The sequence below is a fragment of the Mytilus edulis genome, chromosome 10 (genome assembly GCF_963676685.1).
Source record: "Mytilus edulis chromosome 10, xbMytEdul2.2, whole genome shotgun sequence".
Classification (NCBI taxonomy): domain Eukaryota; kingdom Metazoa; phylum Mollusca; class Bivalvia; order Mytilida; family Mytilidae; genus Mytilus; species Mytilus edulis.
The window spans coordinates 69,432,135-69,493,082 of record NC_092353.1 but is presented as its reverse complement, the minus strand read 5'-3'; the positions used below and the strand labels follow the sequence as shown (position 1 = coordinate 69,493,082).

General features: G+C 32.1%; 2 protein-coding genes across 2 annotated transcripts; one reads left to right on the top strand and one right to left on the bottom strand.

Moving 5' to 3' along the window:
* The first annotated feature begins 1,117 nt into the window (after positions 1 to 1,117).
* On the top strand, positions 1,118 to 15,660 carry LOC139492938 (serine-rich adhesin for platelets-like). The gene is made up of 10 exons (XM_071281086.1): positions 1,118 to 1,284; positions 1,956 to 2,132; positions 4,073 to 4,120; positions 4,988 to 5,038; positions 6,427 to 6,480; positions 7,353 to 7,436; positions 10,726 to 12,237; positions 13,726 to 13,814; positions 14,715 to 14,946; positions 15,545 to 15,660. The coding sequence occupies exons 1-10, from the start codon at positions 1,242 to 1,244 to the stop codon at positions 15,658 to 15,660; spliced, it is 2,406 nt and encodes an 801-aa protein (XP_071137187.1). The 5' UTR covers positions 1,118 to 1,241.
* Positions 15,661 to 27,456: 11,796 nt separating this feature from the next.
* On the bottom strand, positions 27,457 to 28,479 carry LOC139492937 (uncharacterized). The gene has a single exon (XM_071281085.1). It carries the CDS (start codon positions 28,477 to 28,479, stop codon positions 27,457 to 27,459), a length of 1,023 nt encoding a protein of 340 aa, XP_071137186.1.
* Positions 28,480 to 60,948: the final 32,469 nt, after the last annotated feature.

Genomic DNA, 60,948 nt, shown 5'->3' with positions numbered 1-60,948 from the left:
TGCGGAAAATTCTTATTTTTGAAATTTTTGACCTTTTTTCATTGTTTCCATGGTAACAAGACCTATTTTGGAAATTCCAACTCCAATGTTGCTCATCATTACTGTGAAGTTTCATGAAGTTTTGAGCATTTTGAGAATTTTGAAAATTTTGGTGTAGTTTCCATGGCAACATAGTAGTTCCAATGATCGCCAAAATCATCCAACACCTGTATATAGTGGGCACCTACATTGTTTTAATAAAATTAACGGTACCAATTTTCTTGCACCAGATGCGCATTTCGACAATACATGTCTCTTCAGTGATGCTCGTGGCCAAAATATTTGAAATCCAAAGCTTATATAAAAGATGAAGAGCTATAATCCAAAAGGTCCAAAACGTTTTAAAATATGATGATTCTGAGTTGAAGCATATCCAAACAGTTCACCAAAAACCAAAAGCTCATTTTTTTCACAATTGTGCCGTTTCCATGGTAACGGCAGCCATATTAAACTATTCCATGCCATAATTAAAAAGGGGGAAGGATATTAAAAATCAAATAAGTAACGAATAGGTAACGAATAGGGAATAGGGAATAGGTAACGAATAGGTAACGAATAGGGAATAGGGAATAGGTAACGAATAGGCAACGAATAGGGAATAGGGAATAGGTGACGAATAGGTAACGAATAGGGAATAGGGAATAGGTAACGAATAGGTAACGAATAGGGAATAGGGAATAGGTAACGAATAGGCAACGAATAGGGAATAGGGAATAGGTAACGAATAGGGAATAGGGAATAGGTAACCAACTTGACGCCCATGTTCTAATGAATGAACACAAAAAAAAATTGCAGCAGCAGCAGCCATGTTTCTATTTTTTTGTGTGACGTTGAAAGGGTTAATAGGCTTCGATACTTGTCACACTATAAATTGTAACTGATTTGTATGCCCTTTAGGCACTCTGTAAATTGGGAATACAAATGTTCTATTCTATTCTATGTTTGAGCTACCTGCTAGCATTGTTCATTTTTAAATACTGCGCCAGTGTGCCGTAGGTTGATTTCTATCTATTAGCAATGTTGTTTCATAGCAGCCAACGGCCGTTAAAATTCACCTTTTGTGAAACGCCACTGAGATGCAGTTTGCGAATTATTCGGGGCTCTCGGAATTTTTCGCCATTCAAACGATAAACTTTTTGGCGCTTCTTTTAGCAGACGACACAACAGCCCGCACCACTCAAAATCAGTATATTATCATAGAAATGGCCAAGAGGAAGATAAAATCAACATTTTTAATAGATTCAGGTATAATTTGAATTATAATACAAACATATTTACCCTTTCTTCATATGTCCGTCCTCACTGTCATGTTTTCTGTGCATGGACCAGGCACAGGCACGGGTACAAGTCAAATCGGCACCTGGTTAATTCGGCATCTAGTCAAATCGGCACCCATGGATTACAAACATCATACATGATAATAAAACAGAGTAAAACAGTGGAAATAAACTAATATGTGTTATTAGTTTATTTCCAGAAAACAAGGGGTATGGTCAGAGAACCTGTTTTTCGACCTACCTCTATTTCTTACAATTCGATTGCATATCCGTATATAATGACATATTTCAGTTTTCTATAGTTAAAATAACAACTTTTTAAAAATCATTTTGTTCATTTATTATACATGTAGGGTTGGTCGGAAATCTTTTCTTTAAACTGTTTCTCACTCCAGCCCTATCAGAAGTTGCCCCATTTGTATTTGTTGTTTGCTTTGAAAACATGTTTATTCAACTCAATTTTAGCGTACGTAATGAAAAGGAATTTTTGTATTATTGATGACATTCATCATTCAGGTGACCGGAAACACACCTATTAAATATTTTGGCCCAATTACAAAATTTACAAATGCATGAACATATTATTAATGACAATGGACATGTATGTAACTCCTGATATATCATTCTATTTTTTTGTAGATTTTTGGGTTGTTGTGAAATTTATTGATGATGGGTTATTAAGCCTGTTGCGGCTCCAAGAGATAGAAAATTTAGAGAGGACAGAAGATGGGGTCGAAGCCAGTCTAGATGAAGGGGGAAAATGTATGGCACCTTACCAAGGGGAATGGTATGAGGCCAAGATTATAAGGAAGTCTGGTAAGAAAGACAGTATGAGTAAGGCTAAGGTACAGCAAATAAATAACTTTTTTTATAATATATAGGGTCCCTATTAAGCAAGCTATTTCAAATTTAGCCCAGCTATACTGGCAAAAAAATGGAATCTTTATAATTAAAGAAATAATACTGCATCATTAGTACATGGTCGATACAACTAAAAAGGACTGAAATTGCAGTTTAAGTAAGACCCATTCCATGTCTGGACCTGCGTCGATCACCTTCATATTTGGCTAAAAATTGGTTAATTTCAACATGCAACCTATATATGTAGTTGTGATATATAGGGTGGTTATTATAAACAACTGAATAGTGCAATAAAGAATGTGTTGAAATGTTAAAAAAAATCCACATGCAAAAATTCATAGAAAAAAAATGTCAAATCTGCCCCAAAGAGGTGCACATCTTCATTCTGTATTTAAACACTGCACACAGTTTATATCGGTTCAATGCAGTCTAGTTCAGATGACACAAGGCATGGAATATTCACAGCATGTACATGTTTTGATGAAAAATGGCTAAGATATAATAAAACCTTCAAAAATTCACAGAAACCTGATGTGATGATACAACACTCATGTCCCTGCTGGTAATTTTTCAAAGTCCAACCCACACAATTTAAGGATGTAGTCCGGTGAGGTTTTGGATTTTTCATTAAATTTTCTGGCTCCTTTGTTTTTGTCCATCTGACAATTAATACCCATGTTAATTTTTATATGCCCTTCAAAATTTTGACGGGACATATTATGGTATAGAAATGTCCGGTGTCCGTCCGTCTGTCTGTCTGGCGTAAACATGTTGCACCGTAACTTGAGAGCAACTTATCCAAATTTCATGAAACTTAATATAGTTGTTTCTTATGATGGTCAAATGATCTGTATACTTTTTGGTGAAAATAAAATTAAAACTTTTTGAGTTACAGCACTTTGTAACTAAAACAGGGGGGTGTTTTTTTCACATGTCGCACTGTATCTCAAAAACGATTTTTGCTTAAAACTTTACACACTTTTTAGTTATATTAATCTTAAGATCTGTATTCTTTTTGGTGATGATTCAAAATATTGAGTATTTTATAAAAAAAAGGGGGAGGTTTTTTTTTACATGTCGCGCCGTATCTCCAAAATGACTTATGGTTATTGCTTTAAACTTTACACACTTCTTTGTTATATCAATCTTAAGATCTGTATACTTTTTGGTGATGATTTGAAATTTTATTTTTGAGTTTTTGAGTATTTTGTAAAAAAGGGGGAGTTTTTTTTTTACATGTCGCGCTTTACCTCAAAAACAATTTATGATAATTGCTTTAAACTTTACACACTTCTTTGTTATATTAATCTAAAGATCTGTATACTTTTTGGTTTTGATTCAAAATTTTATTTTAGTGATATTTAGTTTTTTGTAAAAAAAAAGAGGGGAAGGGGGGGGGGGGGGTTCACATGTCCCGCCGTATCTGAAAACCAATATATGGTTATTGCTAAAAACTTTCTCGGAAACTATTTATGATTATTGCATTAAACTTCCACACCAGACGTTGGGCGTATCATGCGCTCATGGCGCAGCTGTTTTTTTTTTTATTCGTATAAATTAAACACCCACTTTTCTTTCCATCATATGTTCATAGAAGCTCTTTTTAGCTCATAAAAGGCCATTTACAAAATTTTAGCAGATTGTAGATTTCTTAACTAAGTGATTTTGTTAAAACAAAAGATCTTTGAGCCAGAGATGAGCGACTTTTTTTTAAAAACAAATGATCTTCATTCTTGGTGCTTGAGATTTTGTTAGAACAAAAAACCTTGGAGCTTCATGAAATGCCCAGAGTGACAGTCTCTAAATTCCCTCCTCATTTTTTGCTTAATTATTTATAAGGATTAACAGACGAATTGTATATTTTTTGGGCCTAATATATATTTCATTTTTTTCAGAAGATAAAGAAGATTGTCTGAGGACAAAGAAAGTGTTCTCAGAAAAGGGTATGTAAATTTGAACAATATAATTTACATAATATATATTTATCCCTTGCTTGTTAACTGGTCTAAATTCTGAGTGCACATGCATGGCCACTGGGTTTTCATAAGAAGGTGATACCAATTAAATACTTTTAATATTACTCCTGAAAAACATTTTGGTACCAAATGCAGTGCCTGACACTAGATTTAATTGACAAGTATTGTTTAGATTTTTTAAATTGAAAGAATATGAAAAGTATCCCCTGAAATACCTGTAAACACATTTTGACCTGTAAGCACAGCCACAGGCCATATATAAGGCAATTTTATTTAAGCAACAATTTCTATTTGTCCAAAACAGGTGTATCATGTGCTCTAGGTGCAGCTGATTATTTATTTTGGCCTCGTGTGTTTTGATGTTTTGATACAGCCACAGGCTTAATTCTTAAATTTTTTTAAAGCTGACAGTCAGTTAACAGTTACTGTACCTGTTTTGTACATATTGATAATAAAGGCGAGTAAACACAAAAGCGTCTTGTTTCATATGCTTTACTTAAGAGTCCCAAGATATACAAAGAGATGTCGGCAAGTGACGACGCTGCTGGCATATTGTTACCTAAAATTGGCGGTAAAACAACTTAAGCAAATAAAAGTGTATAAAATACTAAACTGAAGATAATAACAATTTCACAACAGTACCCTTGTCCATATGTACACACAAAATTTGTTTCCATTCTGTGACACTTTAGTTTGCTTTGACCAAATGTTTTCAAATTTAACGCAATGCTTATAACCATAATACACAGATCAAATCAAGTTTGAGTTATACCATTTGAGTGGAAGGGAGCAATCTGTGTCCTTCAAACACATTATTCTTTTATTTTTTTATAGCTAAAGCTGACAAGAAGAATAAAACAGAAACAGAAGGGAAAAAGAAAAATGGTACATGTTAATAGGCCAACATAAATAATATGGGTCATTTCCTGCCACCTGACCAAATCAGGTTTTGCCAAAGAGAGGGGGGGGGGGGGGTGGCGGGGTATTCACTTTTGTTAAAAATGCAATTGTCCAAGACCAAAAATCCAACCCATTCATTTTTTTATGCATAAAAATTGCGACCTGAACATATACTGTGGATTCATTTATTTTCGTGAGTACCAATTTTCATGGATTTTGAAAAAATGGTGTTTTCGTGTATATTTGATTTGGTGGTTTTGCTTATGTCTGCATATAAAATCTTTAGAAAACTCCTACTTCGTTGATTATTTAAAATTGTGGTTCACCTACACCCACAAAATTCATGAAAATTGGTATCCCATGAATATTATTGAATCCACAATATTTAGTCGAAAATTTTCTGGTCCTGTCAAATATTTGGCTGAAATTTTTAATTTTTAGACCAGTCACATATTTAGCCCAAATTTTTGGTCTGGTTATATATTTAGCTAAAAAAAAAACCAAAACTATCTACCTTCCCTATTTTTTTCAAAGATGTAATAGGAAACACACCTATTATTTTTGTCTAAATAAGATGTGGTAATTGATTGCCAATGAGACAATTCTCCATCTAAGTCACAATATATTTAAAGTTCACAATTATAGGTCAAAGTACGGCCTTCAACATGCAGCCTATGCTTACTGAACAACAAGCTATAAAGGGCCCCAAAATGACCATTGTAACACAATTCAAAAAGGAAAACTAACGGTCTAATCTATAAATTACATAACAAGAAATATGAAACATCTATGAAACATACAAAAAAAAAAACAACCACTGAACAACGTGTTCAAAAAGGAAAACTAACTAATCTATTTACAAAACAATACATAACAAGAAATGAGAAACATCTATGAAACATTTATGAAACATACAAAAAAGCAACAACCACTGAACAACGTGTTCAAAAAGGAAAACTAACGGTCTAATCTATTTACATAACAAGAAATGAGAAACATCTATGAAACATACAAAAAAAAACAACAACCACTGAACAACGTGTTCCTCAATTAGGACAGGTGCATATAATATACATATATATTATGCACTATAAAATATTAATTTATAATGGATTTGGGTGACAGGGCATCTGTCGTTTCAGTGTTATGGCACTTGAACCATTTGAATTAAGGCAATTTTCAAATTTTGCATACTAACTCTTGTATGCCTAGATTGATTTCCTTGAAACTTTACATAATTGTTGTGATTAATATTAGGAAGCTCCTTTCTTTTATTTGTTCTAGAGTTACAGTATTTTAACATTTGAATTCCAGTTGAGTGGAGGAGAGCAATCTGAGTCCTTCAAACACATTATTCTTTTATTATTTTATAGCTAAAGCTGACAAGAAGAACAAAACAGAGAAAACAGAAGGGAAACAGAAAACTGGTACGTGTTAGGCTAACAAAAAAATATAATATGTTTGTTTCCTGCCACCTGGCCAAATCAGATTTGTCATTGGGGGGGTCACTTCAGTTAAAAAATGCTACCTGGAATTTCACCTGTTCACATATATTGACCAAGACCACATCCCAACCCATTCGTTTTATTTATACATGAAAATTGCAACCTTATACATGTTATATATTTAGTACAAAATTTTCTGGACCTGTCAAATATTTGTCTGAAATTTCTAGACCAGTCATATATTGTGATGGCTTTCACTAATTTCCATGAAACTTTGGTGAAATGTTTATATCTAGGCTAAACAAAAAAATATTTGCTGTCACATGCTGAAAAAAATAGGGTAGGAAGGTAGAGATTTTTTTTTTACATTGAGTCTATGGGAGCAACATTGTGACTTTAACACTTGCTCAATCAAAAATAGTCAAAAAAACTTTAGGGTAGATAAGGGTACAGTAAACACACAAACTTTTTTTTTGGCCCTTTTGATTGGCCAGGTTATTTTATTAACACAGTATTAGGATTGACGGTAGAAAGCACCCTTGTGATTTAGAAAAAAATGTGTCATGTCGTTTCATTGTGATGGGATTTTAACCATTTGATTTAAGGCAATTTTCACAATTTGCATGCTAACTCTAGTATGCCTACATTGCTTTCCTTCAAACTTTACATAATTGTTGTGAATGGTATTAGAAGGTCCTTTCTTTTATTTGTTCTAGAGTTACAGTACTTTAACAATTTGAATTTAAAGCAATTTTATTGAAGCCACAATTTCTATATGCCCAAAACTGGCGTATCAGGTGCTCTAGGCACAGCTGTTTATTTATTTTGGCCTCATGTGTTGTGATGTATTTCAGAAAAGAAAAAAAAAGAAGTAACAAAAAAAATTGAAAAGAAGAACAAAGTAGAAGAAGTAGATGAAACAAAGAAAAAGAAAAAAGGTTGTGAAATTAATTATTACTGTTAAAGTATACTTTGAATAGGCTAAGGGATATTCTTGGAAAAAAAGTATGGGAGGGTCGTACACAACCACCTTTTATATAAAATTTAATTTTTACATTATTTTTCACAAAATGAAGTGGGCTTTTAGTATTGTGAATGGTGGGTGGGGAACTCCTCATACCAACATTTCCCGAGTGATTTTCACATATTTTAGCTTATATTTTGAAAACTGTAAGACCTAGAGCCTAAATCTAAATTGCAAATTGTTAAGCTAATTCAGATCTACAAAAAAGCTTTGCATGGACTTAATTGTTAGATATTATGTTTAAAAATTATCTCTCTATGATTCTTGTATGATTTGCATATTAGGGAATACATTCATATGATTGGTCAAGAAGGATTCCGGTTGTGGCTCTTGACGTTATTTATTTTTCTACAGACAATTGGACAGTTTTTTTCTAACCAATGTAAACAAGATGGCGGAGATAATAACACATACGGGCTCGACATTGTAGATATTTTTTTAATACTTAGGCCACACCAATTTAATTTCTTGTTCTACAGATTTTTGGACTCCAAAAATTGGGGCGAGCGAGCAATTTGAAAATTTTAATAAAAAAATATTTAATTTGCAAATTTTTGAGGCGAAGCTTGAAAAGTAAAGGCGAGCGATTATAATTTTTTTTTGTAAACATAAAATATAGTAGGTTTTGATAATATTAAAACATGATTTATCAATTGTACTTTAATTTATGAAGTATTTTTCCCTGTTCACCAACATGACCAATAAATAATTGAATAATTAGCTTTGGTATATGTATGTATGCCAATTAATGAGACAATTCTCCATCTAAGTCATATTAATGGGATAAATTGGTTTCATGCTGAATCAAATATTATCACAGACATTGACACAGTGTACTTGGGTGCTTATATGTTTAAAATGGTTATAAATACAGGTTAGACTGTGTTTATAAACAAAAACAAGTGCAAATATCTTTTTATAATATTTACAAAAAAACGGTGCGGGAAATGGACACGATTACATTTCCGGATGCGGGAATATAAAAAAAAAATTTTAAATCTATTATGAAAAAAATAGGTGTGGGCGGGTCCGTCGAACAAGGAATTAAATTGGTGTGGCCTTATCTCCTATTTTAAAGAATTATAAGGATTAAACACTTTTTTAAAGGAATTTGTTGATGTATAAACTGGAACAAGTCACTCACAAACATATCAAAAAAAGTCTGTCAAACTTTTATTAGTTTGAGTGAATAGATCCAGTTTATACACCAATAAATTCTTTTAAAAAGGTCCGAGTACACAGTTATTTCGTAGTGCATTTCTTTTAGACAATAATTGAAAATAAAAAAAATCCCACCTGCGCATTCTCAATAATATTTTTACAGTGTGTTGTACTACTTTTAGGCAAATTATATCACAATTATAGATAACTTCATCAGCTCTACCTCAAAATATGGACAATTTCATGTTGAGGGGGTCTTGAAATCTTTTGACAGCTTCCGAAGTGCTAAATTTTGACCCTTTTCAGCTGGACCTAATCACTACTTTACTTTGTTAGGGACATTAGTACTAAAACAAGTAATTTTTTAAAGTTACTTATATCAGTAATTTTTGTTTTTGAAAATAAAAAAAATACTTAATAGAGTTATTTTAAATTTCAATAAAACATAGACTAAATGAAGTTTTGATGAGTTTTTACATAATTTCATATCATAAAGTTAAGAATTTATTATATTTGAGAGGATTATAGAGATGAAGGGTTACTTTAAAAATTATGACAAAAATATTACTCGAATAAGTTGTTTGATACATTTTTAATAAAATTAGTATTAAAACTTATTTAAGGAACATGCATGTGTACTTGGTTTGGGTTACAAATTATAAATAACTTCAAGTCTTAATCAATTCACAAGTATCTATCAATTTATATCAGTCTACCTTCAAGATTTTGGAGGAAAATGAGAATTTAATTGTCCCAAGATACCAATCTTTGACCAAGAAGCATTGGTATGAAAGATAAGTGCGTCAGAAAGTTAATTAGTGTTTCAGAAAGATTAGATTTAATATTTCAGGGGAAAAATAACCAGATGACTGTGAAAAATTGTTAAACCTAGTAAAATCTGTATTATTGGACACCTATAAAAATAATATTCAGAAAAGTTACTTTTATAAGTAATATTTAAAATAGCCTCGTTTTCAACATTACTTGAATAGGTAATTTTTATTGTTACTTGTTTAAGTAATGCCCCTGACTGTTTACATTAATATTTATGACCCAATTTTTTTTACAGTGTCATTTCACCCCCTACTTTCTATATGAGGAATAAATCATGGAGAAATAAATTTTGAAGGGGTATATAACAAAAATTGGCAAGTAACAAACACACTGTCCACACTAAAGACTTTATTCGTGGACAACGAAAATCAAAGGACGGTAACTGTGTACTCGGACCAAAAGGCGTTTAATCCTATATTAAATGCAGAAATTTGCTGATTTTTTAATATTTTTGCTTGTATCGTGAAAACCATATGACCTAGAGCCAAAAATGAAATTGCAAACTGTTCAACTTATATCAAGATCTACCAAAAGTCTGCAGGGGCAAAATTGTCAAAATTTCCTTGTAGAGTTATCTTTCTTTAAAAACCTAAATTTGTTAATTTTCGCATATTTTTGCAAGTATCTTGAAAACCATAAGACCTAAAGTCACAGTTTAAATTGCACTATTGTTAAGCTATTAAAAAGTCCTTGGGTCAAAATTAATTTCTGGTTTAAGAGTAGTCTCTCTTGAATATTGAAATTCAGTTTGTAACATTTAACCAGGTGAGCGATTCAGGCTCCTTTGAGCCTCTGGTTTCATACTGAAAGGGAGGATAAAAGTCACCGATACAAAGTCAAGGAAAAACAAAGAAAAAGTAATTTTCAATACTTAAATATATCTAAAAAAAACTAAAAAAAAACGCCCACATGAACCTTACAGTTTTATTAGCTCATTCAGTAAAAACAACAGTCGTCTATTAAATTAAACCAACAATTTTGAAATCTTTTTATTCTGAACCTGAGCAGGATGATTGACAGGTACATCCTCAAACTTCTGACATCATCACACAAGAAATGTTATCAGCAAAGCTTTTTACAATTTCCCTTCAACAAAATAGGCCTTGAAGAACATCATGGACCATCTCAAAACCTGTAGACAAATCTTTTTCTAATACCATATTTCTCTGATGATGGACCTCATTTTTATTTTAAAATATTTATTTCAGACATGCTACAAGAGAAGAAAGAGAAGGAAATATCAAGGAAACAGACATTGCACTCAGCAGAGGATTACATATTAAACAATTTAATATGTTCTAGTACTAGTACCAACATTAATTCCTTCCAACCCCCTTACTTTACTATGCCACCTTTCAACTACATCCCCCCACCTATTAGCTCTTCTTCTAATTCTATTGCTCTCACCAGTTCCCTTGGTTCAGCACCTTTTAACTCTATGTCCCGTTCTTACCCTCTCACTAGTTCCCTTGGTTCAGCACCTTTTAACTCTATGTCCCATTCTATTCCTCTCACTAGTTCTCTTGGTTCAGCACCTTTTAACTCTGTGTCTCGTTCTATTCCTCTCACTAGTTCCCTTGGTTCAGCACCTTTCAACTCTATGTCTTGTTCTATTCCTCTAACTAGTTCCCTTGGTTCAGCACCTTTCAACTCTCTGTCTCATTCTATTCCTCTAACTAGTTCCCTTGGTTCAGCACCTTTCAACTCTCTGTATAATTCTATTCCTCTAACTAGTTCCCTTGGTTCAGAACCTTTCAACTCTCTGTCTAATTCTATTCCTCTCACTAGTTCCCTTGGTTCAGCACCTTTTAACTCTCTGTCCCATTCTGTTCCTATCACCAGTTCCCTTGGTTCAGCACCTTTCAACTCTCTGTCTAATTCTATACCTATCACCAGTTCCTTTGGTTCAGCACCTTTCAACTCTCTGTCTAATTCTATACCTATCACCAGTTCCTTTGGTTCAGCACCTTTCAACTCTCTGTCTAATTCTATACCTATCACCAGTTCCTTTGGTTCAGCACCTTTCAACTCTCTGTCTAATTCTATACCTATCACCAGTTCCTTTGGTTCAGCACCTTTCAACTCTCTGTCTGATTCTATTCCTATCACCAGTTCCTTTAGTTCAGCACCTTTCAACTCACTATCTCATTCTATTCCTACGGCAGTTTCTAGTGCAATTTCTCTGAACAATTTTTCAGCCACACCTTTCAGCCCAATTTCTTTAGATCGTTCTACTTTTAGACTTGGTTCTTGTGATATGCCCCCTTCCAGCTTTTGTTCAACTCCTATCCCTCCTCGCTGTTTATTTCCTTCAAATTCAAGCTGTACTACCTCACCTTACACATCACTTCTAACAGATTCACATCTTTCATCCTTAGATACTTGTTCTGCTTACCAGGTGCCATCTTCAACTCCACTTAACTCTTCTTCCCTTCAACAAAATAGGCCTTCAAAAACATGGACCATCTCAAAACCTGTAGACTCTCTGACTCACTCACCACATACTGATCTGTCCACAACTTCTTCCATACTTTCTAACTCTTTTTCTGTTCTCAATACGGAAATACAGGTAAATGACACCTCTTCATTTTCTTGTAAATCTTGTCTTGTGCATGAAAATCAAATACAGAGCCTAAAAACAGCCTTGTCACAGGCAAGAGAGGACTCCTGCAGACTCCATCAAAGAATCAGAGAGTTGGAGGCAATGCAGAATAATAATGGTAAGGCCAAAGAAAAATAAATTTTGGTTTCTCTAACACTACCAGGTCAGTTTAAACCTATCTGGTCAAACTTTTTTTATTGGATTCATAAAAAAACAAAATAAAAAAGTCAATCATATTTAAATGATTAATAGTTGGAAAGTAGAGCAATAACAACATTATATTACAAATCTTTAAAAGCAACATAAACCTTGTTTTGTTTTTTTTGCATTGAATCCAAACAACACAAAATAAAAATTATAAAAAAATAAAATAAATTCCTGGCCTGCCGGATCATGAAATTTTTTCAATGTAAGGAGAAATCAACAATTAGTTTACTTTGTCCTAAGACCATAACATGCATATGTCCATCCCACACTTTTAGCGCTCTCACACCGTAACATTAACTGCAGGCCTTTTTATCAAATTTTAGCAAGGCTTTATAATTATGAAGTTAACAGACCATTTTTGTGGTAGTTATTCCCCTTTGACCATCAATTGCCAATTAGGATTTAGGACAAAATATATTTTTTTACAGAAACAATTACGGTCATTATGTGTTATTGTCTTAAATTATAAACTGTTGGTTTAATAACAATTACTAGCTTCTAACTGTAATGTTTTCCAGTCATAAACACCACACTTAATATTCAATGATAATCCCTAGGGCATAGCTAAATACTGTTTCTGATAAAAAGTTAATCATTGTCAATAGGTGTTACCTGTGTTGCATGCACCAGGTTAATATTTTAATCAATGATTTGAATTTAGACAAATTACTTAATCACTTATGAGGAATACTTTTCTACTTTTAATAAATGTATACGAAAAAATAAGATTTAAGATATAATAAAGCTGAATTTTTGTAAAATTCGTTGAAAATTTATCAATACACAGGGGCAGATCCACCCATTTTATAAGGAGGGTTCCAAACATGACCGATACAAATAAATTGTTATCCCTTTTCAAAACACATATAAATAGAGGAATATTAAAATGCATTTATTAAACCATTTTTGTTAAACAAAGTAATCTGTATCGTGAAACCGGAATTCATTTGTATTTTATAATCAACTTGAAATTTCCAGCTTAGTTTTTAACCTAAAAATTGCAAGTAGCTTAACTGTTTCCAGGGGATTTTACTTATTAAAGAATATTAAAATGATTCAATTTCAATTTATTGTATACAGCAGTCATTCTTTATCGTCTTTACGTCTACAATTTTATGAATTTTAGACTGTAAACTGTCGAACTTTTCAATTAAAATAAAATGAAAAGCTCTGACTTCAACGTTGACAAGTTGTGTCAGTTTTGTAATTGAATTTGATTGATAGAAAACATTTTGACTTTCAATTCAAGCCACTTGAAAATTACCGAAATTGTGTCATAAAATTTCCAGATCCTTGTACTAGAATCCCTACATTCTGCTTAGCAGAAGTGGTAAAATAATAATTTTGTATAAAACTAGTGTATAGAAATCAGTTACAATAAATATTTCATACATTTCAGCCTTGGTTTCATCAACAGATGAACAGACAGACGAAGTCATTGATCACTATACCCCACTTCGGGGTGTAAAAGTTGATTATTCAAATTATGTAAGTTAACAGATTTTGATTTAATCTTTTAAAATATTATCAGAATGATTTTCAATAAGAAGAATTAATGTTCTATTAGAGAAGAATTTTGAAAATAATATTCGCTTTCCTGTATCTTTCCACATTCATGTAGTTGCAAGGACACAAGTTTTTTTTTCTTCTCAATTTTCCAATTCCAAAAATATAATCGAATTTGCTCATCATGTTTATGATAGCTAGAAGTTTAAATAAGGAATGTGTCATGGTAACCAGTACTTCGGACCAGTGACAGGCTGTTTAAGTCTAGGACAGCTGAGGATGAGGAATCCACTGGTCCAAATGTTTGGTGTCAAAATCGTCATAAATAAAAAGCAAACTTGAAATCATCATTACTTTTATTAAATAGAAAAACTATGTCAATGTATATTCTGGAAACTGGCAGGGTATATATGCCATTTTTTTTCCCAAATTGTACCTCAATAATGTTCATTGCAATTTTTTTTTCTGTGACGTAATGACGTAATGCATCATTGAAAAACATAATAGAGGCTCATTAAGGGTAAAAAACAATGAGTTTCCTTAAATTCCATGTTATTTTATGTAACAACACATCAAATAAACATAAGTATTAAAAAAAATGTTTAAATGTGTTAATTGTTATAAAGTATTGTCGACCTGAAAAAAATATTTTTAATGCAAATATTACAAAATGCTTCACATACTCGTATCCCAATGTGGGAAATATATGATTTGGCTATGTTAATTGCATGGTTGAATGTTCTGGAAACACATCAAGGCACGGGTAATCCGTAATATAATTGTAATTCAGTTTTCAGACAGGGTATATGATGTGACATTCCTGGCTTTGGGTCTAAAACCTGAATAACATAATATATACATAATAATGTGTTCTTTTTTAAGGTTATAATTTCATCAGAGGACAATTTACCAAATGGTTACGAGCGCATCACAGATTGTAGTGATGTGGCAGTGCCCCGCAAATGGCTTATTCAAATCCTTGGAGTTTGTAAGGGGAAATCAAGTTCCTACTGTGTTAAAAAGTTCATTGATGGTTTTTTTGAGCCTGAAGAATTTATTCATTTATCAGCATCCAAGGCAGTTGCCACAATGCCAGTAATGAAAGCCATTAGATGTAAGTAAATAATCTGTAAGATTTTATAAATGCAACTTCTTTGAACAACTAAATCAATTCATTATCATAACAGTAATCTCCAAGCCAAGCCCATACATAATTTTCCCCTCTTTTTGCAATAGAGGAGTTATTGAATTCAGCTCTCTGGTCTGAAATTGGTTTCCAGAGCATCAGCTCTCTGGTCTGAAATTGGTTTCCAGAGCATCAGCTCTCTGGTCTGAAATTGGTTTCCAGAGCATGACTTGTGAATGCATTCTTGGATTTTCACAAAACTTAAACAGTAAACAGCTTAATGCATAAAAAAGAAACCTATAATTTGCGGCGAGCTGTATGTCAAAGGTCAAGGTTGGGACCCTTTATGACATTCTCATTGTTACATGTATACATAACTGCATCTATATGCTTCCTATCTTTTGGTGTCCATATACCATATGGAGAATATACTTATAAGACTTATTGTTTAATACAGTTAACAGTTAATTATCTTATTATTTCACTTATTGTTGAATATTTATTGTCAGTCTGTATTTGGACCATTCCTCCTTGTGCTCTTTCCAATTTATTATTGAATTGAATATGCTTCTATTGTTATTTTCAGTATATGCTATAAACAAACTGAGGATGAGGGATGCGGAATTCATGAGTGCTTTAAATTCCAAAATAGGAAGATCAGTTAAAATGGAGAGAAGAATAGTGAAATCATTGAACATTTAAATTGTGTGGCGGGTGGACTTTAATTGACATTGTTTTCTGTACAACAACTTGAATAAGTATAGTTGCAGATTAGGACAAAAAGATGTGTATTTCCTATTTCCCGTAACCCTCCTTATTTTTACATCAATTTTCGTATTCTTTAGTTATTTTTTTGGTATTTTAAATATTAAGAACTGTTAGAAAATGAAGGGATATGGAGTAAATGTACATCAATTCCAAACAGAATCACACAAAATACATTGAAAATATACAAATTATCAATGAACAAGGCTTTTATTCCTGTTCTTCATCTTGACAGACGATTTGATTTTTGGTGTTTTAACGCCTCTTTTAAGCTATTCCGCAGTGTCAGTTTTTATAGGTGGAGGAAGCTGGAGTGCCCGGAGAAAACCTGACCTTTGATAGGAAAATTGACAATCCTAGTCAATTAAGATTGGGAGTCAAGTGCAACTAGCGGGATTCAAACTCACAACCTCAGTGTTGACTGGCTAGTGGTCACAGAAGTAACTTCTTGGACCACTCAGCCACCGACGCCCCTTCTTGAAAGACAATACTGTAGAGTCTTCAACAATGAACAAATCAAACAACAGTCCCTACCTACCTTCCTTATTTTTTTTCCAAGGGAAAATAGGAAACACACATTATTTTGTTGGCCTAATTATAAAATGGCTTTCATTACTGGCAGCCTTTTAGGCACACTTTAGGACAGCTTCTGGGGTATGCATTATATTTTTATGAAATTCAATGTTGATCTGGGGCCTAAATTCATAAATGTACATCACTGTTGATTATATGCTTCGGGTTATGCAGTATATTTTTTATGAAATTCTATTTTTATATTGGGCCAAAAAACATAAATGTACATAAGGGCTGATTTCTTGCCTCAGGGTTTTTATTTATATTTTAATGAATGAAATTCTATATTTTTCTTGGGCAAAATACATAAATGTACATCACTGCTGATTCTTGGGTTATGCATTTTATTTTAATGAAATTCTATTTTTATCTTGGGCCAAAAAGCATAAATGTACATCACTGCTGATTTCTTGCCTCAGGGTTATGCATTATATTTTTTATGAAATTCTATTTTTATCTTGGGCCAAAAAACATCAATGTACATCATTGCTGATTACTGCCTCAGGGTTATGCATTATAAATTTATGAAATTCTATTTTTATCTTGGGCCATAAAACATAAATGTACATTACTGCTGATTTCTTGCCTCAGGGTTATGCATTATATTTTTATGAAATTCGATTTTTATCTTGTGCCAAAATACATAAATGTACATCGATCACTGCTGATTACTTGCTACAGGGTTATGCCTTTTATTTAAATGAAATTTAATTTTATCTTGGGTCAAAAAAACATAAATGTACGTCACTGCTGATCCATTACCTCAGGGTAATGCATTTTATTTTAATGACATTCAATTTTATCTTGGGCAAAAAAAACATAAATGTACATCACTGCTGATTATTGCCTCAGGGTTATGCAATGTATTTTTATGAAATTCTATTTTTATATCGGGCCAAAAAACATATATTGTCATAACTGCTGATTCTTTGCCTAAGGTTATGCATTATATTTTTATGTTGGGCAACAAAACATAAATGTACATCACTGCTGATTACTTGCTTGTAGGTTATGCATTATAAATTTATGAAATTCTATTTTTATCTTGGGGCAAAAAACATAAATGTACAATACTGCTGATTTCTTGCCTCAGGGTTATGCATTATATTTTTATGAAATTTGATTTTATCTTGTGCTAAAATACATAAATGTACATCGATCACTGCTGAGTAATTGCTACAGGGTTATGCCTTTTATTTAAATGAAATTCAATTTTATCTTGGGCCAAAAACATAAATGTACATTACTGCTGAACCATTGCCTCAGGGTTATGCATTTTATTTTAATGAAATTCAATTTTATCTTGGGCCAAAAAATGTAAATGTATATAAGGGCTATTCCATTTAAACATAGATCAACCCCAAGGCATTTTGAAATCACTTCCAGTGGTGGGTGCCCTTTTCAAAGTTTTGCATTTTATTTAAATGAAATTCAATTTTATCTTGGGCCAAAAAAACATAAATGTACATCACTGCTGATTACTTGCCTCAGGGTTATGCATTATATTCTTAGGAAATTCTATTTTTATCTTGGGCCAAAAAACGTAAATGTACATAACTGCTGATTTCTTGCCTCAGGGTTATGCATTATATTGTAATGAAATTCTATTTTTATCTTGGGCAAAATAAATAAATGTACATCACTGCTGATTCCTTGCCTAGGGTTATGCATTTTTATCTTGGACCAAAGAGCATAAATGTACATTACTGCTGATCCATTGCCACAGGGTTTTGCAATATATTTTTATGAAATTCTATTTTTATCTTGAGCCAAAAAACATATATGTTCATAACTGCTGATTATTTGCCTAAGGTTATGCATTATATTTTTATGAAATTCTATTTTTTTGTTGGGCAACAAAACATAAATGTACATCACTGCTGATTACTTGCTTGTGGGGTATGCACATTATAAATTTATTTTTTATCTTGTGCCAAAATACATAAATGAACATCGATCACTGCTGAGTACTTGCTAAAGAGTTAAGCAATTTAAATGAAATTCAATTTTATCTTGGGCCAAAAAACATAAATGTACATTACTGCTGATCCATTGCCTCAGGGTTATGCATTTTATTTTAATGAAATTCAATTTTATCTTGGGCCAAAAAACGTAAATGTACATTAGGGCTATTCCATTTAAACATAGATCAACCCCCAGGAATGCATTTTGAAATCACTTCTAGTGGTGGGTGCCCTTTTCAAAGTTTTGATGAGAACAATCCTTCAAAATTTGTAAAAACTGCTTCTCTGGGTGGCTGTCCTATTTTCAGAGTGCCTTACTGGGGGTTGATGTATGCTTAAATGGAATAGCCCTTACTTCTGATTACTTGCTTCAGGGTTATGCATTATATTTTAATGAAATTCTATTTTTATCTTGGGCCAAACAAATATGGTTGTGTTTTTTGTTATCCAATGTACTAGTTTGTATCCCAAGTTTAAAAATAAATTAAAATCAATGTGAATTTATTAATTTCAGACAAAAGTAATTGGAAATACAACATTTTTTTTTGGCCTAGCTTGTTTGTGCTTTAAGATGTTTATAACAGTTATAATTTGTTGTATGTATAAATTCTATTTCTTGAAATGTTATTTTTTGTACATATTTTAATTAAATAGTTTATTTACATTTATTATGTTTGTGTATCTTTAATACTTTTCATCAAACCTAAACTGAAATTTGTTTGTGTTACAAAATAAATATTTCAATATGATATCAGTTCTAACCTGTTTAATTTAATTAATTTTGTGAAAAAAAATAACAGCTAGCAACCAGCAATATAGGATCACTGCAATCTTTTCTGGTTCATAACTTCAGTTTGTATTTAATATAATACTTGTTTAGTTTATTAATGATTTTAATTCATTTTTGGCCCCATGCAGGTTGCACAAAGTGCAAATCAGCGCATTATATATGTATGCATGGTGTATTATATATAGCTGCTAGCTAGCTGATGTGGAAAAGATCCCATTTATATCATATATGTTCTGGCACCAGAATAAAGCCGCTCTAGTGCCGCAATATAGCGGCAATAGTGCCGTAAACATAGTGCCAGAAAACTAATTTGCATACGAAATACGCTATAGCTGCATTGGTGCCGCAACATGATGCCAGAATATTGCCGCAACATGATGCCAGAATATTGCCGCAAAATGATGCCAGAATATTACCACTGTAATGATGCCAGAAAACTAATTTGCATACGAAATACGCTATAGCTGCATTGATGCTGCAACATGTTGTAGCACTAAAGCCGCAACAAAGCCATACTGCTGCCGCAACTGTGTGCCAGAGGGCTTATATTTCCATAAGGGTATAACATCGGTGTCAAATTAAAGCCCTCCTTCTATTGCTAAAATACAGTAAATCTGATTTAGTCATCCATTATGGAAACAGGTTAAGCCTAACAGCATGAAAACTAGTAAATACGAATTTTGAACAGCGGTATACTTCTGTTTCCTTTATTAAACTCGAATAAAATCTTCATTTATTTTTGCATGGCATCTTGGAAAAATCAACATGAATGCAACATGCTTATTTTTACGTATTCATTTTTTTTTATTGGTTTTAGTCAAAGCCCTTTGTATTTTGCAGAGTGTTTACTGGTTTCTAAGTATCGCATTTATGACTTTGATAACTGATGTTTATTTGTATTATAATTAAAACAGTATCCCCTTAAATATTATTTTAAACAAGAATGATTGTGCCCGTATGCCAAAATGGCTATGAAATACCATAGTTTGTGAATTAATTATAGAATGCAAAAGGGCCATATATTAGTGGCTAGATATATGGTACATGGATAAACAAAATCTTACGACACCTGTAATATATCACTGAATTCAACAATCACAAGAACAAAATCACTTTACATAACAATAATGTTCCTAACATTGGAATACAAAACCATGACAATAACATTATTTTATGATTCAACTTTGGTTCGTCGCCCTAAGTTTGATGTCTCTGTTCATGTTTTTCATTTGCGCGCTGTTAGAAACACCAAACCGTTCATTATACCTCCGGTTGCGCCAATGAATATTGTTGCATATCGGACATTCATTGGATAACAAAAGCTTACGACACCTGTAATATATCACTGAATTCGACAATCACGAGAACAAAATCACTTTACATTACAATATGTATGTCTCTGTTGATGTTTTTCATTCGCGCGTTATTAGAAACACCAAACCGTTCATTATACCTCCGGTTGCGCCTATGAATATTGTTGCATATCGGACATTCATTGGTGGTTCTTCAATCGAAATCCATAATCCCTCGACTGCATTTCCGCCGAACTGAATAACATGTACTAGCACAAACAGTGACAGCTTCAAAGCAAGACGTCTCGAGTTGACCGCTGATTGTTGCCCAAAGGATCTATTCATCATCTTGGTCTGTCTTTTAATAAAACACCAAATGATCAAGTACAGGACTATGATGATGACGAATGAAATAAGAATACCAAGACATATTTGTAGAAAGTGAAAGGTTAAGAATCCACGTTCTTCTTTCAATGAACAGCTGAAAAATAAAGCTGATACAATTATCTTAAGGGTTTTAGTAGACACAGTTTGTTCTACTTAACTTTACGAAAGGAAGCTAACAAAAGTCTAAAAAATCCGGCAAAAAACAAATAATTTTCGTTTCCGATTTACAAATGTAGAAAAAAAGCCGCCAGATTAATTTATCATATAATAGTGAGAGGTTCTCTCCTTTTAAAAGAAAAAAGAAACTAACGATAGACATTACTTAGATTTATATATGCTATAGGCATGGTAGGAAAAATATATTGATGTTCCATTTTAATTCACTTCTTATAAGGAAAGACGCTGTCAATAGTAATTCATCCGCTAAGAAACTTTTTGTAAAGATTGTCTGTATGAGGCTTACATTTAATTATTCATTTACTAGTATTTTATGTCAGTAGTTAAACATGTGAATCACACATATATGCATATAGTACACGGTTATTTTCAGTTTCTTAGTAGTTTCTTCTATCACAGAAAAGTAGTTGGCAATGCAAACAATGGAAAAACTAAATAAAAACAGAAAGATGTAGATACAAAATATATAATGGAGAGTATAAATGTTAGGATATTTTCTCTTTTGTAAAACCAAATAGAAGCAATAAACGTGTAGACATAATAAACCGTTTGATTCACAGTTTTTAAAAAGATAAAATGGCACAAACATTTGTTAAAAGAATGATACATACTTTTCTGATAACAAAACAATATTTTAAAATTGGTATAATCAATTCACTCATTTACAAAGTAAAACAGATTTCCATAAAAACAAGTACATATAAATAAAGGCAACAGTAGTATACCGATGTTCAAAATCGATAGACAAAAACAAATCCAGGTCATAAACCTAAACCGAGGGAAACGCATTAAATACAAGAAAATGACGACACAACATTAAAATGTAACACACACAGAAACGAACTAAGCATTAGACATATACTACTTACTAGACTGGGTTTGGTGAAAACGTGTCAAAGAATGCTGCAACTGTTAACTCGATTAGTGTGGCTCCAATTGCGGGAAAGATGATAAAACTATCCCACTTTCCTAAATACAAATTTTGATTTCTCACCACAAGGCTGAAAGCATAAACTGCCATCGCGGTGCTAAGAATAACTTGCGCAATTGCAAACTCAAGTATAAAAATTCCGTAAATCGAGCATGCCAAATCGTTCATGCGGGAAAACATGAAAAACTTTCTAACTCGTTCATGAATACCATATGATGTTTGAGTGGTATAAAGAAGGATATCAAGTACTACCGTGTATAAGCTGAATCTATCGATGACTTTCCATGTAAAGAAATTTCCCGTTTTAGACCTGATAAGGGAAATAAAAACAATTAAGGAAACACAGATGCTGCAAAATGTTATAACAATGATGGGTACACCAACTGATGGTGGTATTTCCTTAAAGTCATATGATGGTCTTGTAGTTGTGGTGTTTAATGTGATATTTACTGGTTGTTCCTTCATTCCGCAAGATATAAATTGATCTGTCGACTTTTTTCTTAACTTTAGATATCAGATGTTCTGTAATTATCCACATTTATATGTGAATGTGTGATTAACATATAAAGGTATTGGCAGCTACTGAGGTTAACCATTAGATCGTTAGACATGCGTATTACTGAAAGGTGTGGCAGCTTGATAACTACTGGTACTACTTAATATTTCAGTTTGCTTTAACGGTATGCATACTAAAAATAGGGTGGTTCTAATGTTTTTTTTCTCTGTATATAAATGTTTATCGTAGATTCAATGTGTTTCTTCTCAGATTTCTAAAAGTTAATCTAAATTTAAAAAGACACTGTTGTTAAATTCTGTTCAGCATTGTTATAATATTAGTTTAATCCAATTAGTGAAAACGGAAATCGTGCACATATGTAGCTGCATGTTACATGACCATCTTATGAAGGAAGTCATATTGAAAAATGTTGACTCAATTTGCATTAATATTTGTAACCATAAATTACTTTCAATATTCATCGTATGCTTACATCCAAGTCAGGAATATAACAGTTGTTTTCCCTTCGTTTAATGTGTTTGAGCTTTTGATTTTGCCATTTGATAAATGACTTTCCGGTTTGAATTTTCCTTGGAGTTTGGTATTTTTTGGTATTTTATTGTTTTCAATAACCAAAGGATGAATTCACATTCCGAATTATTATGATTTTCTACACGTTCGCGTTACGAACCTGTTCTCATAGCGGATTATTCTTTTTTCTTTCAGGTACGCGATCTAAAGTCTGACTATGAATGGAACGAACACGTTTTAATTTCAGATGATGCTTCTTCTTTTAAGGTGGTACCAAACAGCTTGACTAAAATTAATTTGGCTCGTTTAATTTTCATAAAATTTTGATTTCATTGGATATATAAGAGTTTGACAAATTTCGAAATTCCACGGATGCGAAGCCTATGTCGTTCAATATAAAATACCGCGATATACATCGCCTTCTAATATTCATACCAGATACAATATTTCAAAAGATTAATATTTCTATTTATTTTATTATTAGGTGATATGAGTTATTATAGCTTTTATTCTACTGCTGGCCTTTAAAATAAGAACGTATTCGTGGTCAAGCAGAAGTTTTAATTGAAGATTCCCTACAAATGTTTTATATTTGGCATTGTGATAAATCAAATAAAAATTATCCAAAAATGCAAACAAACACGAAGCTACATTAATATTGTACTAATTTTCACTTTCTTTAAAAAAGAAGTTGAAAGATGTTTTTATGCACTACTTTATGCAGATAAGTTCAACTTTTTGTGGGTACATTCATTGATACTGAAAATTGTCTTAAGAAGCACGTATATGTGTTCAGCTTGTTAAAACTTTGATAGCATTCATTTGCTATTATAACTTATCCTACATGCACCCCTCCTTAAAAGTAGAAATTATAAAATGAATATGTTTCTATAAATGAAGTGTCAGTCATACCAGATACAATATTTCAAAAGATGAGTCTGATAGCTTTCTGCTATAAAGAAACATGTTTAGTTTAGCAAGGTTAGGTCAATGCATTTGTAAGCTGTAGATGTGGAACTACACCTGAATGCCCGCATATGATGCTTACAAACTTGTTTTATATCCAAACCTATTCCGGTTAGCACCAAAGCGTTTTTGTTGTGCATTACTATTTTAAAGTTCATCATTCTTTTGTGGTGGCAGGACTCTTCAATTAAGAATGGTATGGTTTTTGAGAGAAAACAAATATGATTCCAAAGGGAAGACTTAAATAATCCATTATTTATTTCATATAGGTTGCATTTCTGTAAAAATTGACAATGCAATTTCCCATAGGAACTGTACCACTTTTACTACTGATCCTAGAATCGAGTTCATATGCACCACTATTTTTTTCAAAGGTCAAAATATAGGGCTGTGTGGCATATTTTCAACGTTTATATGACTTGAACTTCTCAGAGTTTAAACTAACAGTAATTTTATTAACTACCCCTACCTCGAATGAAAGGTTACCATCAATTTCAATGTAAACAATATGCACATGTATATTTACTGGTAACATTCCCAAGTTATGTCTCTGTGAGATGGAGCCCAGAGAGCATAACTGGGAACCAGTATGTAAACAAAATTAATTTTCATGAATATTCAAGATCTCCCAAATAGAGGCGTGTTTTGAGAAACAGATGTATTTACAAAATGCAACCTATAGGAATACATATTGAAAACAAAATGTTCTGTTTCTACTTGGTTAAAAAGAAATTTGTTTTGGTTTGATTGTAGTTGATTTTTTTCAAATATGTCCAGCAGAAATAACAAAAACAACCATAACCCCTTGAAGTTAAATGGCTACTTTTATTTCTTCATTATATATAGTTAACACGGCTGCCATATAAAAAAGAAGATGTGGTATGATTGCCAATGAGACAACTATCCACAAAAGACCGAAATGACACAGACATTAACAACTTTAGGTCACCGTAAGGCCTTCAACAATAAGCAAAGCCCATACCGCATAGTCAGTAGAAAAGGCCCCGATAAGACAATGTAAAAATGAATATATTGCAAATACATATATAAACATTTAGGAAGTTAAAGTTTGTTATCATTCACAATATTTACATTTAAATGTCATGAATCCTTATGCCACTTATTTTGCTAGCAGTATGGTGATTATCAAAACTTTTTATGAGCTCACTTGACCGAAAGGGTCATATGAGTTTTTCTCATCACTTCGCTTCCTTTGTTGTTCGTTAAGGTTAACAAACATTTTATCTGCCTACGCTACTGGACCAATTCGAAGCGATCGAACTTAACAAGAATCATCGTTGGGATATCTTGGTTAAAAATGTGTCTGATGATCCAGCTTGTAAAGGCTAAAAGAGAACAAAAGTATTGTCCTTTATCTTTTTTACCGTTATAAAGATAGAGAAAATTTGATAGGGAAAGAAGTTTTCAGAATAACAATATCTGCCTTCCAGCAATTTGACCAAATTGTTGGACAACTTCAATCTCCTTGTAAAAGATATTGTCTTAAACAACGGGTTTTCCAATTTATTGCAATATTGAATAGCATCTTTAAAATTGTAATACAAACATTGAACTTATAAATGGGATAATTTTGAAAACAGTTTTTTTTATGATATGCAGATAGGAAATGTGGTTATACAAGTATGGTTGCAGCAAATACAACTATTCACCAGAGTTCAGACCAAAGAACCAGGATGTTATCAACCAACTGTACATGTCATCCTATGACCTTCAACAATTAGAAGTACTCATACTTATACTGTGTAGTCATCTAAACAATGTTCATTTAGGACAAAATGTCAAGCAATTCAAAAGAGAAAACAAACAGCCTGGTTTAGGCTGAAACGAAATAACAATTACGGCTCACAGTAACCAATAACAGTTATCAATCATACTTAAAAGTTAATTTTTGAATGAACAGAGGTTGATTCCCGTAGTAACTTAAAACTGATCAAAACAAGTTTTTATGGTTTTTGTCTATAACAAGAATTTAAAGGTGTCAGATAATAAAGAGAGAAATATTCTGCTGCATTATGATATGCAGTGTAATCTCATTGGCAATATATTCTTGTATCGTGTTTTTTCCAGCTTTACTTTGTAAAATTGTAGGAAAATCCATGCAACGGAAGTGCATTATCCTCTGCTAATGTTGTGCCAAAAGAGATCTACAAATATATGTACATTGAAAAGAAAACCAAAACAAGTTGTTTTGTTCGTTCTATCAAGAGGACATTATTCAGTCAAATCAGGGACTGTGTATCAAAAGTAGGAATAGTTTTTAGTTTGTCAATCTAGTATCCTATAATTGTGCTGTGAACTTTTTTGCAGCCTGCTTGATATGGATTCCCACTACCATGAAACTTATGTAGTAATCTTAGATGTCTGTTTTGCTGGTTTCATAGTGTGATTTTAGGGCACTCTATGCATAATCGTTTTTTCGGTTGTTGCTTGTGCTTGAATTGAGAAGAATGATTATCTAGTTTTTTGTAGTGTTGATAAAGAAATATTCTAGGACCATACCCAGCTATCAAAGGGATGACAGATAGGTTGGATAAATGTTAGAGGAACTAATTTTCAATTTTCAACCCGATCCAACCATCTATTCATGCAAGACTAACCTTATGCTTGTTTATGAGTACAAAAAAGAAACGTTTGAAATGAACAAAATTAAGGAGGAACAAAAAATGAGGAGACTTATGTCAGTTTGTTAAAAAAAACCAACCTAAAATCAACTGTAGCATTTACAAAATGTACTTTATTACACTTTCAAATTTGATTGAAATCCCATGGAAACAGTAAAAGATATGTTGATATTAAACTTCTCCGTTCGTGTAAAATGGTCTTTTTTAATTGTTACTTTTAATCCGTTTTCATGGTAAATCCGTCATAAAAAGGAAGAGTTAAAAGAATATTAAAAGAAACTTCCCCGTTTCTCTCCAAACGGTGATCCTTTAGATATTTCACACCTTTGCCATAACCCCAAATGTATTAAACCGGAGCACCTGATTTTAGAGTCGCACAGTATAAACATAGAGAGAATTATCTGTAGACGGACAAAACAGTGTACAAATAATCATTTACCGTGTTGTCTTATCTGATACAGGTAATTTATTTATTTTTAACATGTCTTGATCGGAGTTTCTTGGCAAACGAATACTCTTGAGGCTGTTTTGCGGCCAGCCGTTTTGTCGGTAAAAGTTTGTTTTTCTCATAGTCTTTTTCCTCTTGATACTCATCATATATTTTATATAGTTCATGCTTTTTTGAGCATCTCTGATCTGGGTACTGCTTTGACTGCTTATATAATTTATGTTTTTCATTGTGTTGTTGAATATTTTTCAGACCTCGGGCAGCACGACTTCCTGGTTCGATGGGAACCCCAGCCGCTTCACAGAGTTTAACGATGGATTCTCCAGGACCATTATTTACATTGTGTATAGCTGTATGTGCCCTTCCTTTATAGTTTCTGGTAAATGTTACATTGCTAGGTACAGTTGCACGTATTGCACGGTTAGTTGCTTCAGCTTTTTGTGTGTTAGTGTTTTTGCATGTACGGTTTAGCATGGAAGGTCCAAGGCGATATTTTACGCATTCACGTAACAATGCTGCTGTGTTCTCTTATTTATTTAATTTAAAGTTATTTTCAGATAAGCTGATTTTTCAGTCCATGTCTTCAAACTGTTCCTATTTGAACAAACAAGGGAATATTTTGTACACCCGTTATGATCACCAAGATAGCAAGAAACTATAGCATGACATACATATGATAGGTGAACTTTTACCCGTACAGAGTCCATATTGAATTTATCAAAGGCAGCATTGTACTCTGCCTGACAACGTGCTACCATATCTAATGCAAACCTTTTTAGCATTTTATCTTTCTCTGAAACTAATCGTGCCGGCATTATTTCCTTCAGACCTGACATTTTTTTAATAAAATTTCTATGATTTGCGGACACATGTCTTGTATCTAGAAAATGAATTGGCTGGGTATTGGTTGTACCAGCTTTAAAAAGAGACTCTGCAGCTCTAAATGCACTGCTGTCAGGGTCAGTGGTAATTTCTTGAACTTCCAGACCATCATTTTTCAGGTCTAACAAGCAGTCTTTAGCCCATCGCTCCTCACTGCCTATGCTGTCATGCATTTCAATGTTTGCGGAACAGTGACCTTTGTGAGATTTAACTTTTGTTTTTGTTTTATGTTCACTCTTATTTGAGCAAAGCTTAGACACTTGTCTTGTGCTTACAATACTGTGCTTATAAGTATTATTTTCTAACATGTTATATGTACATTGGGTAGCTGGTTGAAATGGTGTTTTACCCATTCCAGAATAAATAGGGTTATTATACATTCCGTCGGCCTGGATGTTAATAATATTAGGATTATCACCTCTTAATATGTTTATTTCCTTAATTAATTTTCTTTTCTGAACCAAATCCTTTTGATTGTACTCTTCTATAATTTCAGAAACAGCATTAGCACTGTGTTGCATACTTGAAGTGGAAGGAGCTGGTATATTAGAACCAAGAAATAATTTCTGTAGACCAGTTGTGCTGATAGCTATGTGATTAAGTGCGACTTGTATGGATAGATTAATAGCTGCTGTTCGACGACCACGTTTCTTAGCGATCACCTCATTGTAGAACATTTTTGAATGGTAAGAACACTCATTGTCTGTGTTCTATGAAAACCTCATTCCACATCTGTTCAAGTTCATTGATCCGAAGGAGTCGAAAACTATTTTTCTCTGACCTGAAGTTGAAAAATGTTGCCAAAATTGAAGTGAATTAGTTTTTTATTTGTTAAACTAAGTTTGGAAAATGTGAAAATAATTTTATTTTGAATTATCTCCCTTACAATAGTGTTTTCTTTAAATAAGCTTTTTGATCAAATGTACTCTCAAAAGTGCATATTTTTTTCTTTGCCTGTGTTTTTATATATATTATATATAAAAACCATGTACTATTTAGCTCTTGAAAATATATATAGGACTAGAAATTTTAAAATAAGTATAATCCTAGCTTCAGATGTCACATTTAAAGAATTGGCATATAAGACACATTCCTTTTTTTTTCATAGTTGTTTATAAATGGCTTTTTTAAGCAAGTTTAATTATTTTTGAAAGCTTAATAACAAAAAAAGTATTCTTACCCTGTTTTTGTTTCATTTTCAGCACATTTTTCAACTTCTGTTTTTGTCGGAGGCTTCGGCCTTAGAAAGCGAGCTGACTTTGTAGAGGCAGGAATTAGTTGAACATTCTTTTTATGAACAGATTTAGTCACTAAGTCATACAAGTCTTTTGGTAGTCTCACAAATTTGCCTTTTTCAGCAGGTAAAGTCTTATTTCTGTATTTTTCCCCTTATTATATGGCTTGTTTCCTTTCTGAAATGTGTATTTCCTTAGACGCCATGGGATTAGACCCATTGTTATTGTAAGAATTGTTTGAAATGCACTTTATTCCAGTATTTTAATATTTAAACATCAAATATAGGACCTTACAACTAAAGAATCATGAATGACTAAGTTTTTTGTTTATATCTAATGGAACTGAAGGTGACCCCAGATGTAAGATTTTTTATATAAATCATATAAAAATTATCATGATGGCTAATCTCATTATTTTGTAATTTGACAAGTTCATATAATTTGACCTCTCTTCATTTAATTTTTTTATCAGTGCTGACAGGCTTGTGTGCTATAACATAAACAGAAAGTAAAGATAAGGTGTATGTTTTTGTTATAGGGATAGTTTTTTTTAAGCTTGTATGACAACTTTTTATGCATTTTATGGTATAGTACATAAAGAAGACAAAAATTCTACAAAATAAACAGATTGTAGTAAAACTAACCATGATTCAAATAGCTATTACACAAAGGCACAAGAAAAACACAAATGTATAATGAGTTTATTAAGTAGACAAAAAAATAATAATTTGAATAATAAAAAGAAAATAGTGAACAGGAAAAAAACACATCTTGCCGCAAACAGGGTATAGTTACTAGAAGTACTATAAAAATACAATAATGAAAATCTACCATTGTAACTTATTATTTTCTATTACTAACATAAATAACAACAAGAATATAAGAATATTTTGATACTAAAGGGGGTTTGAAAGTACAGTATAGGTTGCACTTTGTAAATCACGTGTGATTTGCAAGTCACGCCTCTTTTGGGGAGAAATTGAATGTGCATAAAATACTGCTACTGTTTACATAGTTGTTGCCATGGATGCAAAGTAATTTTTTTTTAATTAAGACTTGATTGGAGAATTAAATGGATATAAATAAAAATGACTATTTATTTAACTTATTTTTCAAGAGGACTGGAAGACATTTGGGTGTTGAGTCAAATTTAATGGTAAAATTCAGTGCGAACCTGCAATGTTTATAAATGGAGGGCAGTAAAACTTGAAAATATGCCGCACAGCTATATGTTTTTATTAGTGCAAAAAAAGTAGTGCATGTCTCCTTTCCAGGGAAATATAACATTCTCCTCAAAACTTCCTGAATGAAGAGTGACTGTGTATGCAATTTAGGCAGTTCCTATGGAAAACTACATTGCTGGTTTTACACAAGTGCAACCATATTAACTTATGTTACCACTGATCACCAAATTATATTCAATTTTTAAAAATAGAGACTAGAAGTTATTTTCAGTCATGATAAATGGACAACTCCATCATTGTTTTACTGAGAATATTTCATCGGGAGGATTCATGTATATGGCCATTTTTCTATATATTTATCGAGAAATAAGAATATCAGCAGACATTCTTCAAAGGGCGAAAAATATCATGTATGGCCGGTGACCCCCAAATATTATTGCATTTTTTAAATACTCATGCAAAAAGTTTATTTCCACAAAATATGGGAAAAAATGTCATCTTTACATCGGATGTGACCTTGAAAGGTCATACCGGTGTTATGTTGCCGCAGAAACTTCCTTGCGCTTTTGACTGATAACCGAACGTATTTCGTATAATTATGCGGATATTATCGAGTGCAAAAACTTATCTTAATTTTCGCTTGTTATATATTAATTTCATCAATAAATATTCATGAAAATAATTTATAAGAACATAGATTAATGATATGAAAATGTTTTGTCGTGAAAAATATAATATATCAATAAAAAATCATGAATACCGAAATTTTGTGTTAACGCATGCGGAAGAATATTTCGAGAACGTTTTGCAACCAAAGCGGGAAAATATAAATGCCTACTTAAATCCAATCTATTAGAAAAAACGAATTATTACAGAAGGTTGTCCACCATGCACTTGCACTGCACTATCATTAGAATAGTAGAATAGAATGATATACAAATGGATGAAAATTTGCCTGTAGAGTTATGAAGATGATGTAAATAAAGGTAACAGTAGTATACCGCTGTTCAAAACTCATAAATCCATGGACAAAAAACAAAATCGGGATAACAAACTCAAAACCGAGGGAAACGCATTAAATATAAGAGGAGAACAACGACATAACACTAAAATGTAACACACATAGACAAAATCCCACGAGAATAATATATATAACATCAAAACCAAATACATGAATTTGGGATAGACAAGTACCGTGACACGTCTTATCGCAATGTGTATTTACACTCAAAAATAAGAGAAAACAAACGACACAACGTTATAATGTAATACACACAGAAACGAACTATAATATAACAATGACCATATTCCTGACTTGGTACAGGGCATTTTTAAAGGAAAAAATGGTGGGTTGAATATAACTGTTATACAAATATTAATATAATATATAACAACAACCATAGTATACTGATAACAAATGATTATATCACTACAATATAATAGTTATTACGGTGAGGTTGAATTCCCTGTCATTTATTCATCATTCACACAGGAACTTGTCTCAGAAAAAAATATAAATATGTACCTAAACCTTACTTTCAGGTATGAGAAAAAAAAATTCTGAGACAAGTGCTTGTGACCATTCACCAGAACTTGCGGTCATCCGATGTTCAGTACTTCAGTACTTTGATTTTCCATACTGCCGAACTATGTTTTAAATATGAAATGTTTGTTTGATGAGATTATGTAGAAATGTATTGTAGAAAGTCGAAAAGTCAAAACGGTCAACCGAATTGAAAGGACAATCAAAAGCATGTAATTTGTCTAAAACATCCAAAGATTTTTTTATAAACTCCAGAAATAATGAATACCATTATTCTTATAAGCTTTATTAAGAAGTAAATGATAAGTTCTTTGAAGGTACTAAGGGAAAAGGTTAAAAGCACTTAAAGAATAGTAGTAGAACACTTGAATGCGGTCGAGATGAAACTATATTCATTTTGACGCTTTTTGCGTAGTTAAGGTAACCAATAAATAGAAGGGACCTTCAAATATTCAGATAAGGCTTTAAGCTGAGACATGGTAATTATATGATTGTTTACTAGTTGATTATGCAGAGTACACAGACCTGAATGTAAAAGTATTTATAATGTTTTTTCTTTCGTGTCGTATTTACGTTACACTACCATGTCTTTGGATGCTTTGACAGCCGGTACAAACACAAACTGTACTGCGAGTACCAGGCCTATACTTTGCTTCGCTAGACATTTCTAAATGAGATTTATCAGTTTCGCTCAGATCAAAACAGGTGGAGACCAAATCACAATTGGTTAAGAAAACCTCGATTTTTCGAATGATTTAAAATTTTATTAACATTAAAAAGACAAAAAAAAAAGAATTATCTATGATATTTCAAGTCAGTACAAAAGTGATGTCTACTGGGCTGGTGATACCTGTGGTGCATCGACCCAGTGGTTGTAAAATCTGACCAAGGATACCAAGCTTATACTTTACTTCGTCAGACACACGTTTCGTTAGTGGCGTTATAAAAAAACCCAGTTGGAATACCAAAGGTGAACCCAAGACAACTTAAGCTATCTATGCCTTTAACGGTAACGTATCTAAACAGGTTAAACAAATGCTAATCTATTATTCACTTAACGGATTAAGGAAAAATTCCATTGATAGCTATAAAAAGAGTAACCGTCTGTTATTTCTCTCTCCTCTTTTCGTTTGAAGAAACTGTTGACTGTTTTTTGTTGGTTTGTTTTGCTTAGTATGGGACGATTTCAATTAAAGCTTATCTCACAATCTGTATTCCTCGTGGCATACATTTGATTACATTATGTCACAATCTGTATTCCTCGTGGCAAACATTTGATTACCTTATCTCACAATCTGTATTCCTCGTGGCATACATTTGATTACCTTATCTCACAATCTGTATTCCTCGTGGCATACATTTGATTACCTTATGTCACAATCTGTATTCCTCGTCACGTGGCATACATTTGATTACATTATGTCACTTCCTGTTTGTTCCTTCTTCATGAATTGTTCGATATTCGCAGATATTCAAATAAACAATGTAGGGCTCAATGCTTTAAAATGATAAACTTTTATTTTTGTTTGATTGCTTTTATTTTATTTTGAATTTATCTTCTCATATAATTTATCCGTCCGTCCTTTTACAGCTTTTTTTTTATACAAAAATTCATATTGAAAGTGTATTTAGTGCAGCGGCGAAATCTGAAAAGACGCTTAGTTAAGGAGTTTAATGCACCCAAAGGACACACACCCGGATTTTTTTTAAACTAAAGAATACATGTTAAACTTATGTTTTACACATGCCGTAAGAAAATCGTATGGTCGAATTTCCGTAAAAATTGCTTTTTATATCGTTATGCAGTGTATAAAACAAAATTCACTGATACACTAAAATGTGAATTATTATTACGAATCAAAATATTACGGTTAATTTTTTTTTATGGATGTGTAAGAATATATCACTGACGATAAAAATAAACAATAACTGTTTTTAAAATATTTACCATCAACATTTTAATACCCGTTTTACTTCAGTAGTTTTCACCGGTTTCCTTTCATTGCAGGATAATTATAAAACACTTAATTTGTGTTTATTTGGCATAAATATACACTTCGATATTTACTTTATTCAAAACAACTTTTATTTTCAACATTTCTTATTCGATTTACAAGATTTTTTTAAAATTTGAATAGGACACATCAACCCGTTACACAATTTTTTAATTCCGGAATTACGGTCCGGGACGTTTATTTTTATTTAATCCTCAATCCGTTCAGTTCTATCACTGTACAAGCCAAATGTGGATTATTATTTCACATTGAAATTGTTTGATTAATATCACTTTTAGGGTTTATATCTGTCTTTATGCTAGTTTTATATTTGCTGTGTTGTTGATTTCATTTTTCTTTGTTACTTCGAATTCCCAGAGTGGTAATATATATTGTTGTTTACCATTGTTTACATTGTGTTAAATAATCACTTCAAAATTATTCCGGATCAGTTGTGAAACTTTTCCGGATAATGTCCCAATTAGGTAGTCCTTTAAACTCACCCCAACAAGTGTCAAGAGATGGAAATCTTCCTTAGATTGGCAAGAATGCATAATTTGTCAGATTAAAAGCCCAGAAAAATAATTTTATCTTTTCACCGACAAGGGCAAAATTAGTTTTAATTGAAGCTACTAAACTACGGAGAGATGACATATATTTAAAGATTGTAGAAGAGCTGTCTTCTATTAATCAATTTTGTTTGGAAACTATTGCTGTTAGATATCATATATCGTGTTGTAAATCTTACACAAGTAAGCAGAATATATCCTGTTATAAACAAGATTTTATGGAAACGGAGGATGTAGTAGTCTGTCAAATCATTCTTCCATTATTTGATATATCTCGAACCACCCACATAAGAGATGGCATGGCATTGGTACAATCTGTCAATGCAAAAAGATTTACATCATTTGGTAAATTGACTTTGGATTTTGTGTGCAATCATGTTGCTTGCTTTCAATATGCTTCAGAGGCTGCTGACATTTTTGATAGATATGACATTCAAAATTCCATTAAAAGCTCTGAACGGGAACGTCCATCAAAGTCTTTTTGCAATCCAAAGGTGTTTCAAGTAATCTAAGAAAGAATCATTCCAGACTCGAAAAAAAAATCTTAATTCAGTGAAAACAAGCACTCACTTATAAAGTTTCTTGATGAATTCACTTTGCAATATATAAAGGGAAATAGTTGTCTAATGGATGTACTACTGTTGCCTTTATTTGCTACTGAAAGGAAATAAGATTCCTTTTTGTTGATTGTCTTCCAGGTTGAAACGTCTCTACCTTTCATGTCCGTAGTTTCTTTTTCTAATAGTAATATCAATTGTGTCAGGGTACAGTATGGAATCCGGATTGGTAAATGCTTTAGAGGTATCCAGCAAATGTATCACGAATTCCAACAGCTATTCATTAGATCATATGAAACTTATTTTAAAAATTTGAAAAGTGAAATGAATGCGAAAAAAAAATGAAAGATTAAGAGTTTATTAGGATAAAGTTGTTAAAAACAGAAGACCAAAAACAATTATTATTGTCCTTAGTGTCTATTGAAAGACACAATTTATTTTCGTGCGATACTGTATGAAATAATAAACAATGACTTCATGTAATTCAATTACGAAATTTCTTTTAATATTAGTTTCTTTGTATTGTCAATGTATTATTAGTAGAACTAAAAAACATTGTAAATAAAACTTACTATACTTGGTTTGGTGTAATCTGGCCAAACAATGCTGCTGTTGTCAGCATAATCAAAGGGAATCCAAAAACAGGACACAATAGAAATAAATCCCACTTGCCAAGCAACATATGCCGATTTCTTATCACGAGGTTGACAGCATAAACGGCCATTGCCGTGCTTAATATAATTTGTGAAAATGCACACTCCAGTACCAATACTCCGTAAATTGAGCATGCCAAGTTATTAAATTTCATATCATTCCTAAAATGTTGATGAATACCAAATACTGTTTGAGATGCATACAATAAGAGATCACATATGACCGTATATAGGCTGAATCTATCGATGATTTTCCATTTAAAAAGACTTCCGGTTTTTGACCTTATGTGAAAAATAAAGACAATTGAGGAAACGACGATGCTGGTAAATATTATAAGAATAATCGGTACACCAACTACAGCTGGCAATGAGTTTCAATTACGTCGACTTGTAGAGGTGTTGTGTAAAGTGTCATTAATAAATTGTTTCATCATCTTTGAAAGCAGCTCATAAATTGATCTCTAGACTTGCTTTTGTCTTTTGTCTATTCAAAACACTATGCGGTGTAAGCTGCGCAGGAACCAGTCATTCGAAATGAGAGTTTTTTTTTTGTACATGCTGCTTGGTAAATTACGTTTCCTATAAGTTTGTAAGCTTCATTTGACATATGCACATAGCTTTAAACAACGACCACTGGATGTTTATTACAGATGTAGTATATTTTATCTGACATAAAGGTGTAATACAGGTCATTCAATAATTTCATGTTTTTTTCTAAATCGGAAAACATCTCATTAAAATGAAATATTTTAGGTAGATATTATTTCATTATATATTCTAAGTATAAATCTAACATTTAAGGAGACGGATTAATATAATCACTTGTTGCTTGTTTCTGAATCCTAATTATAAATGTGTTTATAATTATACTTGTATTATTCATAATAAAATATTGTTGTCATTCACCTCAAACCTTTAAACAAACTAATGCAAAAGGTACATAGTAACGATACAGTTGTCAAGTCATTAAGAGTGTAATTTTTAATAATTAATATCGATTCACTCTTTGCAATGAAAAATGTATTCTAAAACCAGTTGTTGGCATGGTACGAGTTATGTTCGTTTCGTATGGTTTATTGTTGTTGATTTAAATATGATGTAAATAGTTTTTAGGATCCAGCCGAAGCCCGCCTCTGGTTGTTTATTTTCTTGCTGCTGCGTTGAAATCCGTTGGTGACACTAGGCGGTTTTCTGGTCGTTGGACCGGTTGTTGTCTATTTAATACATTCCCCGTTTCAATTCTTTTTTCTAGTCTAAAATGCTTGTTATTTTGAGACGGAGGAGAATTTGTTATTGTGGTGTTGACTACAATCCTTTCTCGTATTGTTTATTCATTAGTTATTGACTTTTGATGTTTCAATATGTTTGCTATAACTATGTCTATTTCTCTGTTTTACCTGTTTTTGAGATTCCCTGATTGATTCAGTTTTAAGTTAGTTGCACCAGTTTACACATAAATAACATTTACAAAAAGTACATAGTTTCTAAAGACATTTTTAAAATCTTATTAGAGTTTAGAGATATTAAGAAGAAAACAAATCCGGGTTACAAACTAAAACTGAGAGTAACACATCAAATATAAGAGGAGAAATACGACACAACAGAACCACAACATTAAAATGTAAAACACACAGAAACGAACTATAATATATCAATGGCAATTTTCCTGACTTGGTACAGGACATTTTAATAAAAAAAAAATGGTGGGTTGAACCTGGTTTTGTGGCATGCCAAACCTTCCACTTGTATGGCAATATAACAGAAAAATTACAACATTACATGATAGGACTACAATACAAATAAATGGGAAAACATATAGGACATCGAAACATACAAATAATAGCTAACAAAAAGTGCCAGGTTTAAAATTCAATATGCCAGACGCGTGTTTCGTCCACACAAAACTAACCAGTGACGCTCTGATGAAAAAAGTTCAAAAGCAACAAAAAAAGGTACAAAGTTAAAGAGCATTGAGACCAAAAGTTCCAAAAAGCTGTTCCAAATACGGCTAACGTTTATCATTTAGAATAATTCATACTTTTGCAAACAGTAAATTTTTATAAAATGACTATATAATAGATATAAATGATTAAACCGGTGACTAACTAAAAAATAAAAACGGATAGATAAATAACCTAAACCAGCATATAAAAATTCACATATCACATTTTTGTAACTTTATTTCAAATGTCTATAATAGTCTGGTATGTCGTCATTCAACCCAAACCTTTAAATTAACTTATTAATTATTGTTCTGATATTGTTTTTTGTATTGTCATTAAGGATGACATTTGTCATGTTTGTTTTAAATTAATACCGATTCACTCATATGGTCTACCCAAGGATAATGAACAACTTTATTTCACAACAGTTACTTTAAACTATCCTGTGTTAATTTATGTTGATCATTGCCATTTTCCTTAGCTTCTTTTATTATATCTGATAAGATCGTACTATGTGGTTTGCTGTTTTTTTTTTTTTTGTTATTCCACATTGGCAAAGGGGTTTAAAGGAGGATTGAAATCTCACAAAACATATTTTACCGCACATATTTGTATGCCAGCCCAGAGTCGGGAAACCTTGGTCTTTGGTAGTGTCATGTGGTGTTTTTTTTTTAATTTTTTTTTGTTGTATATTTTGGAGTTTAGTATGGTGTTGATTTCACTGATCTAATATATATTTTTTATTCAGCCTCGGGTTGTTTGATTTCTCGCTGTTGCGTTGATCACCCATTGATGGCATCGGACTGTTTTCGGCTCGTTGGTCGGGTTGATATTTCTTGGAAAAATTTCCTGTTTCCCTTCTCTATTTTTATTCTAAAATGCTTGCTATTTTGAAACAAAATCCGTAATTATGGTGTTGACCAAAATTCTTTCTCGTATTGTTTATTCGTAAGTTAACTACTTATGTTTTAATATCTTTGATATAACAATGTCTCGTTTCTCTTTGAAGTTCAATGTACAAAATTCGATAGTGTAAACTACAGGTTTGAACTGGTTTTGAGATTCCCTGACTATAGGCATACTTATATCTCACCATCTGGAAGTATGATTGAAATAAGGTGCAATTTCATATTTCATATAATGCGAAACTCAGGCTCAAACAGATCAGATTAGCTGAATTTGATTTTTCTTTTACAGTATTATTTTTTAAGTTTATCTATTGATATATTCAATAGCGTTTTTGGACAATATCTATGTGTGTTTTTATTCTATTGCAAATAGGGAAAACCAAACTAGTAAGAAAACTTAATTATGATCGATGGCAAGTGATAAAGCATACTAGTATTACAGAATAACCATTTATTTTGAACTAGTATAAAACAACTAATTGACACATTTAGAACACAAAGTTTAATTATTTAACTTATTAGTATACGCCTATAAATTGGAAATCGTTACGTTCTATATTTAGTTTTCAATGGGTTAGCCTTTGTTCATTCTGTACTTGTCTTTAATCTCTTCCTGGCACAAAACTGTATTTCAATATTGTGTCAACACATCAAGTTACTTCTGACATTATCAAGCATTGAACCTTCTTATTAAATAGAAACTATTTTCCGAAAATATGTCACCTTTCCTCAAAACAGTAAACCTTCAACCATAAACATTTATATTTATATCTATTGGAAGAAATTGGGGGAAAATGTATGTTTGCAAAATAATGTTTCGATGCAAAGGTATCCATTTATTAACTCGAATAATTCTGCGCCAGCGGTTTTATCCTATATGATTTAACAATCAGATATTAGTCGGAGATCGGCGAAATATAACGACTGACATTATTCGGTTTGTCCATTTATCAGATATTATTGAATTTTTTATGTTTCTATGTTGTTAATTTGGACACAAAAAACTATCTCTTTGATCAAAACACCTGTTAGTGGAACTATTTCATATTTGACAATACTGAAGTATCACTCAACCTGTTTCATTCCATTGACAGGCTGTCAATCTAATTGGTGAATTCATAACTTACAGTTTAAACGTCAAACTCGCCTGAAAAAAGTAAAACAAGTAAATATCTTTATCACTTATATCTGCTTATCCTTCTGGAGCACCTTAGACACCCAGTTTTTGGTGGGGTTCGTGTTGCTTAGTCTTCTATGTTGTGTCTTGTGTACTATTGTTTGTTTGTTTATCTTTTCCATTTTAAGTAACGGCTTTGTCAGTTTATTTTCGATATATGAGTTTGAATGTCCCTCTGGTATCTTTTGCCCCTCTTTTATACCTTTGTTATATCTGTTTTGAGTCATGCAGTTCTTCAATTTTTCGGTTTGTATTTGTACACTTTAGGCTGAGAGAGTTCCTGCTGAAGGTAAATGTATATCTTCCAAAATATGATAGTGATGTATGATATCTTCTCTATGTGTTTCTTTGATGCATATGACGTTGCTCTGTACTTAAACATTCCATCATTGTTTTATGAAAATTTTTATTGTATTCTTGTTTTTCATTTTTGCTAATGTGCTTTGTCTATATGAATTTTTATGTTTTTTTATATAGTGATTAAGATAAAAACACAATATTCGCTGCTGTCTCCCTATTTTTGACCTTTTTACCTATTAAGTCAGTTTTTTTTTCATACATCGTTGTCAATATAATGGAATTTGATGCAAATGTCATACAAATGAGATGTGGAGCTAGCTATAAAACCAGGTTTAATCCGCCATTTTCAACATACGAAAATAAGAAAATGTCTGTACCAAGTCAGGAATATGACAGTTATTATCCATTCGTTTAAGATTTTGATTTTGCCATTTGATTAGGGACTTTCCGTATTAAAATTTCCTCGGAGTTCAGTATTTTTTGTTATTTTTTTTTCAACCATAACTATTTGAGTATAAGACTGTTATTTTGTCGATATGGATACCGTAGTTTTTTTACATGTTTAAACTATGACTGCTATGTACAACTGACTTGGTGTCGTTAGACTTGAACTAGTACTCATCATTATAAAAGAGTTAAATTCTGTATATTCTTCTATGTATCTTTTCGTTTATTTGTACATCGAACAAATAAAAAATAATCCATTTGAGTTTTTAAATAATAAATAATATATATGTATGAAACCACAAAAGAAAAGTTGACAATGGGAACATCTCATGAGAGTTCTTTTGCCTATATCGTATAACATATCGTATCAATGAACATTTGTTTATTTTCTTTGGTTACATCTTCTGACATCAGACTCGGATTTCTCTTGAACTGAATTTTAATGTGCGTATTGTTATGCGTTTACTTTACTACATTGGTTAGAGGTATAGGGGGATGGTTGAGATCTCACAAACATGTTTAACCCCGCCGCATTTTTGCGCCTGTCCCAAGTCAGGAGCCTCTGGCCTTTGTTAGTCTTGTATTATTTTAATTTTAGTTTCTTGTGTACAATTTGGAAATTAGTATGGCGTTCATTATCACTGGACTAGTATATATTTGTTTAGGGGCCAGCTGAAGGACGCCTCCGGGTGTGGGAATTTCTCGCTACATTGAAGACCTGTTGGTGACCCTCTGCTGTTGTTTTTTATTTGGGCGGGTTGTTGTCTCTTTGACACATTCCCCATTTCCATTCTCAATTTTATGCATATAAAACCAATAAAATGTATCATGTTTTTACCACCTTTTAATAAAGGTAAACAACAAGTGTTCCGAGAAAGCTGGTTTGTTTTTCGGTTCTCTACACATTCTAACATAATATCATTTGTTTCCTATATGTATTGGCTAGTGATCCTTTTCATTACAATGTCATATCCAATAACTGATTGCGTTTAAATTAGATATATTGTTTAATATCATAAGTGAATATTAACACATACAATGTTTACAATACAGACACGTCTATATAACCAATATTAGTCCTACGCATAACATCAATGCATAATACAGTTATTTATTCCATATAAATTTGAACTCTTACTGATAACGCATAATACATTCATTTGTTATTGTATGTACACTTAATTTCCTCTCAGTTATTGTCAAAATAAAACATTTTCATTGATATTGATAATCACGTTTGTCCTTATTCGTGTATGTTACATTACATTATTATTAACTCGCAAATTCTTTATTATCATTTGTATTTTACTGGAATCCTCTTTTCAAACTAGAATGTTGGTTTTTACCTGTTTCTCACCATGATATCTACGCATATTAATGAGTTTATTCTGTTGGCTTTTTGTTTCGGTTTCTCGAAAGAACTCAATCGTTCGTACAGTTCACCCCTTAAAACAATTATTTACAATTGTAATATGGAATTTAATGTCATATAGATACATATAGTCAGAAAACCTGATAAAAGTACTCAAAACATTGATTATTAAATCCCTATCGAATATGAACAGCGTTATATATCTCCCAGTAAAAAATGGTAGATTAAACATGGTTTTATAGCTATCTAAAACGCTCATTTGTGTGACAACAATCCGGTGAAAGAGCAGAACCAATGGGTCTTCAACACAGCGAGAATATCCCGCACACAGAGGAGGGTTTCAGCTAGTCCCTAAACAAAATGTGTACTAATTCAGGGAAAATGAACGTCAAACAAATCAAATACTAGTAATCAAGTTAAATAAAAGCTTCAGTGGTGAACTAGTCATAAATCGTTTGACATCTTAAGAAAAATGGTGCGTTGAGCATGGTTAAATTGCTAGCCAAACCTCCCGCTTATATGGCAATGTTAAAAAATTACTCGAAAAAGGCAACATTACGCGAAAGGAATACAGTACAAATAACCGCAAGAACAAAGAAAACAAAGAAATACATAAATCAATATATAATTATGCTTCTTATCAAGTTAATTCATGTTTTTTTTTCGCTGAACTATTACATAAGTGTCAAATTAAAGCCCTCCAATTTCTAAAATATGATATATCAACCTGGTTTGGTCATCCATCATGGAAACAGGTAAAACTTAAATTAAATCTTTTTTTTTTGGCATTGCATGGGGAAAAAATCAACATGAATGCAACATGTTTATTATTACGTATTCATAGTTTTTGATTGGTTTTGGTCAAAGCCCTTCGTATTTGCAAAGTTTTTTCTTGTTTCGAAGTATCAAATGAATGACTTTAATAACTGGTGTTTACTTGTATAAAAATCAAAACAGTATCCCTTTAAATACTATTCAAACAAGAATGAGTGTGCCTGTATGACAAAATGGCTATTAATTACCACAATTTGTGAATTAAACATAAAATGCAAAAGGGCAATATATTAGTGGCTAAATATATGCACCTTAATGGATAAACAAAATCTTACGACACCTGTAATATATCATTGAATTCGACAATCACAAGAACAACATCACTTTACATAACAGTAACGTTTCCAACATTGGAATACAAAACCATGACAATAACATTATTTTATGATTTAACTTTGGTTCGTCGCCCTAATTTTTATGTCTCTGTTCATGTTTTTCATTTGCGCACTGTAAGAAACACCAAACCATTCATTATACCTCCGGTTGCGCCAATGCATATTGTTGCATATTTGACATTCATTGGATAACAAAAGCTTACGACACCTGCAATATATCACTGAATTCGACAATCACAAGAACAAAATCACTATACATTACAATATTTATGTCTCTGTTGATGTTTTTCATTTGCGCGCTGTTAGAAACACCAAACCGTTCATCATACCTCCGGTTGCGCCTATGAATATTGTTGCATATCTGACATTCATTGGTGGTTCTTCAATCGAAATCCATAATCCCTCGACTGCATTTCCGCCGAACTGAATAACATGTACTAGCACAAACAGTGACAGCTTCAAAGCAAGACGTCTCGAGTTGACCGCTGATAGTTGCCCAAAGGATCTATTCATCATCCTAGTCTGTCTTTTAATAAAACACCACATGATCAAGTACAGGACTATGATGATGACGAATGAAATAAGAATACCAAGACATATTTGTATAAAGTGAAACGTTAAGAATCCACGTTCTTCTTTCAATGAACAGCTAAAAATGAAGCGGATACAATTATTTTAAAGGTTTAAGTAGACACAGTTTGTTTGTTTTACTTAACTTTACGAAAGGAAGCTAACAAAAGTCTAAAAGAAAAAAATATTAAAAAAAAATAAAGCCAAACGACAAACGGCGAAAAACCAAATCATTTTCGTTTCCGATTTACACCTGAGGAAAATAAAAACTTGCAGATAACTTTATCATATAATAGGCAGAGTTTATCTTTAGAAAAAGTATATAAAAAACCTAACAATAGACATTACTTAGATTCATATAATGCTATTGGCCTGGTTCGAAAAATATATCGATGTTCGATTTTAGATCATTTCTTGAAAGAAAGACTTTATCGGAAGTAATTCAACCGCTTATAAACTTTGTAGCAAACTTTGAACGTTCTCTTTCGTTTCAGAAAGATCTTCTGTATGAGGCTTACATTTAATTATTCATTCACTATTATGTTATTAAATGATAAATGAATAGTTGTAAATGGTTAAATATTTGAATCTCACATGTAAGCATATAGTACACAGTTATTTTCATTGCATTAATAACTTGTAGTAATTTTGATTTTTAATTAATTCCTTCTATCACAGAAAAGTAGTTGGCAATGCAAACAATAGAAAAACAAAATTAAAACCGAAAGATGTAGATTCAAAATATATAATCGAGCGTAAAATTTCTCTTTTGTAAAAAACAAAATACAGTAAACCTGGATAAACCGAACACTGATAATACCGAATTTCAGTTTAAACCTAACAATTTTCAAAGTCCAACAAAATTTCCCTATCAGTTAACATTAATCTAACCTGAAAAAAAACGAACCCTGTCAACACCGAATTCCGAACGCTTTTTTTAGGCTCGTAAGTAAATTTGTCTTTAAAAATTACCTGTCAAAATCGATCAATAGCAATTAAAACAAAAAGGCATTTAAAATTATTTGCATGATTTAATTAAAAAAATACAGGATGACATAGTATCCCCGAGGGTATTTGAGGTTAAATTAACGAGTGAGTTGTTATAACAAACTAATAAGCATGTTTGTGTCTATTTATAAAGTGATTTGTTTTGTAAAGAAACGTTAACTGGTCATCTACCCCATCGCCGATAATGACAAGAAAGGAAATTTCCCTCAGATCAATGAAATGCACGTTACTCAAATAATTACAGCCACAAAATCGTAACTGTCATAATGATTCTGAAGCTAAACTGTTTAATTAAATTATAGTTTTAAAGCATGTCACTGGATAAAGAAGTCGCGCAACACAACAAGGTCAATGGCTTTCGATTGCCGGATTCCCTTTAGAGGCCCTATCTATTTGATTCGGATGCTCCCGAAGATTTCCGTTAGCTATTTAGCAACGATTAAGTCCGAGAATAAACTGGACCTCCGCTGTTGTTTCACTCTCATCGTGTAACGAAGCATCAATCAGCAGCGGGTGGCCAGTTTAGTCCGAGAACTTGTGTATACAATGACAATCTCGATTCAACTACGGAATCGTCATTTGAAAGTTACTGGGAATCTGAATTGGTCAGTGAAATAATGGATGAGAAAATAACTATAAAAAGCAAAATCGCTCCACGTCAGACATCTCAGAACGACAAGCGTGAATGACGGAGTGGCGTTTGATTTATAAACAAAAATGAAACAATACGTCTATCTTCATCTACTTATATTTTACATTTACGTCTAAATCAACACAAACATAAATTGTCGTCTGTTGTGTCACCTATTATCCCTTGTCAGTAAATGCCCAAATTATTTGGGTGTCGACTTCCGTTTACCTCTACAACCCGAACACCTGTGAAAACCGAACAAAACGCAGAGTCCCGTGGGTGTTCGGTTTGGACAGGTTTCACTGTAGAAGCAATAAACTTGTAGACATAATGAACCGTTTAATTGACTTTAGTTTTTGTTTATACTTGATTCATTAAAAATTCAAAATGGCGCACAATTTGAATAGAGAATGATACATGTGATAGTACTTTTCTGATAACAAAACAATGTTTTTAACATTTTACATTTTTATAATCAATTCACTTATTTACAAAGTAGAACAGATTTCCATAAAAAGAACTACATATACTACTTACTAGACTGGGTTTGGTGAAAACTTGTCAAAGTATGCTGCAACTGTGAACTCGGTTAGTGTTGCTCCAATTGCGGGTAAGATGATAAAACTATCCCATTTTCCTAAATTCAAATTCTGATTTCTCACCACAAGGCTGAAAGCATAAACAGCCATCGCAGAGCAAAGAATAACTTGCGCAACTGCAAACTCAAGTATTAAAATTCCGTAAATCGAGCATGCCAAATCGTTTATGCGGGTAGATTTTCCAAATCGTTGATGAATACCATATGATGTTTGAGTGGTATAAAGGAAGAGATCAAGAAGTACTGTGTATAAGCTGAATCTATCGATGACTTTCCATGTGAAGAAATTTCCCGTTTTTGACCTGATCAGGGAGAAAATAACAACTAAGGATACAAAGATGCTGCAAATTGTTATTAAAATGATGGGTATACCAACTGATAGCGGTAATACCCCGAAGTTATCTGATGGTCTTGAAGTTGTGATATTTACTGTGAGATTTTTAGGTAGTTCCGTCATTTCTCCAAGCAACACAAAAATGTATCTATCGAACGTTTCCCTATCATTAGATATCAGAAATTCCGTAATAATTTACATTTATATATGAAAGTACGATAAACATATAATTACATTACATGCGTGTTTCATTATGATACGTTAATTTGATTGGCTAACAACAATCTCGAGTCATTCTGATATTAACAATAATTTTTAAATGAAATATAACATTCATGACGACACAAGCCTCCATAATAAAAGGCACAGGTTAATTAAAAAAAAACTTGATAGGAATCGTGTTTTAATAATCCTAGCAAAAAAAGTAATTATAAGTATTATTTATGAAGCCTCTTTTAGTAATATATTAATCCGCGATTCATACAAAAGGTACTTCGGCCAATGATTTACTCTAAAAAAATACACAAAAGAAGCATTAAATTCCTAAATTAATTAATAATCACTCAAGTGTTTGAAAAGTGTAAAAAATCTTTCATCAGATGAACCTGAAGTTTTGGGCTATATTGACCCTTCCCGGACCTTCTCCTTAGGTAATATGTTGTTGTAGTCCTTATTTATCTTATGAATTTATTGTCATTCTCAGTGATATGTGTAATTGGTATAATTAATGATATTAATATTACACACTACTTTAGTAGATTCAATAAGTTAATGTGAAAGATTTAGACGGATTTATAGTCATGAAAGACGTTCAAATTCAAGCTTAAATATTTAAAATCTATCAAATATACCATACTACGTCACTTATCACATGGTTTTTGGCAAAAATGAAAGTGGCAGCATCCGTGTTTATCCTCAACCTTTAAATATGTTATCATCAAACATAACTTACATTTAAATATTAAGAATGACATAAATGCTGCCACTTCAATTAAAGACGGAAACCGTCTAAGATTAGGTTCAATGCTTAAATTGTGAAGATTTCAGTAATGTATTTGGCACAACTTTTTGAAATTTTGGGTCCTCACTGCTTTTCAAATTTGTACTTGTTTGGCTTTATAACTATTTTTATCTGGGCATCACTGATGAGTTTTATGTAGACGAAACGCGCGACTACAAGCATGAGTAAATGATGCTAGTACCCGATACATGTGCATTGTATTGTCAAAAACAGCCCATATTTAGCTAACAGAAGTATTCTACTTTCCAATAAATAGTTAAATGATTACATTTTAACAGTTTTATTAAATCTGCTGTATTTTTGGGCCAAAAAGAGGTCTTACTGAACCTACCCCTTTTTCGAAAAAAAATTTACCTAAGTTATTTTAATTCTTTCACATTGTGAACTGATCATAACTGTACAAGTTAAAATATGGATAAATATTGTCCATAATATTTCTTAATATATTGTTTTCTTGCATCACTATATCAATAAACTCATCATAGATAACAGGATTAAGTTTTGTATTTACGCCAGACGCGCGTTTCGTCTGCGAAAGACTCATAAGTGTCGCTCGAATCCAAAAAAAAGTTAAAAAGATCAAATAAATAAAATAAAAATAAAAAATGTTAAAATAACATGGTATTCATCTTGTACAATATTGCCGTTGTACATAGTACATAATCTATTTCTCTATTTACATTGGACATCAATATGCCTGTCTCTATATATTGAGGCTATGGACAGATAAGATATTTACATTTATCTTACCTCCTATAGATTTATAGAGATATGATTGGTTAAAGAACTACACGTGGTCACTATGTATATTTTATTTTGGGTGTCTTAAAGAATATAGAGTTAGTTACCATAAGGGGTTAGTAAGGAGTAACTTCCCTTTCAAAACAAAAAAGATCACACAACCCTTCATAACAACAAAACGGTGTTGAAGAAAAATCTGAAAGGATCTAACAGACAAAGAAATTGGTTGAACTAAATTCTTAACTCATAATTTTAAAAGCTAACAAGTTGATATTGTTGGCATGAGTTACTTCCCTTTCAAAAACAAAATACGAAATCTGGAAGGTTTCAACAGACGAAGAAATTGATATATAAAATTAACAATTGACATAAAGCTAAACAGGTGTTATTTTGGGCATTTCTTTTCTGTATATACATTTTGTATCTTTCATACTATGATATCGTTCTTTACAATACATATTTCATATGATGATAAAACATTCGGAAGATATGTTTATCATTAAGCTTTGAAAGTTCCAAATTAAATGGTAATTGGAAGGAAAAATGACTCAACTGATTTTTTTCAGAATTAAGGCTTAACTAATTTAATTGAAACACATGACATTTATTAACAAAACCTACAGGTAACTTAAAAGAACCGTAAAAACAATGTCAGAAATATTTAAATCTACACATTAGAACTCTAAAAGCAAAGTAAATTATTTACATTTTAAGAAAGAATGTCGGACATGCAATATTCTGTAACAAAGAATTGTAAGCCTACTTGAAATTAAGTCAAATATTCTAAACGGTGTCCATCTATTTTTTTCACGTAGCACCATATAGAAATAAACAGTCAATTAGGTCAATATGTGATATAAATAGTATTAAAAAATGTTCATCCGTAGCCAGCTTTTTTTTAACGGATTCAGTAAGAACCAAATTATTTAGACCAAAATATTACATAAACAAGATCATGAGTTAAAATATATGAAACCCGATACAGAGATTCCAAAATAAATTGGGTAGCTATTAAAAAGTTTCCTGGCAGACATATAGGAAATGATCACCATCCACATTGTTCATTTATACACGAAGTGCAAAGCGCTTCGGACTCAACAAAGTTATATAATAGTTGAACTATAGTGATAACAGTCTTGTCTATCCTTTGTAAAAAAATGTTTCGATTTGAAAATTTCATATTCAGTTAAGTTGTAGGGTTAGAATATTTACATGACCGTTGGTTCATGAATTTTGTGATATCCTAGGGTTAGGCACATGCACTTGTCTCAAAATTTTTTTTCCCTATATACCTTAATATAACACAAGGTATTTAACTAAATTTTTTGAAAAATGACACCCAGTCCCGAATTCCCGTTATTTTTTTTATTTCTCGGTTGTCAAACCTACTTAAACTTAATATGCCGTAAATCTAAATTTGATTTATCTACACAGTGGTATATGACACGACTATCATTGTTGTCGGGATCATTATTAGCAGGACTCAGAAGTCGGTCAACGGGATGTTTTTTTTGCATTCGTCTCAAACTTTGGCAACACCCAGTCCGCATGTAATTTTATACTGGTTTCTCATTGGTCAATCATCTTGCTAAAAAGAAATGTGGGAAATTTTGGTCAATTTATAACTGTACATTAGTGTAGTTGTGTACACGTGTGTTTCATGACAAAATGAATGTCAAACAGCTTATAGCATTGAATGAGGTAATAAATGGTCATAACCTTTTGCTTTTTGGGCAAAGTGGAACGGGGAAGAGCCATTTTGTCTGTTCGATAGAACAAGAACTAAAAAAAGGGGGAAAACGGTCGCAGTCACAGGAACAACGGGAGTGGCTTCCTTGAATATAGGTGGGATTACTGTCCATTCATGGTCCGGTATAGCAGATGGTCATTTTTCTAACGACAAACTATTACAAAAATCAACTATTGATGAACATTTTCAAAAATACAAATTGAACATCAGGCAAACAGATGTTTTGATTCTAGATGAAATATCAATGATTTCTGCTAAAATGTTTAATCAGATTGAATGTATGTATAGAAAAATCAGAGATAGTGATCTTTATTTTGGAGGTATACAAATAATTGGGTCAGGAGATTTTTTTCAGCTCCCCCCAGTTCCAGATTTACTTAACCAAGACCCTGGAGAATTTTGTTTCAAGTCTGATGTTTTTAAAAATGTATTTAGACACAAAATAGTGCTCGATAAAGTAATGCGTTAAGATGAACCTGATTTTGTGAAGGCTATACATGATATTTCAAGAGGAGAGCTACCAACTGATACGCATAACTTGTTAAAACGTCTCCAAAGGCCACTTCCTCCTGGCAATGACCCCATCAGACTCTTTGCAAGAAATTATGACAGAGAAGTGTATAACGCGTCGCGCCTTCTTGATCTAGAAGGAGATTTAAAAGCATTTCATTCTCTTGATGAAGGAGACCCAACTAAATTAAGGAAAATGTCTGTTGGTCAATCTTTACATTTAAAAATAAACTGTCCAGTAATGTTGGTGAAAAATTTAAGTAAAAATCTTGTCAATGGGTTACAAGGAACTGTGCAGGAAATAAATACTGACAATAACACTGTCACTGTTAACTTTAATGGTTTGATAACAGACATAAAAAGAGAAATGTTCACAGTTTATAGTTCCATTGAAAACAAAGTTGTAGCTAGTAGACTACAAATACCACTAGTCTTGTCATATGGTGCGACTATTCATAAGGCACAAGGGCTAACTTTGGATAGAGTTGAGGTTGATTCTTCAAATATTTTTAAAGCAGGACAACTGGGTGTGTCAGTTGGTAGGGTAAGAAAAAAGAAAGGACTGAGATTGATTGATTTTCATACTAGAAATGTAATAAAACCTGAGAAATCCCTATTTGAATTTTATGAACTAAATTCTGTTCAATTTCTGAGTGATTTGGAATGCTGCAATATTTCATATTCCTTTGCAACAGAATTTAATTTAGAGTTTGAAGAAAATGTTTTATCAGAATCAGAATTATCAGAATTCACTAATGAGGAAATAGATGAAATTGAGAAAATGGTACATGTTACTGAAAATGTGGGTGATCCAATAGATAGTGTTGCATCTGAAGATGATATACACAATTTACAAGTGAATTTAAATGACTGTCCAATAAGTTTAGATGACATACGGTCATGTTTACCTGATAGGCTGGTGACGGATGAACAGGTTTCTATAAATGAGCGATTAAATTTACTGCTAGAAAAGAATAAATTACAACTAAATTTATTTCTGACGACAATTTTTGAAAATATTTCAGATATATATGAACAAGTTTTTGGTAGTGAATCTACTGAAAAAAAGACAGTTTCAAAATCATGGACAAACTATTTCAGCAAACTCTATAAGTTTTCACATTCCAATGAATATATTTCTCTCATTGAAAATTGTTGCAATAGGAAGGCAGAATCTGATGACTTCACAGTTTTTAGTAGAATTTGTGACTTTGTTTCACATTTTATTATAGAAAATAAAACTAGTAACGTTAAGGATTCAACTGAATTGCCACATCAACAAAGTGCATACTCAAATGATGATGCAGGCTTGGGCAAACTTAGGTATATCGCTGGAAGATGTATTGCAAAATCCAAGTATCATTACACGACAATAGGAAAAAATAACATGTATGAGAAAAACAAACAGTCCTGTGTGACTGATTGCTTCCTTAAAGTACAAATATTGGATTATATTACAACAACATATGCTGATTTATTGGAGAGTAGTTCATACAAAGAAAGCCTTGAAGAAACCAAAAGAAAACAAAATTTAACACAAGGATTAACTGACATAAAAGATGATGTATTAGACTTCTTTGTGGATATTGATAGGAACCGAATAAATTATCAGAATGAAAAAATGTTTCATAAACATGGCTCTAATATATTTAATTTTGTTCATGAGAAATTATTAAGCAGCAAGACACTTTTTACTAATTTTCAGAAATTAATACAGAATTTTGATCTCACAGCTACTTTTGTAAGAGTGGATGAGGACATAGCAATGGCTTGTTTAAAAGATCTATATTCAGACTTAATTTTGAGATTTTGTCGAGTATCTGACAACCAATTTCGAAAAGACTAAATTAAAAGTTTTGGAATGCAAAAAATCTGAAACTCTTAGAAAAAGGGTTGTTGAAACAGCAAAAAGAGACAACACCAGTAAACAAATTTCGATGTTATACATTTTAAATGATAAATCTGAAAATAAAATTAGTTCGCACCTAAAACTGCAATCCTGCATTTGTGATTCTGGTACATTAGTTTTAAATAGTTTTACAAAAAAGAAAAAGAAAAAGAAAAAGGAAAAGCATATGACACAAACATGTCTATAAAAGATGACAAACAAGCTATGTGTGATAATTTACTAGCCACTGTGCCTAATTTTATTAGTATTCCAAATGTGGGCCCACTTACAAAATCTGAATACCATGAACAAACACAAGTTGTTGAAAACCTTGAACAAGCACAAGTTGTTGAAGACCTTGAACAAGCACAAGTTGTTGAAAACCTTGAACAAGCACAAGTTGTTGTAAACCTTGAACAAGCGCAAGTTGTTGAAAACCTTGAACAAGCACAAGTTGTTGAAAACCTTGAACAAGCACAAGTTGTTGAAAACCTTGAACAAGCACAAGTTGTTGTAAACCTTGAACAAGCGCAAGTTGTTGAAAACCTTGAACAAGCACAAGTTGTTGAAAACCTTGAACAAGCACAAGTTGTTGAAAACCTTGAACAAGCACAAGTTGTTGAAAACCTTGAACAAGCACAAGTTGTTGAAAACATTGAACATGTACCAGTTGTTGAAGACCGTAAACAATCTGCGGCAAAAAAAGGAAGTAAGAGAAAAAGAAAGTCATACACTTCTAAAAGAAGGATAACAAGAAAAAAAAATTCGGAAAAAATTAGAAAAGATGACATTGTTTGCTCAATCTGTGGTTGCAAGTTTAACAGTGTTGATGAAAGGATACAATGTGACATATGTGACAACTGGTGTCACAAAGAATGTCAGAATATTACAGCTGATCAATTGATAGATAAAACAGAAGATGATTGGTATTGCATGAAGTGCTGTGAATAGATCACCAAAACATTTCTGTAAGTTTTTGTGTTAAGTTTTATCAATTTGATTACTTAAAAAAGACTGCTATTTTTTTTTCTATTCTATGAGGGAAACCTTAATAGCACAGGAACTTGTCGCAGAAAAATATTCCTATATACCTGAATTCTGAGACCAGTGCCTGTGCTTCAAAGGCATATTTTCTTAACCTGAAATTTAAAAACTCAAATGTTTACATGTATTTATTCAATTTATGAAACATTTTTCCACATTGTTAGAGTTAATAGTTTGACATATAACCTGGACTAATAAGAAATCTTAAATATAGATATATATATAGAGAAGCTAGATGATATGTCATGATTGCCAATAAGAGACCAAAGACAAAATGTCAAGACTGCTTTTTAACCATCATCTGTTGTTTTTTTTTTTTTTTATATTTTGAACATGTATGCAGTTATGCAGCTGACAGCTGTATTACACAGGCAGGCACACACACACACAAACACAAAAATATACACACAGGAATACACCAAGACAAATGAAGATTCAGATTTTAATACTATGAAGTTGTACATTTGATCTCTAAATAGATAACAGTTATATTTTAACAAGAGTTATTCATCTTTGTACTGTGCTCTGTATTTTCATATATATCTTTGTTCTCTTAAATAATAAGTATGTATGTTAAGATATTGTATGCTGTGTGGCTGGTATTAATGGTCAGATCTAAATGAGCATTTAATTTTGATTAAAAGAAATTTTAGTCTATGCAAAAGATTACAATGGATTACATGCATCATGTATATGTTGACATACAATGTTTTATCAAATTCTTAATTTCTTTGTTGGAATTTCAGCAGAAAATGGCTTAGCACCATTTCCACCTGCATTACTCTTTCTGGATACTAAAGACTGTCATAAAACAACACTGTTTATACCAGTTCTATATGAGTTATATGTTGGATGGGTAGTAGGTCCATGGTAGAGTGATCTTTGTTGACAAAAAATGTTTTCAATTATATCACTGTTCAGTCTTGCTGGTACAACTTCAGTCTTTAGGACTTCAATGCAAAAGGTGATGAGCGACATTATCCCATGGTACATAAAATCAAGGTCTTCTCTTGTTTCCATGGTAAGAAGACTCTTGTATCGCTTACTTATAGTGTCATTTTGACAAACTTGTTTTTCCCATGATTTATACCAATTATATGCAATACTTAATTTCATTATTATTTCATCACTCATATCTTTTACAGGCCGCTGATCAGTGAAAAACTCCACCAATGTACTAGAGTGTTCAAGAAATTGGATAACTGCACTTAATGCCTGCTGACCAGCTTCACCACTGAGAGACTTTCTATACATTTTCATTAAATGCAACATGTCAACATTAAGTGTTTCAAATGCCTGCTTGTTTCTCATTTTTTTTAGCATTGTTAGGGAAGATGTGCTCCTGAGTTAATTTATTGTGTATTGGAAGCCTATGGGTATTACGATCCCAGTTATATGCATCGATCCACATCTGCCATTGAATTGTACAGCTTTCAAATGATAATAGTCTCTGGTCATGAGCTTTTATTCCACTGAATAACACACTATTACGGATTTTTTTGATCAGATGGCAGGGGTCCATGATAAAGATCATTTTTTTAAAGGGTTTTTGTAATGTGAAGCCACCATTTTTGTCAAAAGGGGGTCATTTTCAGGAAAATGCATTTTCAGGAAAGCACGGTTATTGCTAGAACCGTCCATACATAAGTTAATGGGTTTAAAACCCCATTCATATAATGCATCAATGCATTTCCAGGTTGTGATAAATATGTCAGCAAGTGCAGCTTGTGCATTAGGATAATTAGCAAATGGCCAACGGAAGCCAGTTATTCCATGGAAAATGTACTGCATTACATGATTTGCTAATTTACTTTCACATTTACCTTCATTGGAACGGTGCATTAACATAACCTCAGGTTCACAATCTACCAATCCAAACAATGAGGTACCATTCCCATGGTTAACTATTTGCAGGTCCTCTTGTATGGATATTTCATCTAATAAAACACCACCATAATAGCCTTCTGTTTCAACCCTCAGCCTAACAGCCTCATTTTTCATCCATGCCATCATGGTAGGAATTATACCGGGTTTTTGTTTTACAGCATTTTTATATAAATATAGAAGACTTTCAGATGGCAAGTTTAGCCAACCATTTCTTGTAATGTCTTTGTATGCAGAAGGATTTCTGTTGTATATGGTCAGTGCCATGCATATTATTTCCTTTGGCCATCTAACACCTCTAGAATGATTATGTGATGAAGATTCAATTTGACTTGTAATAAGTAAAATTTGATTGTCACCTAAATTTGGTGAAATTTTCCTCAATTGATCAGTTACATCTGTTTTTTGCTGGGTTGCTTGATTAACATTTTCCTTGTCAGAGTTTAACAGCATCTTTGATTGATCATATTGTTTGTGACGCTTGTGCTCAGAACATTTAATACAAGTATGAGATTGAGAATTTATTTGGACAGTTCTCAAACACTCTACATGTCTTATTACAGTCTTAGACTTGGTGTCTGTTAAGCAGATTTCTTTAGCACACAGTTTGCTTGAAGAAAATATATCAGACTCATTTGTTTCAAGAGTAGCACCATAACATAGACCAACTGTTCTTAAACTTTTAAATAGACCCTTTAACGATTTTAAAGTGAATGTGATACTTTTGCCAATGAAAAAGTCAGAAAGATTTATGGCTTTCCCAGCCACAAAAAGCCCCATTAGTCTATCACTACCTATTTTCAACTCCATAAGAACTGAATTTTCAATAGAAAGATATCCTAATGTTAGTGTAGTGGTTGTATTTTCTAGAACATTCCATTGCTGCGGAACATATTTGTTAATATCTGCAAATCAGATATTTTCACCAGGCTGTAAATCAAATTTGACCCCTTTGACACTCAATATAAATACACCATTTTCTTTCAACTTGGACTTTGTTATACATGGAAAAATGGCTTAAAGCATTTTGAATATGCAGTTCTGATTGCAAATTTCCTTTACATTTGGGATATCAATGGACGCTTTGCTATATATGCTCTCTATGGATATGTTGGGACTTCTCATTAGTTTATTGTCATCAATATCCAGATTTTCAGATAGCCTACAAAATGTTTGTTATTTGTAAAAGACAAGGCTAAAATATGTCTTGGTTAAATATAACCTTAGAATAGGTGTTAAATATGACATGCATATTCAGGAAAAAATGAAATGAATGGTTTTCCATGAAATATTTTATTAAAGGGAACATGACAGGCTCTGATAACTATAGTTGACTGTTTTTAAACCCGGTTCAAATATTTCATGCAAAATTCAAGACAAGAGATTGGTTATAACACATAGGTTATAATTCCAAATAACAGTCAATATAATGAGGCTATAATGGAATTTTTAGCAGTGGAAATTGCATCAGATCTCATACATGTATGCCCCACAAAGCAAAAACATCATGCAAACAAATGTCAAGGATAGAATTATAGATCATTGTATCAGTAGGACCACAACCATAGTTATATATCCACTTGATTTGAAGGCAGCTGCTTGAGAGTGGCATCAATTGCAATCATACCATATCTCCTTATTTTGTGGGATTAGAATTTATATAGAATATAACCATATTCATTTGATTTTCCAGCTTCACGTGGTTCTGCAAGTTTAGGATTTTAAAAATTTCAATTACCATTCAAATAAGGATTGACATATGTTTTTGTTTTGTTTTCCCTACTCAAAATGATATTAAAATGTTATTAGAAATATGCATACCATGAACAAATAGCATCATTAGCTAAATACATCTTTTCATTCAGTTCCATACTTCACAATTTCCTGCTTTTTAAACCTTTTGGAGTTATCTCAATATCTTATGTAAAGACCAGAGAGAGTCTGAGAGAGTCAATAAAATGGGAAAATCTGAGTTCTAAAATTAGAAACATCTGACACATTTGACAGACCTCAAAAAACACTTATTTGGGTTTGTTTCACATAATCTGTAAAGAATTTACAATAAAGATAATAATTTATAGTCAGAGGGAAGCTGGTAGTTTTGATATTTTTTATAATAATTCAATCACTGCGGGCTGGGTGTTGCCAAAGTTTGAGACGAATGCAAAAAAACATCCCGTTGACCAACTTCTGAGTCCTGCTACTAATGATCCCGACAACAATGATAGTCGTGTCATATACCACTGTGTAGATAAATCAATTTAGATTTACGGCATATTAAGTTTAAGTAGGTTTGACAACCGAGAAATAAAAAAATAACGGGAATTCGGGACTGGGTGTCATTTTTCAAAAAAATTAGTTAAGTACCTTGTGTTATATTAAGGTATATAGGTGAAAAAAATTTGAGACAAGTGCCTGTGGGGTTAGGTAAGAGTCAATTACCAATCCGCTATTGCGTGATGCCTTTATATGACAGAATCTACTTACCCTACCGGAACACATGAAATCATCCCCCAGTTTTGGTGGGATTCGTGCTGCTCATTCTGTATTTTAGTATATTTTGCTTTGTGTACTGTGGTTTGTCATTTGGTCTTTTTTTAGCCATAGCGCTGTCAGTTTACTTTCGACTTATGATTTTGAATGTCCCTTTGGTATCTCTCACATTTTTATTTGTTGGTTTTTTTCATATTTGTTTGTGAAAACTGATTAAACAAATGTAGTGCTGTTACGAAAATTCAATGTCTAGAAATATTGCCATTTTCATCCGTTTGAATTAGACCAGTGGTAGAATCATAAAAAATATTTTTAATGCACCCACCGAACACACGGCTAAATTATATATCATTGAACATGTTGAAAAGATAAAATTGTTAACTTTCATATTAATGATGCCGTAAGCATGAGAAGTGGTCGAAATTTTGCATAATTGAGGTCAAAGGTCAACAATTGAATATTACAAAATTTTGCCTTTACTGACAATTTTGGGCTTAACTTGGGGGCATTAAACATATTGAACAAACAGGGGACAATATTTCATTTAGCATGTGTGGAACCTGTTGGGAATACCATATTTTTTTAAAACGTAATTTGTAACGTTAACATTGACGTTTTTCGTAATATGATACATTTTGTTTATTTATGACTTCATTTTGTTTTCATTCAAGGATGACCTTGAACTTCGGTAATATTTTTTCCCATCAAAATGAAGTCTGAACACTACTTGCTACTACAAAAAAGTTTAAAGTCAGGTAAAGAATGGAAACAGTTAGTTTTATTGATTTTAGTTCCAATGGTCATGAAGGTTAATTTAGTAAATTTTTGACCTTTTTTTTGCAGACAAAACCTGCCATCTCTTATGTGGGTGGTTCGAGATATATCAAATAATGGAAGGATGATTTGACAAACTACTACATCCTCCGTTTCCATAAATTCTTGTTTATAACAGGATATATTCTGCTTACTTGTGTAAGATTTACAACACGATCTATGATATCTAACAGCAATAGTTTCCGAACAAAATTGATTAATAGAAGACAACTCTTCTACAATCTTCAAATATATGGCATCTCTCCGTAGTTTAGTAGCTTCAATTAAAACTAATTTGCCCTTGTCGGTGAAAAGATATAATTATTTTTCTGGGCTTTTAATCTGACAAATTATGCATTCTTGCCAATCTAAGGAAGATTTCCCTCTCTTGACACTTGTTGGGGTGAGTTTAAAGGACTACATAATTGCGACAATATCCGGAAAAGTTTCACAACTGATCCGGAATAATTTTTAAGTGATTATTTAACATAATTTAAACAATGGTAAACAACAATATATATTACCACTCTGGATATTCGAAGTAACAAGGAAAAATGAAATCAACAACAAAGCAAATATAAAACTAGCATAAAGATAGATATAAACCCTAAAAGTGATATTAATCAAACAATTTCAATGTGAAAAGATAATCCACATTTGGCTTGTACAGTGATAGAACTGAACGGACTGAGGATTAAATAAAAATAAACGTCCCGGACCGTAATTCCGGAATTAGAAAATTGTGTAACGGGTTGATGTGTCCTATTCAATTTTTTTTTTAATCTTGTAAATCGAATAAGAAATGTTGAAAATAAAAGTTGTTTTGTATAAAGTAAATATCGAAGTGCATATTTATGCCAAATACACACAAATTAAGTGTTTTATAATTATCCTGCAATGAAAGGAAACCGGTGAAAACTACAACTACTGAAGTAAAACGGGTATTAAAATGTAGATGGTAAATATTTTAAAAACAGTTTTTGTTTATTTTGATCGTAAGTGATATATTCTTACACATCCATATAAAAAATTAGCCGTAATATTTTGATTCGTAATAACAATTCACATTTTAGTGTATCAGTGAATTTTGTTTTATACACTGCATAACGATATAAAAAGCAATTTTTACGGAAATTCGACCATACGATTTTCTTACGGCATGTTTAAAACATAAGTTTAACATGTATTCTTTCGTTTAAAAAAAAATCCTGGTGTGTGTCCTTTGGGTGCATTAAACTCCTTAACTAAGCTTTTTTCAGATTTCGCCGATGCACTAAATACACTTTCAATATGAATTTTTGTGTAAAAAAAAGGGCTGTAAAAGGACGGACGGATAAATTATATGAGAAGATAAATTCAAAATAAAATAAAAGCAATCAAACAAAAATAAAAGTTTATCATTTTAAAGCATTGATCCCTACATTGTTTATTTGAATATCTGCGAATATCGAACAATTCAGGAAGAAGGAACAAACAGGAAGTGACATAAGATAATCAAATGTATGCCACGAGGAATACAGATTGTGAGATAAGGTAATCAAATGTATGCCACGAGGAATACAGATTGTGACATAAGGTAATCAAATGTATGCCACGAGCAATACAGATTGTGACATAAGGTAATCAAATGTATGCCACGAGGAATACAGATGGTGAGATAAGCTTTAATTGAAATTGTCCCATACTAAGCAAAACAAACCAACAAAAACCAGTCAACAGTTTCTTCAAACGAAAAGAGGAGAGAGAAATAACAGACGGTTACTCTTTTTATAGCTATCAATGGAATTTTTCCTTAATCCGTTAAGTGAATAATATATTAGCATTTGTTTAACCTGTTTAGATACGTAACCGTTAAAGGCATAGATAGCTTAAGTTGTCTTGGGTACACCTTTGGTATTCCAAAAGTATTTTTATTTTTCGCATTCATTTCACTTTTCAAATTTTTTAAATAAGTTTCATATGATCTAATGAACAGCTGTTGGAATTCGTGATACATTTGCTGGATACCTCTAAAGCATTTACCAATCCGGATTCCATACTGTGCCCTGACACAATTGATATTACTATTAGAAAAAGAAACTACGGACATGAAAGGTAGAGACGTTTCAACCTGGAAGACAATCAACAAAAAGGAATCTTATTTCCTTTCAGTAGCAAATAAAGGCAACAGTAGTACATCCATTAGACAACTATTTCCCTTTATATATTGTGAATTCATCAAGAAACTTTATAAGTGAGTGCTTGTTTTCACTGAATTAAGATTGTTTTCGAGTCTTGAATGATTCTTTCTTCGATTACTTGAAAAAACACCTTTGGATTGAAAAAAGATTTTGATGGACGTTCCCGTTCAGAGCTTTTAATGAAATTTTGAATGTCATATCTAGCAAAAATGTCAGCAACCTCTGAAGCATATTGAAAGCAAGCAACATGATTGCGCACAAAATCCAAAGTCAATTTACCAAATGATTTAAATCTTTTTGAATTGACATATTGTAACAATGCCATGCCATCTCTTATGTGGGTGGTTCGAGATATATCAAATAATGAAAGAATGATTTGACAGACTACTATATCCTCCGTTTCCATAAAATCTTGTTTATAACAGGATATATTCTGCTTACTTGTGTAAGATTTACAACACGATATATGATATCTAACAGCAATAGTTTCCGAACAAAATTGATTAATAGAAGACAGCTCTTCTACAATCTTTAAATATATGTCATCTCTCCATAGTTTAGTAGCTTCAATTAAAACTAATTTTGCCCTTGTCGGTGAAAAGATATAACTATTTTTCTGGGCTTTTAATC

What these genes read in the sequence shown, in the direction of transcription:
- LOC139492938 (XM_071281086.1), top strand. Translation starts at nt 1,242, where the DNA reads ATGGCCAAGAGGAAGATAAAATCAACATTTTTAATAGATTCAG. An exon ending in AGAAGGGAAAAAGAAAAATG is followed by an intron (nt 5,039 to 6,426) that starts GTACATGTTAAT and finishes ATTATTTTATAG; the next exon opens with CTAAAGCTGACAAGAAGAAC. An exon ending in AAGTTGATTATTCAAATTAT is followed by an intron (nt 13,815 to 14,714) that starts GTAAGTTAACAG and finishes TTCTTTTTTAAG; the next exon opens with GTTATAATTTCATCAGAGGA.
- LOC139492937 (XM_071281085.1), bottom strand. Translation starts at nt 28,479, where the DNA reads ATGTTCTACAATGAGGTGATCGCTAAGAAACGTGGTCGTCGAACAGCA.